This window comes from Macaca mulatta, chromosome 13 (genome assembly GCF_049350105.2).
Source record: "Macaca mulatta isolate MMU2019108-1 chromosome 13, T2T-MMU8v2.0, whole genome shotgun sequence".
Lineage (NCBI taxonomy): Eukaryota > Metazoa > Chordata > Mammalia > Primates > Cercopithecidae > Macaca > Macaca mulatta.
Window position 1 is genome coordinate 119293833 of NC_133418.1, and position 72089 is coordinate 119365921.

Sequence of the window (72089 nt, forward strand, 5' to 3'; positions counted from 1 at the left end):
TTTCCACATTCTTATTTCCAAAATGGTGTAAGAGATTGAAGATCACATAGACTAGCGGTTTTTAAGATTTCCAAAACAGCCATTACTCCCAACACAGAAAACACAAAAATGGCGATGGGGCCTCGTGCAGCTCTGGGATTTGACATAGGGGAGATTCAAGCCCAGCTTCCCCATTCTGTAGAGGGAAGATGCCACCCACACTGCTCTGCATGTCTGGGAGTCCGATGACTTTGCCCAAGTCACTTCTCTCAGGGGTCAGGAGAAAACGTAGCTGGAACACTGCACCCCTTTCTGGAGTTAGGAGCACAGGAAGAGGAACAGGGATGGTGAGAGGGAAGATGGCATTCTGTTCGGAACACATGGAATTTGAAGTGCTTTTGAGACATCAGAGTGAACAGGCCTAACTGCTAAGTTGGATGTAAGAGGCAAAGACTTAGAAGAGGTTGGGTGGGTGAGTCATGGGTAGGAACTGACATCATCAAAGTGAATGACAACCACCAAGAAGAGTGTTGGGGAGAAAGAAGAGGAATGAAGGAGGAACCCCAGAATATCCACAATGTAATGTTTTGGTGGGGGAAAAAAAAGCGACTAAGAAGGTGTAGCCAAGCAGCAGTATAAAACCAGAATTTCGTGGTTTCAAAGAGCTACAGCAGAGCAGGTTCAAGAACAAGCCAGGGCCGGGTGCAGTGGCTCACACCTATAATCCCAGCATTTTGGGAGGCCGAGGGGGGTGGATCATCTGAGGTCAGGAGTTGGAGACCAACCTGACCAATATGGCGAAACCCTGTCTCTACTAAAAATGCAAAAGATATTAGCCAGGCGTGGTGGTGTGTACCTGTAGTCCCAGCTACATGGGAGGCTGAGACAGGAGAATTGCTTGAACCCAGCAGGCAGAGGTTGTAGTGAGCCGAGATGGCACCACTGCACACTCCGCTCCAGCCTGGGTGACAGAATGAGACTCTGCCTTTAAAAAGAAAGAAGCAGCAGCCGGTAAGAAAAGAAGGTGGGAGGTCAGCAGCCCGCAGTGGGGCACCTCCTTCCTGAGAAGGATGAGGATGCTGTTTGTGGACAGCCAGTTGGATTCTTGGTTTGGGGATTACCTGACTTTGAGTACCTTGGCCGTATGCTCATACTCTCCAATTTTAGCTTGTTCCAAATTGAAACAATCCAGGAATTTTTAGCACTTTTATTAGAAATAGACAACGATCACATGAAACATTGAGTTCCCAAAGGGAATGACCATATTTTTCAAAAATCTGGGGAAGGATCATATTTTTCAAAATTGCCCAGAAATTTTTCTCTCCATTCCTAGCAACAATGTAGTGTTCAGAATGTGTGAACTGAAGGACGTCTTCTTTTTTTTTTTTTTTTTTCTCTCTCTCTCTCTCTCTCTAGTGGATGTGCATAGTCCTGCCTTTCTACATAAGTTGATAGCTCTTTGGAGGCACAGACTGCATGAAAAGAATTCTCTTATGAAATCCTCAGAATTTCTCTGGTCACAAAACAAGGACTCCAAAAATTTTCTTTAAATTGAATGTATGGCTCATTCAGAATATTTTATGATAATGTACAAGGCTGAAACAACAAACAGAATGTTGGAGATAGGATTTGCGATTATTATCAGATGATTAGATTTCTCCAGGTTCTACCTTCAAGGAACATCCAGCTACCCAGAGTGTGAGCACTGTAGTTAAGAGTGCCCCACGGCCAAAAGGCATCAGACAAGGCGGCCAGGTGGAAGCCAGCTGTGGTAAGGTCCTGCCCCCTGGGGCACCCTCCCTTCCACATTTCTAATGCCCCAGCCCCTGACAGTCTGGGCCTGTGAGGTTTTCTGAAAAATATGAATGGTTTGTATTTTAAGAGTGGCTCACTGAAGATGTTTGTCAAACCTCTCATCAGCATGAATTGGTAGAAAGAGCACCTGATTTAGAATAAGAAAACTTACACTGATATTTTAGAAACTTTCATTTTAGTTTCAGGGTTACATGTGCAGGTTTGTTCTATAGGTAAATTGCATGTCATGGAGGTTTGGTGTACAGATTATTTTGTCATCCAGGTAATAAGCATGGCACCCGATAGGTCGTTTTTTCATCCTCTCCCTCCTCACCACCTTCACCTTCAAGCATGCCCTGGTGTCTGTTGTTCCCTTCTTCATGAAGACCTACGTTTCAATCCCCATTTTACCCAGGAATGTAAAATCCAGCAAGTCCATTTATCTCTTTGAGGTGTAATTTAGTTTTTTATTAGATGGTGATGATATGCCTATTTCTTGATGTCTTTGTGAAGATCAAATATGATAATGTGTATGAAAATTCTTCATACATGATAAATGTTAGTGGTTCCTCAAATGTGGCAAATGTGGGCAAGGAGTTTAAGATCTCACTTTCCCCACCTTTCACTCTAAAATGGGAGCTGATGTTCATTTCAGTTCAGAGGGAGCACAATGTGTTCACAGAGCTAAGGATGGAATTTGTGGTGTGAAAAATAGGGATGCTTTGATTCTCTTTTTCACAAAATATGTCCATTGTAGATTGTTCCTTTTTCTTGTGAACCCTGTCTCCTTTCTCTCTCTCTTTTCTGGAATTTCTCCTGCTTGGAAGAGGGTCACTACCCTAGAAAAGCTAAGTGGGACCAGGCCTGTGCTCAGGGTAGAGAAGGTGGGAAGCTTCTTGGGATTTAGAATTGAAACCTGAATTCAGGGGACAGCATGGAGTCCATTTTACAGCATCTTGGTCCTTTCTGCACATCAGCTCTGTTATCTTCTTTTTAGCAAACATCCTTCCTTATTTGCTCCTTGTTTCTTCTTCCTTATAATTGAGGGAAACATATGGGAGTCATTTTCTCTCCAGCCCTCATTTGATGTGACATTCCAGCTGCAGTACCCAACCAGTAACCAATCACTTTGTTCTTTTTTTTTTCACACCATGTTCCAAAGAGCTGCTCTGCCTATTTTTCTTTCCATGTTAGACCATGAGACACCATCAGATCTCAGGTCCTGCCAGCCCACTCCAGTCTAGTCCGTTGTGAGTGGGGTTGGATGGAGAAATTTGATACTTTAAAAATGACTTTTGTGGGCAGCAGAGATTATGAACAAAGCAGATGTTCTCCAGGGGAGTGTGGGATAATAGGTTGTGATTGGCATCATTGGCACAACAGCAAGCAGTAAAAAGCGAAATAAATGTTGGCTGTTATCACAACATTCAAATATGTATACAACATCATCAGTTTCATACCAACAGGGTTTTAGGTACTGTGTTAAGTTGTTGTGAAAGCCAACTATAAATTAGCTCTTGATATTTTGGAAATTAACATTGTATTGGGGGAGGAATGAAAGCATACCTATAAGTAATTAATAATAAATAATAGTAAACTGGCCAGGTGTGGTGACTCACGCCTGTAATCCTAGCACTTTGAGAGGCTGAGGCGGGTTGATCACCTGAGGTCAGGAGTTCAAGACCAACCTGACCAATATGGGGAAACCCCATCTCTACTAAAAACTCAAAATTAGCCAGGTGTGGTGACGCATGCCTATAATCCCAGCTACTCGGGAGGCTGAAGCTGGAGAAGCACTTGAGCCTGGGAGGCAAAGGTTGCAGTGAGCTGAGATCATGCCATTGCACTCCGGCCTGGAGGACAGAGGGAGACTCCGTCTCAAATAAATAAACAAATTATAGTAAATCAATAAATAGACCTAATTCTTAATGTAAAATTTTTTCTAGTGTCTCACTTTCTCATGGTTTACCTTGTTAGCTTTTCATGTCAGTACTTTCAGGAGGATGGTTGGTTGTTTTGCAGAAGAGAACATAAAGTTCCAGTTTTAAAGAGTGGCTTATGGTTCCAGAGCTTGTCAGGCTCTACCAGTCTTGTCCAACCCACAGCACATGGGCTGCTTGCAGCCCAGGATGGCTTTGAATGAGGCTCAACACAAATTTATAAACTTTCTTAAAACATAATGAGTTTTTTGTGATTTATTTTTCTTATCAGCTGTTTTATGAACATCTATCTTAAAATCATCAGTATTTTATGTGTGGCCCAAGGCAATTCTTTCAGTGTGACCCAGGGAAGCCAAAAGGTTTGGACATCCCTGCCAGTGGTCTTTCCACAGTGTCCTGATGTAGGACAAGCACCACAAACTTCTGAATCCTTCCGTCCTCAGCAAGGGCCCCAGCAGACCCTTCACTGATCATGCACAGAGTGGGAATAAGGATATTTTGCAGGATTTGAGACTTCCTCATGTTCAGGAGAAGAACAGAGTTTTGTGAAGTGGAGAGAAGCACCAGGGTGAGTTACCTTCATGTCCTGAAATGCAGGAAATAGTTCAGGTTAGGCAGTTGCAGTGAGCAAAATTCTGAAAAGCATGAACTTCTCATTGTTATCATCTTCATCATATGTGACCTAGGTGACCTAGGAAGGCCAACAGACCTAAGATGGAGCTGGACTCGTCAGGGGAGTTGGTTCAAAGTAACCAAAAGCTTGATGTGGTGGCTCACAGCACTCTGGGACGCTAAGGTAAGAGGATTCCTTGAGCCCAGGAGTTGGAGACCAGCCTGAACAACATAGTAAGATCCTACCTCTACAAAAAAATTTAAAAATCAGCCAGATGTGGTGCCTGTAGTCCTAGAAACTCGAGAGGTTGAAGTGGGAGAATCACTTGCGCCTGGGAGGTGGAGACTGCATTGAACCATGATTGTACCACTGCGCTCCAGCCTAGAAGACAAGACAGAGCAAGTCCCTGTCTCAAAAAACAAAAAACAAACAACAACAACAGCAACACATAAATAGTCAGGCACAGTGGCTCATGCCTGTAATCCCAGCACTTTGGGAGACCAAGGTAGAAGAACCATTTGAGGTTAGGAGTTCCAGACCAGCCTGGCCAACATGGTGAAACCCTGTCTCTACCAAAAATACAAAAATTAACCAGGCTTGGTAACTCACGCCTGCAGTCCCAGTGTTTCAGGACTCGGGGTCATGGGGGTTGCGGGGAGAATTTGAGGCATGAGAATTGCTTGAATCCAGGAGATGGAGGTTGCAGTGAGCAGAGATCCCACCACTGCAACCAGCCTGGGTGACAGAGGGAGATTCCATTAAAAAAAAAAATCCAAACAAACAAACCATAAAACAAAACAAAAAAAACCCCACAAACAACAACAAAAAGCAAAATTAGTAATCTTTATTAAACTATGTGTTAGGATGGTGAACACAAGAACAGTAGGGCATTGTTACCCCTGAGTTGCTAATTTTTGTTGGCTAATAAGACATTAATAAATAATGTCTTATTTATCTGTGGATATGGCACTGAGACTTGTGGCAGTCATATTGAAGTTTATGTCCGGCTTTATTTTGTGGTTTAAACACGTAGGATTTTGTTTCATTTATGCATTCATTGAATAATGTTATCAGGCACTAACTACTTCCTAGGTGCTGGGAACCCAAAGATGAGCAGACCAGGCTGGTATCTGCAGGAGCTTACATTGTCTCTGTGTTAGAACAGGGAAAGCATCATCCTTTAAGTTCCACTTCTGGCCATATAACTGAGGGCCAACTGATCCTTGGTTTCCTCATCCATAAAATGGGAGCATTAGCACTTATCTTATTCATAAAGTTGTTCTCAGGATAAAATGAGATGATACTTAAAAAGCTAAGGCAACTAAAGCCTGGCTTGTGATCAGAGATCATGTCACATCCCCCTAAATTAAGCAACTGACACAGTGACCGACACAAAACAGACATGCAATAAATATTAAATCCTTTCTTTTATTCCCCACCCAATGTCATATTCTTTTTTTTTGAAACACAATCTCACTCTGTCACCTAGGCTGGAGTGGAGTGGCACCATCTTGGCTCACTACAACCTCCACCTCCGAGGTTCAAGGGATTCTCAGTCTCCCAAGTAGCTGGGATTGCAGGTGCACACCATCACTCTGGCTAATTTTTGTATTTTTAGTAGAGATGGGGTTTCTCTGTGTTGGCCAGGTTGGTCTCAAACTCCCAACCTCCAGTGATCTGCCCGCTTGGGCTTCCCAAAGTGCTAGGAATACAGGCGACATCGTATTCTTTTAATCCTTCCCAAGAGAACATTGCCTTTTTCTCCAGTCTTTCTGAATTGCTGGCCCATGCATCTCGTAGTTGAGGAAATCCTTCTCTACTCTAACTGTATTTTCCCAGGGTGTCTGCATTCTGTATTTTGAAGTTAAATGGGCTCCTCCTTTGCGTACATCTTTTACATTATAAATGTTATTGCTGAAATTTATTGCATATATTTATTAGCCTTTTTTTCTTCTTTAGTCACATTGGACAATTTGAAGTTACTGCTACTGCCTAGATAATTACTTCTCAAAAGAACTTTCTGGGCTGGGCGCGGTGGCTCACGCCTGTAATCCCAGCACTTTGGGAGGCCAAGGCAGGTGGATCACGAGGTCAGGAGATCAAGACCATCCTGGCGAACACGGTGAAACCCCGTCTCTACTAAAACAAACAAACAAACAAAAATTAGCTGGGCATGGTGGCAGGTGCCTATAGTCCCAGCTGCTCGGGAGGCTGAGGCAGGAGAATGGCGTGAGCCCGGGAGGCGGAGGTTGCAGTGAGCCGAGATCCGCCACTGCACTCCAGCCTGTGTGACAGAGCGAGACTCCGTCTCAAAAAAAAAAAAAAAGAAAAAAAGAACTTTCTGGAATGAAAATGTCCTATACCTGTATAGACAATGCAGCTATTGAACATGTGGTTCTTGACCACTTCAAATGCAGCTGATGCTACTGAGTATCTAAATTTTTACTTTGGTTTAAGTTTTAATTTTAATAATCCCATGTGGCTAGTAGCTATATATTGTAAACTGCAACTTTAAAATTATTAAGATCCCCACTTAGTCAGAAATCACCTAAAAATGTTTAATTAAATAGATATTAGGACTAATTCCTAATATCCACTCAGTATATGCTACTTGCTGTTACTTCCTACTAAATTAACATGTACACAGGACTCTAACCACAGACTGTGCATCCACCACCTGCACACAGCAACAGGAACCCAGGGGCACTTCCTGGTGTGGACACGACATGCTCCACTGTGCTCAGTGATCTAGATACAAGACAACTACTGCTTTTCAGTATAGTGCTTCTGAAAACTGGTTTCCATAAGAGGAAAATTTTTTTGTCCATGTCTTGCTTCAGGTAAAGAGAATGAGAAATGAATAGTCCATTTGGGACTTAGGCTAAGGCCAGTGAGCAGGGTGGAGGAAGGAGGGCCTAGTGGTTGTTTCTGGGAAGCCACAGCATCATCTCATGTCGCAGACTCACGGGTGAATTGCTGCGATCCCAGCCGGCCAGAGCATTGCCTGCCATCTGGTAGCAGTTGGATAGAGAGTTCGAGCTGATGAAGCCGAGCCAGACAGCTGGTATCAAATATGAGAAAATGTTCAGCTCAAACTCCACAGTAGCTGAGCAAAGTTGGTCCTGAGCCTGCGATTCTGGGGCAGGACACTAAAGTCTTGTTTATAAAGCTGACTAAGGGGGTGGGATTTTCTGAATGTTTAACTCAATGTTTAAGACCCTCTTTACGTGCTCATGAGGCAGTACATGGCACATCCATTCTTAAGCCAGCCAGGCTGTGGTCAAACACTGTGTTGTCGCACAAATCACCATTCTTTTTTTTCCCAGTATGATTTGGGTAATCCTTTCTCTAACAGCACATCTCAGAATCAATTGTGAAACATCCAGCTATGATCCCTTATAATTATAATGGAAAGTTGAGGAGAAATGACCATCAGAAACAATCCTCATCTGCTCCTGGTGCAGTTTAAAGAAGATGGACGTTAAGCCTAAGGGGTTGTATAAAGTACAGGAAAAGATGCACTGCCCTACAGGGATAGCATGTCAAAGCTGCTCTGCTGAGCCAAGCCTCGTGTCCACCGGTTCACATTTACAGCTTCCATTGCTAAAGGAGTGAGGGACGGCCAGCCACTTCCTCACTCTCCCATCTGCACTTTGGCTGCAGGCCATGTGGAGGAGGATGGAGATAAGTTAAGAAAACTCTGGGAACTCCTTTTTGGTCAGAAGGGCTGCAAGAGAGACCCTCGGATGGCCAGAGAGAGAAGCCCACCCAATGTTAGTAACAAAAGGTGCTGCTCACAAGGTACCGTCTAGCATACGTTCACTGAAGGACAGTCTCCCTGATGATGGCCTGTGAGTATCATGTTTCTGGGGTGGTCGGGAACCCTAAACAGCCTTGTGTCTCTAGTATTTACAGTACAAGCACCGTTACCCTAATGCCAGAAGCCCATTCTCCACAACAGACATGGAAGTTGTACAGCCTCTTATGATCCTCTGAGACCATAAACGGTTTTGCAAAATGGGCACAGGTCACCGACCTGCAAACAAAATTCTGTCTCTTAAAAATGGCAGTTCCCACGTTCAGATGTGAAGAAAAGAGCTGTCTTGTCTTTTCTTCCTGTCACTGCTTGGCATGAGTTAAGAAACCGTGTCCTGGAAAGAAGCCGAGGGCGCAGGTGATTAAAGTGAACGCCTGAAGAAGTGTCCGTTTTCCAGTGTGATATCACAGGCGTGCGGATGCAGATCCACGTCTGGCAGGCTCCGCGGCCAGCAGAACGCTCTTCGGAAGGTAAGTACGTGTAAGACACTTCTGGATAACCCAGATTTCTAGCTGAAAAGGAACTGAGAAGATGTGTTTCCCCCCAGAAGGTGGTTTCCATCTGGCCCATGTTGAAAAGACATTAGCGGGAGGATCTCGCTGCCAGAAGGCGGCGCGGCAGGAAGTGCAGCCCTGCTAATTTATGAGGGTCCCACACCTTAGAACTGTGGGCCAGGTCGGGCTTGGCCCTTTCTCACCCAGCCAGGTCTCTCAGGCCAGGGGCTGGAAAATGTCCAAACCTCTTAATTGATTACTTTCTCTGATCAAAAGCCTTGAAATACTGGAGTTTCCAGCATCTTTTGGTAGCTCTGTTCTGATTCCAAATTGGCTCTTGAATTACATGAATGATAATTTTGTTCCAAGCTTAGATCCATAAGGGATTCTAATCTTGGGATATTTTGGAACACACAGTGGGTTTTAGTAGGTAGTTTTATTTCAGAAGCACCCGAGTGAAGTATAATGAGCTTAATAGCACCGGGTTGCTGCTAGTTTTGGAAAGCGTTCTTATGTGGAGTGAGTGAAGAGCCCTCTGATTATTTGAATATAAGGGGAAAAATGAATTTACAAGACACGAGAACAAGAAATCTTAAGTGGGCAACAGAATATTCAAAATGAAATTAAAATACGTAAGGGTCCTTCAGTGAATGCATGCTAGACAGTGCCTTGTGAGCAACACATTTTATTACTAACATTGGGTGGGCTTCCCTCTCTGGCCATCCGAGGGTCTCTCTTGCATCTCTTCTGATCTAAAAGGAGTTCCCAGAGTTTTCTTAACTTATCTCCATCCTCCTCCACATGGCCTGCAGCCAAAGTGGGGATGGGAGAGTGAGGAAGTGGCTGGCTGTCCCTCACTCCTTCAGCAATGGAAGCTGTAAATGTGAACCAGTGGACACGAGGCTTGGCTCAGCAGAGCAGCTTTGACATGCTAGCCTTGTAGGGCAGTGCATCTTTTCCTGTACTTTACACAATCCCTTAGGCTTATAGTCCATCTTCTTTTAACTGCACCATGATCAGACGATGAGTATATACTGTGACATTGCTTCGGTTCCAGGTGTGTCCTTCTGGGCAGGGAGAACTTGGTATTTGGAGAAATGGCGACACAGCATGAGGGCCACTCATGTAAAATTCAGCACCAACATCAGGGAGAGCCAGTGCGTCCCCAGTTCTCAGACATTCACTGGAACTTTTCTTGGTGTCAGGAATTTCTACTGAGGACTTCATGTTGAGGTGGACAGGTAATAAAGCTCCTCACATCCCTACAGAGCTTGCCAACAGGTGTTCAGAGCAGCCAGCCGAATTATCCCCACCTTTAGTCTACTTAAGAGAATTTTAAAAACTCATCAGAAAAGAAATTTTTGACACATATGGGTATAAAGCATTATGTTGTGTATGGTCTCTTCTTGTCGGGAGAACTGAAGGCATGCCACAACATCCATCTGTTAAGGTTGGGATTGTCGACCAGAAGGTGAAACTAATTTCTCAGTGTTCTCACACCCAACCCACTCCTTGCCTCGATGGTTGCTGAGCTACAGAAACTTACAGATCCTCCAGACTTGAGCACAAAATTCTCAGGCGAACCTGACGTGTCCAGAATCTGGGGACAGAAATATTAATCGCCGTCTCCAACCCGGAGAGACACGAAGGTGGGTATTCTGCGTGGGGGACTCCCATAGGGCATAGGGCAGGCAGAGCAGCAGGTGAGGATTTCCACCCCAGAGTGTTCAAGGCACGTGCCACGCAGGCCCTGTGGATTCAGGACAAATAAACCTCTAGAAATGCAGATAATTGAACAGACTATTAAGAAGAAATGATAGGCCGGGCACGGTGGCTCCCACCTGTAATCCTAGCACTTTGGGAGGCCGAGGCAGGTAGATCACAAGGTCAGGAGATCGAGACCATACTGGCTGACACAGTGAAACCCCATCTCTATTAAAAATGCAAAAAAATTAGCCGGGCATGGTGGTGGGCGCCTGTAGTCCCAGCTACTCGGGAGGCTGAGGCAGGAAAATCATGTGAACCCGGGAAGCAGAGCTTGCAGTGAGCTGAGATGGTGCCACTGCACTCCAGCCTGGGTGACAGAGTGAGACTCTATCTCAAAAAAAAAGAAAGAAAGAAAGAAAGAAGAATTGGTAAAATTCCATGAACGTTGGAATTTTCTGTATGAATTTTTAATACGTCTCTCACCAAAACTGACTAAACAACAGCGACAACCACAAAAATGTAAAAATGGCAAAGAAAGATTAGGAACACAGGACTAGGGAAGGCTGCTGTCATAACACAGACACTGAGGAGTGTTCACCAAAAGCAGTCAGACGAAGAAATACAGACACAAGTCCATTCCTCAAGAGAGTAATGTTATAAAATAAGAAACAGGTGAATGAAATTCTGAAAAAGTCTCTTTCAGGGACAAAGCCTGGCAATGCAGGGGCCCAGGGTCGGGCCTGGGGATCCTGCATGGAGCTCCTCTCTCTCCTGTGGACGACAGCAGCAGTAGCAGACTGGAGGGTACTGTGAGGCCACAAGGCAGATCTCTGTTTGCTGACAGCCGAGTGGATCCATTCTGATATCTGAGAAATGTATCTGCCGGGTGCTATGGCTCACGCCTGCCTGTAATCCCAGCACTTTGGGAGGACGAGGCGGGTGGATCGCTTGAGGTCAGGAGTTCGAGACCAGCCTTGCCAACATGATGAAATCCCGTCTGTACTGAAAATGCAAAAATTTGCCAGGCGTGGTGGCACACACAGGTAATCCCAGCTACTAGGGAGTCTGAGGCAGGAGAATCACTTGAACCCAGGAGGCAGAGGCTGCAATGACCCGAAACCACATCACTGTACTCTAACCTGGGCACAGAGCAACATTTTCTCAAAAAAAAAAAAAAATTACATTAAAGAAGAAAGATACATCCAACCCGAGGAGAGGGGATGTTGAAGGCTGAAGGGCCTATGGTGGGAAAAATGGGGCATTTTCCGAAATGCTTTTTCTTCAAAACTAAAAACCAGTGGTAACTGAAGCAAAAGGAAACTCACACTGTGGCATCAAAGAGCCCTTAAAACTTCTACTCATCCCACAGCCTGTGAGCCTAAGTTGAGGGAATAGGCAAAATCTATGGGGAACACCCACGACAGGCTGGGCTGTGCCTCTCCAGTGCAGAGGGCATGATGAGAACTCGGAATAGGAGGGAGGAGACCCCCAAATCTCCCTGAACCTGGCACCCATTCCGCCTCCCTAAAGCGCCTGCGTTCCTGAGCAGGCAACTTAGACATGGTCACTCAGAGCTCTACGCGATGACAAGGGGAAGGTACACATGACGTCCAGGCAGGTGCGGACAGGAGGTCCCAGACACCATTTCACCTACATTGCTTTGGGGCCAGTTGGTGGTCGAAAATGAATTGCCTCCTTTCAAAGATAAATAAACCACTAGGAACAGAAAGAGAGGAAAATAAACATAACAAGCAGAATATGTTCATGGAATGTTTTGGAAGATTTACATCAGGCAACAACTATTTTATCAAACAGCACATCTTCAAGAACGTAAAACAAATTATCTGAAATAAAAAATTATTTGCTGACAAATTCTGAAATACCAAGGTAATAAAGGAGAAAGGTAATATTGCAGCAGTAAGTGAGAATTTAAAATCACCTGAGTTATTAGTGGCATGTGAAGTCAATAAAAACAAATTTACAAATATGCAGTCTCAGGTGGCTCATGTTCTCGCTCCCTTTCTTCCCTGGAAGTTATATGAGGACATAATTGGAATAAATAACCCATATATGGGAAGGCTTTGGTATAAGACCAGGCAATAAGGTTAAAAATAAATGAAATTAAATGCAAATAAACAATTACGATGTTTTCTAAATATGTCAATATTATCCTTCATGAAGGAAAAACACAGTAAGGTGAATGCCACATAAGTGTGCATTAATTGGATGCACTTATATATGCTTGGGCTCCCTAAAGAAGTGATGGAGTAGAACTTAAACAGTGCCATTAATTTAGCCTGCCATTCTACTCAAGGCATATGTCCTAGCAACCATGAGACGAAAGGCACTTCTGTCGTCCCCTCAGAGGGGCTCAGGTCCCACACACTTCACAGAGTGGGAGCAACTCTCTGCATTGTGGTTCAAGGGCTTACAGGTCTCCACTTGTTTACACTGGGGTCCCTAATAGCAGCGCATTTACTGCATCTGATACTGAACCATAGAAACAGCTATTGTTTTCAACATTTCATACCAAAAGCTGAACTTGCTAATCTTATTGAAAGGCTTTATCAGCCTTCAGTAGTGTGTCTCCTTAGGAATTTTCAAGAGTAATTTTGACTATAAATGCTTTTTATCTTTTACATGATGTTTGAAATTAAATCCCTCATAAAATATAGTTCTGCAAAATTATTTACCTGTAGTAGACTAGGAAAAAGATTCAAAAACTTAACTGCCAAACTTGGGTTATGAAATGGGAGATATGTAGATACACTAATATAATTTGCTTTTACAAAAAAGAATAAATATTCCTTTGCTTAATGTTGGTTTATCACTAGTATAAATAAAAACAGATTACTTTCTCAAATTAAATGGGGCAAAAACCAAAATCCAAAACACAAGATCATGTAGCAACTAATTAAAAGCAATAGTAACAACAAATAAAAACAAACAACTATAGAAGCAAGAAAAACATGAAAACATAATTTGGACTTAAAAAATTGGGATCATGAGCCAGTATGTACTGGGAAGAAGGCTAAAAATTGTGTTCAGGTATGCTCCCAGTTATTTATATTGATTAACTCAGGTGACAAAATGTTTGGATGGTTTTATTTTATTATTTAAACTTTTGTTTTAGATTTTTAAAAGAGAAACGTGTATTACTTGTGTGTGTGTCATTAGATCCAACAGTAAAGTTATTTCATTGAGTCCCATACACTTTCTACCATGAATATCTAGTCTTGGACGATGACTTGCGAGGGTAAGAGTGGGAAACCTAAGGGTCCATATAGCCTTCAGTCTTTGGAGAAATGTTTGGTGATGTTCAGAATCTGTACTCTTTTAGTTAACATGGGAAGTACACCAATGACTAGTATCAAAAATTTTACATCAATAAAGTTTGTTTTGTTTTGTTTTATGAGATGGAGTTTCACTCTGTCACGCAGGCTGGAGTGCAGTGGAACAATCCTGGCTCACTGCAACCTCTACTTCGTGGGTTCAAGTGATTCTGTCGCCACAGCCTCCCAAGTAGCTGGGATGACAGATGCGAACCACCATGCCTGGCTTATTTTTGTGTTTTTAGTGGAGATGGGGCTTCACCATTTTGGCCAGGCTGGTCTCGACCTCCTGGGCTTCAGTGATCCCCCTGCCTTGGCCTTCCAAAGTGCTGGGATTACACATGTTAGCAACCTTACCCGGCCTTCATCAATGAAGTTTTGATTAATTTCCTGATCATGCAGAATATTAAATTAATCAGTATGCCACTCTTAACATATTCCAATTAATGGATCAGTTAAAATTTCAAGGCTCTTCTTGGATACATAGTGTAAATTCAATTTTAACAGGAAAATGTCTCCCTTCTCTTTTCCCTTCCTATTTCTCTCTTTTCTCTGTCATATAAACTTGAATCTCTGTAAAGATTTAAGAAATCTTGTGGGTTTTTTTTTTTTTTTTTTTTTTGATGAAAATCTTGCTGTCTTACCAAAGTTATGGAAACAATGTAATTATCCATATGTATTTTTGGGCCATACTTCCTATTTTCTCTTATACCATAAGCTGTTGATTCTGGTTTTGCTTAGGCCCAAGTTATAAAGATCTTTTTTTCCATCTCAACAAGTAAAAAGTAGTATAATTAATGCTTCTTCTCCAGGAACAGAGCAAAGGAATACTCTCAACTGGCCTGAAATAAATACAAAATGGAGAATAACTTTGATTAACTTTGGTAGCAGGGAGCATTCAGTGGATGTCTGTCTTATCACTTCTCTGACTATACTGGTGGTTCCTTTCGTTTCATTCCATACTCATGGCTCCTTTCATTTCAAAAGTGAAGCACTTTGGATTTAAGAACTCCTAGGTATCAGAATTTGTGTTGCTAATTTTATATTTCATACTGTAAAACTCATGTTGTATACATCAAAGCTTTATGTCTACTTTAAATTAGAATTTGCTATTTGGCATTTAATGGAGGCCAAAGAAATACATCTGTGAAATTAGACTAAGACATTCATTATTTTGCCAAAAGTCAAAAGTCAAGATAGTTGCCTGCATATTTTAATATTAAGTACTAATTTTGGTGATGTAATATGCATGTTTTATTAATTATTATACATGTGATTCATTGGATTTAATCAGGGCCATATTTGCAGCATTGGTGGACAGAAATGAGTTGAGTGAATATTTAAGACCTGCATCAACTCTAGCTCCTAGCCCTGTTGTTTTAAGGTATGAATGAAGACAAATTACCTACTGTTATGGATGACCTTTTTTTTTTTTTTTTTTTTTTGAGACGGAGTCTCGCTCTGTCGCCCAAGCTGGAGTGCAGTGGCCGGATCTCAGCTCACTGCAAGCTCCGCCGCCCAAGTTTACGCCATTCTCCTGCCTCAGCCTCCCGAGTAGCTGGGACTACAGGCGCCTGCCACCTCGCCCGGCTAGTTTTTTGTATTTTTTTAGTAGAGACGGGGTTTCACCGTGTTAGCCAGGATGGTCTTGATCTCCTGACCTCGTGATCCACCCGTCTCGGCCTCCCAAAGTGCTGGGATTACAGGCTTGAGCCACCGCGCCCGGCCGGATGACCTTTAATGAGATGCTGATGACATAAAAATAAAGATTATACACACACACACACACACACATATTTGAGATGGAGTCTCACTCTGTTGCTTAGGCTGGAGTGCAGTAGTGCTATCTTAGGCTGGAGTGCAGCAATTTTCCTGTCTCAGCCTCCTGAGTAGCTGGGATTACAGGCGTGCACCACCACACCCAGCTAATTCTTATATTTTTAGTAGAGACGGGGTTTCACCACGTTGGCCAGATTGGTCTCAAACTCCTGACCTCAGGTGATTTACCTGCCTCGGCCTCCCAAAGTGCTGGGATTACAGGCATGTGCCACCACGCCCCGCCAAGATAATACATATTAATCCACTTTGTAGTACTCTTTCCTTTTTGTTGCTGACATTTCAGCCTGATTTCTTATGCTGCCTTAAATGTAAATAACTGAAGCTTGGTTCCACAGTTGTTTATTTTGGGAAAAAGATGGAAATTAATGAAATGGTGTGAAGCTGGGGTCTTCAGGAGCCGCTGTAGCCATGAAAGAACAGACTTGGGGGCTTCACGTTTCCTGATTAGGGTCACGAAACGGGACTGTCCAGGAGGCAGCGAGGTTTCCGTAAGACTGTCCCGTGGCTGAGCCCACTGGCTGCTATCACTCAGGAGCATTGGCAGCCTCCCTCGCTGCTCAAACTGAGACCAGCAGCTGCTCTAAGTGAGCAGTAATGAGTTGGCCCCTGTGTGATGGAGATTGAGACTGTCACCTTCACACTGTGACGAGGCAAAGCCTCAGTAAGAGAAATCTCAGCCCCTTCCTCATCAAATCCCCTCATCTCTCTCCCCTTTTCAAGAATGGTAAGTCAAAGCTTGTTTTCATCAATACACATTAAAACAACAACCATAGCAAAAATCTTAGTTTATTTTCAGTGTAAACAATCCCACCACCTTCAAAGGAAAAAAATATATAGATATCTATGTAGATCATGGCATGATCTACTGGGACACCATCAAATGTTGGATACGTCAAACAAAAACAATAACAACAAAAACAAACAAAAAAATAAACAGGGAAGAAAATCAAACTAATTTGAAAAATCACAACAGAAAATGTCCCGCTAAGGTGGATTGTGATATAATCACCTTTATAAAATTATCCTGCAACTTCCAGAATCCAAAATGTTCCTATCTTCACTTTTCTTTCTTTCTTTCTTTCTTTCTTTCTTTCTTTCTTTCTTTCTTTCTTTCTTTCTTTCTTTCTTTCTTTCTTTCTTTCTCTTTCCTTCTCTTTTTTTTCTCTCTTTCTTTCTCTCTCTCTCTTTCTTTCTTTCTCTTTCTTTCTTTCTTTCTTTCTTCCTTCCTTCCTTCCTTCCTTCCTTCCTTCCTTCCTTCCTTCCTTCCTTCCTTTCTTTCTTTCTTTCTTTCTTTCTTTCTTTCTTTCTTTCTTTCTTTCTTTCTTTCTTTCTTTCTTTCTTTCTTTCTTTCAGAAATACAGTTAACTAAATAGAAACATGGCTAGATCCCTGCAAAAGTCCAAATTTTATGATTCCGGCTCCAACCAACATGAGAAAATAATTAAATAAATGGCTTTGAAAACCATGCTGACTTTTAACGTAAGGAATGTTTCGGAATGGTTAATGATCTCTAATAGATCGTATTCATAAAAACTGCCTTTGCAGCACATAAAGCATCTTCCATTTGGAAGCATGAGTCACAGCTACTCTGAGGTCGGCCGCTCTTTATTGCCAGTGTCAGGAGTTCTCTGAGGGGGCCGTGCTGCTGTGCTGGAAACAATCACAGAACAGCCTTGATTTCAAGACTGTTCACTATTTGACTTCTCCTCAGAGACTGTCAGAAATAGTAGCAAAGAGAGCTTAAAATGATGGCAGTTCGAAGGGACTGGTACACTCATAGGTTAGGCCGTGGATGGGGATGATTAATGCTTAGTACACAAACCCTGAAGCAAGTGGAGGGAAGTGAGCTTCAGCAGTCCCTAACTGTTCATTCATTCTTTCAACAAAAATGCATTGAGCACTACTGCATGCCCAGCAAGGACCTTGACTGTGGGAAAGCAGCAGTGAGCAAAGCAAGGAGCCTTCCTTGCCTCATGGAGCTGAGCTTTCTGTGGGGAAGGAGGAAATGACCAGTCGGGCTGCAGCATGGCAGGCAAGGAAGGAAACACAGATAAACGCAGGGCAAGAGACGGAGGGAGGACAGAGGGCAGGAGCTGCTGTGTGTGTCACTATAGACGGGCCGTGGAGCAAGTGCTTGAAGGAAGAGATGCATCCAGTGACGCAGATATTTAGGGGCCGGGGGGACTGATGCAGGTGGCTGGAGAAAGAGGGGTCTAGGCAGAGGAAAGAACGAGTGTCCTGAAGTGCATGCGTTGGATTAGAAATAAGTGTATGGATTTAGAAATAAGAAATATTTCTAAATGTTAGAGAGCCCTAAAGCTTGGTTCTCAGACCTCTTCCCTTTTCTATAAATAACCCCTTCAGAGTTAACAATCCCAGATCATGACTTTCAATACAAGTGTATCAAATGGCTGAATTCATATTTCTAGCTACATGTCTCCTTCGAACTCCATTGCCCATCTTATGTGTCCACCTGGAACTCAAGTAGGCATGTGCTCAAACCTGCTGCTCCAGTGTTTTTTTTTCAGGCCTGTAAATGGTATTGTAAGTTGAATTATGTCCTCTCCAAACTTTCGTACATGAAAGTGCTAATCTCGGCCTGGCGCGGTGGCTCAAGCCGTAATCCCAGCACCTTGGGAGGCCGAGGTGGGCAGATCACGAGGTAAGGAGATCGAGACCAACCTGGCTAATATGGTGAAACCCCGTCTCTACTAAAAATACAAAAAATTAGGCGGGCGTGGTGGAGGGCGCCTGTAGTCCCAGCTACTCGGGAGGCTGAGGCAGGAGAATGGGAGAATTGCGTAAATCCAGGAGGTGGAGGTTGCAATGAGCCGAGATCATGCCACTGCACTCCAGCCTGGGTGACAGAGCAAGACTCCGTCTCAAAACAAAAAAAAAAAAAAAAAAAAAGAAGAAGAGAAAGTGCTAATCTCTAGTCCCCAGAGTGAATATAGGGTTGTTGCAGACATAATTAGTTAAGTCAAAATAAGGTCATACAGGAGTAGGGTGGCTCCTAATCCAATATGACTGATGATCTTATTAAAAGGGGAAACTTGGATGCAGAGGCGTGCACAAATGGAGATGCCATGAGAAGGTGAAGGTAGAGATCCAGGTGATACTTCTGTAAGCCGGGGAACGCCACAGAGATTGCCAGAAAACAACCAGGAACTAGAGAAGGATGGAACAGAGTCCCACTCACTCCTCAGAAATAGTCAAGGCTGCTGATGCCTTGGTCTCTGACTTTCCACCTCCAGAAGTGCAGAGCAACATTTCTGCCTTTTAAGCTGCCCAGCGGCAGGACTTTGTCATGGCAGCCCCGGCAAACAACACAAATGATAATAATGCCATTCTTCCATTTGCTGTAGCTCCAAACCTAGACCCTCTTCCATTCCTGCAACTTCAATCAATCTATCTGCAAAACTGGACCACATCTCACCCATCTCCCTCCTCCTGGCAGGACTCCCACACCATCTAGCCTGCAGTCATGAAGCCACCTCTTAGCCAGTCTACCTGCTCTTTCTCTTGTTCCTCTGCAGTGACTTCCCTCACAACACCTTTTGAAATGTGTTAGATCACATCACTACTATTCTTAAAACTCTCTAATGATTTATGTACATGTGGTTTAATTTCTATGATGATCTTGTCAATGCGTATTTTTATTATCTTCCCAATCTTCCTATGGAAATTGGTCTGTTCAACATTTCCACTTCTTAATTCCGTATTGTTAATTTATATTTTCCTGGAAATGTATACCTTTTCTCTAGGGTAACACGTTTATTGCCATAGAGTTGCATGCTGTGTTCTCTTATAATTCTATTAATCTATTCTAGGACTTATGAATGTTTCCTTTTTATTCCTAATCTCTCTCTCCTTTTGCTCCTTTTTATCCTACTCAGACTAAGGGAATTTATCTGTTTTATTATTCTTTATAAGGAATAAAGAATTTATTAACATTTAAACTTACTTTTACTATGTTTTTATAATATTAAGCTTGATTATTATTTTTCCTCCTGTCCTTTTTTTTTTTCTTTTTTCTTTTTTTGAGATGGAGTTTCTCCCTTGTTGCCCAGGCTGGAGTGCAATGGCACAATCTTGGCTCACTGCAACCTCTAGCTCCTGAGTTCAAGCGATTCTCCTGCCTCAGACTCCTGAGTAGCTGGGATTACAGGCGCATGCCACCATGCCTGGCTAAGTTTTGTATTTTTAGTAGAAACAGGGTTTCATCATGTTAGCCAGGCTAGTCTCGAACTCCTGGCCTCAGGTGATCCACCCACCTTGGCCTCCCAAAGTGCTAGGATTATAGGCGTGAGCCACCATGCCTAGCCGATTCTTTAAATTTTCTATAGATCTACAATGGCAGAGATTTTTAGTGCTCACCTACATCTAGTTCTCATCTCGTGGGTAATATACTATCTAATTTTTTGACTTATTTTTAAACATCTTTTTCTTTTCCTCTTTGGTAAGGGGATACTTACTCTTTGAGCTGAGTAGCATTTATTTTGGTCTCAGTATTATTATTCTCAGTAATCGATGGATGTTTTTCACTCACCATGTTCTCTGGTAACCCTGTGATTGAAAACCTCCATTGTCAAGAGAGAGTAGTGGGCCCTAGAGATTGGTCTGTTTCCATATCACCAGAGCAGGAAAGACTGCAAGTCTTAGAACCATCAGGACTAATCCCATTGCACCCTTCATCTATTTATATTAGTTGCTCCAAAAGTAAAAAATGAACGTAAGTCCAGGCGTGGTGGCTCACACCTGTAATCCCAGCACTTTGGGAGGCCAAGGTGGGTGAATCACAAGGTCAGGAGTTCAAGACCAGCCTGGCCAATATGGTGAAACTCGGTATCTACTAAAAAGACAAAAATTGGCCAGCCGTGGTGGCCCATGCCTGTAGTCCCAGCTACTTGGGAGGCTGAGGCAGAAGAATCACTTGAACCCAGGAGGCAGAGGGTGCAGTGAGCCAAGATGGCGCCACTGTACTCCAGCCTGAGTGACAAGTGAGACTCTGTCTCAAAAAATAAAAATAAAAATAAAAATAAATTTAAAAATGAACATAAGGTCAAAATACATGGGCTATACAGCTCTGTGCACCTCTAAAGTGACTTCATCCCTCATGCTTCCTCAGCTATCAAATCCTTCCCTTATTCCTCCTCTACCTCCTGAGACTCAAGTCTGTCACGAGCAGAATACCCACACCTTCAAACTCTCCCGTGAATATTGTCTTCACCCTCTTGCTTTGGCTAAAACTACCTTTCCCCAACTCCCACAGTCATCTCAAGGTGGTTGTTTTCTCTCCAACATCTTTGCACAGCTGGACCTTGGGGTGAGATCAATGTGTTCATTGCTTTTTACTGCCATTTCCAGAGTATCCAGTTCTCCACTCTAACCCCTTCCACCTCTGATGCTTATGCTGTCAGACTACACCCACCACAACTACCTCTGCTTTTTGCAGTATCTACCAACACTCAAAAGATTCTCTTTACCTAGTTGTGGCTCCTGGCTCCCTACTCCTCCCTCCAAGACTACTTCTGCCATAATTCTTGGAAACTGCACTGACTACAGAGATGACCTTTTTAATACCCTGTCTAAGTTCTTTGGTCTCCTCTGCTCCAATTATCTTGCGCTCCTTTCCACTTCAGACTCCCATTCTCAAGGTCACATTTTGGATCTTGTCATTACCACTGACTATGTCCCTCCATAATCACAGTTTCAAGTATTCCACTCTATGCTCATAATTTCCTATATCTTCTGCACACTTACTCAAGTTCCTGCAATCCAGCCATTATTTAACATGAGCAGAATCAGCTGTTCTTACTTCATTTTATCTGACCCTCATGTTCCTCAGGTTCTCACTTTCTCCCGATTCCATATTAGAATCTATAGTCAATATAAGCCCTCTCTTGCTTCTCTCTTGCCATCTGACGTGCTCATGAAAACTCCAGTCTAAGTTTCTACCTGTTCTATCTTTATGCCCAGGAAGCTGAATAAGCATACTGACTGATCTTTCTAAATGTAGAGACTGGGCATGGTGGCTCACACCTGTAGTCCCAGCATTTTAAGAAATTGAGGTGGACAGATCATTTAAGTTCAGGAGTTCAAGGCCAGCCTGGGCAGCATAGGGAGACCCTGTTTCTAAAAAAAAAAAAAAAAATCTGGATATAATATGGGCATACTAGCACACAGCTGTAGTCCCAAACTATTTGGCAGATAGAGGTGGGAGAATTGCTTGAGCACAGGAGATTGACACTGCACTGGGCCCTGATGGAGCCACTGCACTCCATCCTGGGTGACAGAAGGAGACCCTGTCTCAAAAACTAAAAAAAAGTTATGACCATAAGGTTGAGGCTGTCAGTGCTGTCTAGCAACCCTTGCGTATTTCTGATTCCTTAATTTTTGCTTTTCCTGGATAAGTAGCTTATTTCTCTTTCACATCAAACCACCAGTACCACCTCCTTTATCCTCAATCTCAGATAATGGCCTTGCCTTCTACATCCTTGAGAAAAATAGAAGTAGTCAGAGGAGAGTTTCTTATCTTTACAATACACATCAGTGAAACCACGTAATTGCCTTAGCTCCTACTGTTACAAATGACCTCCCCATGTTGCTGTCTAGGGCGATCTTCTTCAGATTAGATCCCTTCTCTTTTGGTCTAATCTTGGGCATCACTATATTTTTACAAAATCATCAATTTTTCTCTCTCCTATTATCATCCCATCCATGTGAAAATATGCTGTAATTTCTCTCATCTAAAAAAAAATTTATCTCTATACACCTTGACTCCATATCCCTTCCAGCTACCACTCCATTTCTTCCTTCACTCTTAACACCAGAACCCTTACCTTCTGTTTACGTCTCTCTGTGCACTGCCTCTCATCCTATTCCATCTTACATCTCTGAAATCAGGCTCCTGTTCTTACCACTCTAAGGAAGTAGTTTTTCTTGAAGTCATCAGTGTCCTCTTTACTGCTGAATCTGGTGGCCATTTTCCCATCTTTATCTTATTTGATCTTCCAGCAGCATTTAACACAGTCTGTTGTTTGCTCCTATCTGAGACACTTTCTTCCCCTGGCTTTCTGAACACCCCACACTCCTGGTTTTCCTTGTGGTCACTAGCTATATCCCCCCAGTTTACTGTGCCCACTTCTTATGATCTTCCTCTACGTCTAACTGTCTAAAAAGATAGGACATAGGCCTTGTATTTTTCTCTTGCTTCTTTCTACATTTATCTCTAGGAAATCTCATTGAGCCTTAAAGCTTTAAATATCTTCCATGTTGTGGCCAAGCGTGGTGGCTCACACCTGTAATCTCAGCACTTTGGGAGGCTGAGGCAGTCGGATCATGAGGTCAGAAGATCAAGACCATTCTGGCCAACATGGTCAAACCCTGACTCTACTAAAAAGACAGAAATTAGCCCAGCATGGTAGCACATGCCTGTAATTCCAGCTACTTGGGAGGCTGAGGAAGGAGAATCACTTGAACCTGGGAGTCGGAGATTGCAGTGAGCCAAGTTCACACCACTGCACTCCAGCCTGGTGACAGAGCAAGACTCTGTCAATAATAATAATAATAACTAAAATAAATAAACAGATAAATACCTTTCAGGTTGTGATGACTCAAATTCCCATCTCTAGGTCAGACTTCTTTCCTGACCTCAAGGCTTGTATATACAATTTCTAACCGGATCTCTCCATTTGTCTGTATTAGGAATCTTAAAGATGACACTTCCAAAACTATTTTCTTTTCCTTCACAGTTGTCCATTCTCAGTAAAAGACAACAATGTCTCTGCAGTTATTCAGGCCAAAAACCTTGGGATTACCCTTGATGTCTTTTTTTTTTTTTTTTCTCTCACCATATATCCAGTCATTCAGAAAATTCCACTGGTTCTATCTTCAAATATAACTGGAGTCTGAGAATTTCTTAAAATTCCACTATCTCCATTGTTCAAGGCAGTATCATCTTTCTCCTGGATTATTTTGTTTGCCTGTTAACTGATCTCCCTCCATATCCTCACCCTGCTTACCGGCTACTCTCAAGACAGCAGCCACAGCTAAAGCCAATGTCATTACATGGCCTGCAAGATCTGACCCCTGCTGCAGTTCTGGATTTACTTTTTGGTAGAGGCAGGACCAAAAATGCCATCTGAAAGCCCACACACCCCGCCATTTCATGTACCTAGCCTAGCAACAGAGTAGAAAAACATCCTCTTAACACACGAGCATCTGAGTTTCAATGCTTACTCCATCACAAAGCTTTTTCTTGGTCAACTTATTTATGATCTCCAATCCTCAGATCATACATCATACTGGGTAACTGTAAGATTCCTGACTAACAGCATGTATCTTCAGTCATCATGCCTAAAATGATAATAATGATTTAAAATCTTGTCCCCTCAAATCGTAAGCCACTGTTACACGTGTCTCTATCCTTCTGGATATCATAGGAGGAGACTTTTTAGTCAGAATTACTTCCTAGTCTGAAAACAGATGGACTGCTTCCAAGTTCTTAATAGTACCTAGGAGGTTTTGTTGTGTTACATTAGGGGAAGTGTAGAGTAGTTTTCTAATCGTTGTGCTGTACGGGCTACAGATTTATCAAGACCTCAGCACCTTCAGGCCTTGGTGAAGCCAGAGTCCCTGTGCTCGGTGTGTCTCTGGTCATGAAGGACCTTGTCCACTTACTCACAGGGTGCCACACAATTATGATCATTCGCTGTTTGTGTTTTCTTCTGGAAGAGCCAAGTCAGAAGATATGGATGGATCGTCCTTTCATCCCAGCCTACCCGGGCATGCACTGGAACTCACTGGTCTGTCCATGTTTTCATAGCACTTAGAACTTGTGTTTAATACATTTTAGTTTTCTGCCTTTCATCAACGTAATTTCCGTATATTTAGTGTGTCTACTATTAAACTACATCCCTGAAAGACAGAAGAGGAAAATGTGTCACAGATCTGGAGACAGAGGAGGTATCATCAGCAGTTAGAGTATGATAGAAATATCTGGTAGTTTCCTAATGTCCGCTTTCCCCTTCTTCCTCAGGAAAAGCTGAGCTCATTGCTACTCAGAATAAAAGACTATGCTAGTACATCTCTAGCACCAAGATCCTGGCCAATGAGATATTAGAAAAAAAAAAAAAAAAGGAAAGTTGCTTAAAGACACTGAGAAACTGTGTCCAGAGGTTTTGAAATAAAAGGAAGATGAAATACGAGATGGTACTTGGAGGGATAATACTGCCATTTGGAAACTATTTTATTTTTATTTCTTAGAAGAAAGTGAGACCAATAGAGAAAAACCAAAGTAGTGAGAGACAGTGGCTATGGATAGAAACTTATAGGAGGCAAATCCACGGATTGGGCCGGGCAGGGTGGCTCACGCCTATAATTCCAGCACTTTGGGAGGCCGAGGCAGGCAGATCACCTGTGGTTAGGAGTTCGAGACCAGCCTGGCCAACATGACAAAACCCTTTACTAAAATACAAAAATTAGCCAGGTGTGGTGGTGCTACTCAGGAGGCTGAGGTGGGAGAATCGCTTGAACCCAGGTGGCGGAGGTTGCAGTGAGCTGAGATCACACGATTGCACTCCAGCCTGGGTGACAAGGGTAAAACTCTGTCTCAAAAAAGAAAAAGAAAAAAGAAAAGATATTCATGGATTGTTAAATTCAGCCCAGAGTGGTGAGAAGTGTAGGAGAAGGCCTTGGCATTGCCTGGGAGAGGTGCCTGGGAAAGGTCCTCCTGGGGAGCAAAGCGGACTCTGGGCTGGGTTATGGAGCAATATTGAGGAGGAAAACGGTGAAACTGAAGGAGCTCCTGGAGATTACATGAAGGACTTCCAGAAAGTTGAAGCTGGAGGCTTCTGTTCAGTTATAGAGAGAATGGGAGTCCAGGCTTGCAGCACACGCAAAAGCGTAGAAAGACAAGATGCAAAGCACCAGCCATGGGGAACAGAATGGACTGACGAGCACGAGGCTGCTGCAACACACATCAGACTCCACGGTGACACTAGCAGGTTGCTCTGGGGACTTTGTCTACAGCGCACAGTGGCCTGGGAGAAGGAGGAGACAAGTCAGTGGTGGCAATCCCAGGGATGGGAAAAGCAGAGTGATTCAGGGCCAGCATCGGAGCTGAGGGGCTGGTGAAAGTGAGATACACTAAGAGGATAGCCATGGGGCAAAGCCCGTACCAGGGACGAGACCTGCCAAGTGAGGAACAGAAGAAATTGAGGGCTGCAGAAAGGATATATGTTATAGGATTGCAGAGTGGGCAGGAGGCGATGATCGGAGATATGACAGCGCGTTTCTGCACCACCAGGTCAGTGCGGTTATCTGCACCACTTGCTTATTTCCGTGTTTATTCATTTTACTTTTATTCTCAGGTGTGGGACAATATTGTACCATTATTTAATGGTACAATATGTTTAATGGATATTTACATACAATATGTTTAAATACAGAAACCTTTATAGTTTTCATGTTCATTTTGTATTTATTGTTGTCATTTAATCCCTCTAACGATCTTGAAATGGACACATCAGGCAATACAAGTTCAATTTTATAACTTTGCTTTACCTGGTAGATCATTGAGAAGAGTTCTCACCTGCCAGACGGCTGTCTTCCCATTTTCAAAGCCAAAACAGCTGCATTGCCTGTAGTTGGGAACAATCCGGGCTGGTGCTCAGCTGTGAAGCCCACCTCCCTGCCAGATAAAAGACTTATCTTATTATCATCTCAGCAATGGTATGAACCACTTGAGTGCAGGTATCACACATTTCAGTCTTTTTGGAAGAACCCTCAGACTCTAGCACAGATCTTTGCTCGGAAGGAAGAACATGGCCTTTGGCATCATAGTTTTGAGCAAACTATTTAATATTTTTCAGATTCAGTTTTACCATCCCTGAAATCTGGGCATCTTAATCTGGTATTGAGGATATTATGAGGATGAAATAAGGTGGTTATGAGAGTAGACACTGAATAAGGGGTGGACTAGAGGAAGTCACAGCAAGGACGTGGGTGAAGGTTGTGGCCGTGTACGTGAACGTTAGCACACATGGCGGATCGAGGCACGCGGGAAGGTGCTGCGGGCCGGACTCAGGAGAAGCCTGCAGAAAACTGCTTTGATATGGGCTGGAGGAGCTGGGCTGGAGGGCTGGTGGCACATGTCAGAGGTAAGGAATAGAGGGAATTAGAAGACGAGGTGTTTTTCAGGGATTTCACTTCAGTCTGGCTGGAATGCAGTAGATATGACACTTGAAACATTATTTATTTAGAACATTTTGAAAGCATTTAAGTTGCTGGCTGACAAATTTAGACTTCATCCTGTGTAGAGCAATTGCCATGGAACTTTTCTAAGCTGGAGAGTGACCCATCAAAGCAGCTTCAGGTGGATGAGACTTTCAGAAGCAGTGTCAGCCTGGCGCCTTCAGTGTGATCGAGATGGCTCAGATTAGGGTAAATTAGAATCCATGTGGTGTGATGATGGCACCAACTCGAGACCCTCATTTTTAGCATCTGTGCTTCTGAGAGGGGAGGGGGGTTCGTAGTCAAACAATGCCATCTGGGAATACTTTTGGCCTAGATAAAGATGCGCATACGTCATGTTTATAAATTCAGCACTTCTTGGTTGACAGGCTAGGAACACTTCCTTCTGCATCAGAACATTTATTAATACAATATTCAGCCGCTTTGGTGTGGGTATCTCACAGTGCCGGAGGACAGGGCTCCTCTGCAGTGTGAGATTGTGTAGGTGGAGTGAAATGTGCTGGCTGATGTATGAGGTTCCACCCTCTGAGGGCAACGATGGGGGCATCTCAGAGGGCATCCTAGTATCTGAGCACCCATGACTGGATAGATGTGCAGGATGGAGGCCTCTCTTCCTCTTCTGTCACAGACGCTGCATTACACACTCTATAGAAGACACTGACTCCATCGCACACACTATAGCACACACTCACTGCATCACACACACTACAACACACACTCACTGCATCACACACACTACCACACACTCACTGTCACACACCTTCACACACACTGCATCACACACACTACAGCACACACTCACTGTGTCACACACCTTCACACACACTGCATCACACACACTACAGCACACACTCACTGTGTCACACACCTTCACACACACTGCATCACACACACTACAGCACACACTCACTGTGTCACACACCTTCACACACACTGCATCACACACACTACAGCACACACTCACTGTGTCACACACCTTCACACACACTGCATCACACACACTACAGCACACACTCACTGTGTCACACACCTTCACACACACTGCATCACACACACTACAACACACACTGCATCACACACACTACAGCACACACTCACTGTGTCACACACCTTCACACATACTGCATCACACACACTACAACACACACTGCATCACACACACTACCACACACTCACTGTCACACACCTTCACACACACTGCATCACACACTACAACACACACTGCATCACACACACTACAACACACTCACTGTCACACACCTTCACACACACTGCATCACACACTACAACACACACTGCATCACACACACTACAACACACTCACTGTCACACACCTTCACACACACTGCATCACACACTACAACACACACTGCATCACACACACTACCACACACTCACTGTCACACACCTTCACACACACTGCATCACACACACTACAACACACACTGCATCACACACACTACCACACACTCACTGTCACACACCTTCACACACACTGCATCACACACACTACAACACACACTGCATCACACACACTACCACACACTCACTGTCACACACCTTCACACACACTGCATCACACACACTACAGCACACACTGCATCACACACACTACAGCACACACTGCATCACACACTACAACACACACTGCATCACACACACAACATGCACTGCATCACACACCTTCACACACACTGCATCACACACACTGCATCACACACACTACAACACACACACTGCATCACACACACTGCATCACACACACTGCATCACACACACTACAGCATACACTCACTGCATCACACACTACAACACACACTGCATCACACACCTTCACATACATTCACTGCATCACACACTATAACACACACTCGCTGCATCACGCACACAACAACACACACTGCATCACACACACTATGGCACACACTCACTGCATCACACACACTATGGCACACACTCACTGCATCACACACACTACAGCACACAGTGCATCACACACTACAACACACACTCACTGCATCACACACTACAACACACACTGCATCACACACACTACAGCACACACTCACTGCATCACACACTATAAAACACTGCATCACACACACCTTCATACACACTGCATCACACACTATATCACACTGTATCACACACTATAACACACACTCACTGCATCACACACACTACAGCACACACTCACTGCATCACACACACTATAACACACGCACACACTCCATCACACATAGTACTGCACAAACACACTGCATTACACACACATGACATCACACACACTACATCACACTATAACATGCACTGCATCACACATTCTATAGAACACACACACTGCATCACATGGACATTAAAACACACACACTTGATCACACATATGATATGACACATGCTGCACCACACAAACATTACATCACACACGCTGCCTCACATATATTATAACACACACTGTAACACACACTACATCACACACACTATATCATGCACAGTGCTTCACACACATAACACATGCCGCATCACTACCCATGACTGCCTCACATGCAATCTATAACACAGCAGTTGCCAACCTTTTTTTTTTTTTTTTTGAGACGGAGTCTCGCTCTGTCACCCAGGCTGGAGTGAGTGGCCCGATCTCTGCTCACTGCAAGCTCCGCCTCCCGGGTTCACGCCATTCTCCTGCCTCAGCCTCCCGAGTAGCTGGGACTACAGGCGTCCACCACCTCACCCGGCTAATTTTTTGTCTTTTCAGTAGAGATGGGATTTCACATGTTAGCCAGGATGGTCTCGATCTCCTGACCTCGTGATCTGCCCGCCTCGGCCTCCCAAAGTGCTGGGATTACAAGGGTGCCCAGCCGGTCCCCAACCTTTTTGACACGAGGGACCAGTTTCGTGGAACGTAATTGTTCCCTGGACAGGAAGGGAGGGGATGGTTTTGGGGTGGAATTGTTCCACCTCAGATCATCAAGCATCAGTTCAGTTCTCATAAGGAGCGCGCAACCTCGATTCCCTGTAAGCGCAGTTCGCAGTAGGGTTCGCGCTCCTATGAGGATCTAACGCTGCTGCTGAGCTGACCCGAGGCGGAGCTCAGGCGGTGATGCTTGCGCCCTCCCCACCCCAACCAATCACGCCCTGCTGTGAGGCCCAGTTCCTAACAGGCCACGGACCAGTACCGGTGTGTGGCCGGGGTGTTGGGGACTGCTGCTATAACACACTCTACATCACACATACCTGTATGTATATGTATTCACATGATCTATCATCTGTCTATCTATCCATCCATCAGTCTGTCTACAATGGTGTCATATGCCTGAATATATGAACTCATGTTATAGTTTAAATAAAATGGTACCAGACATAATTATTTTTCTGGATTACTTTGATGTAGAGATTACTTTTCCCTTTAAAATAGTCCTTTTTGGTAAATTTTTAAAAGTCAAATGTAAGCTAGAATAATAAAGGTGAAAACTGTTGATTTATTTAAATATTAACATTTAATAATTTTAAATGCTCTTTTCCCCATGTAAGTCAAAGAAACTATCTTTAAATTAACAAAGTAACAAGAAAAATAGTAATGTAATTCTTACAATGCGTCCTTTAAAACTGAGTCTTTATTAAACTAATGTATAGCATTTGGTATTACGATACTTTCTATGATGCTTTGTGCATCAGAAGATTAGTATTACTAGGGGACTTTTAAAGTGTACTACGCATAGTAATGTTGACATTGTATAAACTGGCTTCAAGCACCGAAAAAATGTGTAACAACACATTGACAGATATCTGAATACTCTAAACTTCTTCATACTTTTACTTTTTTATACAAAAGAGCTGAGTTGTTTCGTTTTGCTATTCTGTAGCTTGCATCTTAGAGACACTTCAGTGAAGGTGATCCTACAGATCAGAAAGAAAACAACACGGTCCAGAATTTAAAATGAGTGACAACCCATGAGCCGTATTCTTTGTCCTGAGCACACAGAAGTGCACAGTTATGTCCAGAGACGGCCAGGGCAGGGATGACGCTGCTGTCATGAGGCAGTTGTTGCGTGGCTGTCCGAGGAAGTTTTAGAGATGAACATGACTCTACCAGCCACGTCAGGATACCACCTCCAGAGCAGGGCAGGTGCAGCAGGGAAGACAGAGATGGAATCCTCTCCAGCTCCTCCACCTCCTCTGTGGCCTCTCCAGACTCTGCCCAGGGAGCAGGGCTCCTTTCTGGGCACCCACTGGAAGGCACTCCTCCCTGGACACCCATGGAGGGTACTCTTCCCCAGGGGACCCCCTAGAAGGCACTCCTCCCTGGACACCCCCTTGAAGGCACACCCCCCGGGCATCTCATGGAAGGCACTCTCCCGGGCATCTCATGGAAGGCACTCCCCCGGGCATCTCATGGAAGGCACGCGCCCCGGGCATCTCGTGGAAGGCACTCCCCCCAGGCATCTCGTGGAAGGCACTCTCCCGGACATCTCATGGAAGGCACTCCCCCGGGCATCTCATGGAAGGCACGCGCCCCGGGCATCTCGTGGAAGGCACTCTCCCGGACATCTCATGGAAGGCACGCCCCCCAGGCATCTCATGGAAGGCACGCCCCCCGGGGCATCTCATGGAAGGCACTCCCCCGGGGCATCTCATGGAAGGCACGCCCCCCGGGCATCTCGTGGAAGGCACTCCCCCCGGGGCATCTCATGGAAGGCACTCCCCCGGGCATCTCATGGAAGGCACTCCCCCGGGCATTTCATGGAAGGCACTCCCCCCGGGGCATCTCGTGGAAGGCACTCCCCCTGGGCATCTCATGGAAGGCACGCCCCCCGGGCATCTCATGGAAGGCACGCCCCCCGGGGCATCTCATGGAAGGCACTCCCCCGGGGCATCTCATGGAAGGCACTCCCCCGGGCATCTCATGGAAGGCACTCCCCCGGGCATTTCATGGAAGGCACGCCCCCCGGGGCATCTCGTGGAAGGCACTCCCCCTGGGCATCTCGTGGAAGGCACGCCTCCCTGCTGGGCGTTCCTGCCCTGAAGGGACCACTGCCAAAGGTGCTACTCCCTCTGCCTCTGCTGTGGATGCGTGGCCTGAGAGAAGTCAGCCCAAATGTTGATCCCCGGGTGCTGATAAGGCTGTGGCCTCTCAGGGTTCAGATTTCAGGCTTTCAGCAGAGGCCTGGAAAAGCAAACAAACACATGAGGTGTGCGTTGTTGAGGGGAGCGGGAAGGCCCAGGGAGCCAGCCTTCTCATCAGGCCTCTGGAGCTGCTGGGCCTCTGGGGCTGTATTGGTCATCAAGTCTTCATGAGAGAGCAATGCTGGGCTCACGTGGCTCCCCCTTTCCCTCTCTCCTGCTCTCTGGCTCTCTCCCTGCCCTCCCTCTGCTAGGATCTAGAAGTGCTGTCCCCAAAATCAAGTGGTGTTTTAGAGGCCGAGGAACGGTGACAGTGGTCTTATTTTCGGTTTAGGATGTCTGAAGTGCTGGCTTTCTTCAGAAAGCTTCTCAGGGGAGTGCACCTGCCTGTGTGTGCGCAGGACAGCAGAACTGGGTCCACGCTGCAGAAGCCGCTCTGGAAAGCTCAGCTGCTAGGGAGGAAGAGGAAGCCTCAAAAGGACTCCCGGTCCTTGTTGCAGGAAGGCAAAGGTGGCAGAAAACAGCAGCCCCCAACCCTAAGGCAACTTCCCCCTTAGATTTCCAGTGCACTCACCCCTTAGAAGCGTCTGCGACTGTTGAGTAAACAAAGTGGGGAACATAATGGATCTTATTTTATTAAGTGCTTTGCAAGATAAACATGCACAGGCACATGTGTGGAGATGATGCAGATGATGCGGGTGGAGGAGCTCCAGGGAGGACTGCAGAGGATGTTAGCAAACGGATGGGCCACGCGGTGATTTAACTTCCACGCCTTAGCCAGTGTTTAAAACCTTCTGCTTACATTGAAGTGTCTCTTTTTTAGTTTATTTTTCAATAAGTAGGATATAAAATTGTATTTCTGGAAAGAAGGGAAATGAATGACAATACAGAAATATAGTAACATGTTAGCGGTCGTTTTCTGGGTGCTACGTAGTATGTATATACATAATATATATATTTTTTCCTTGAGCTTTCAATAATGGGTGTGTGTATATAATGGAAGGGCATAGTACAATTTACTAATGTTAGGTTTTGTTCTGACACTCTTGGAAGAAAAAGGTGGAGAAATTGCCTTCAATCCTTAAGTAGATTGGACTTACAGCTTAAAATGCCATTCAGAATTAAGAATTAGGACTGATAACATAAGGCTCCGGGTAAAGAAACCTGAACTTTTGCTTCCAGGGGAGCTTTTATCATTAGAATTACAATGAAGCCTTCTGGGGAAAGAGAGAAAAAGGGGATCTCTTAGATCCCTGATCTTAAACCGAATAACACATGCAGAGCACATCTGCCCACCTCAACGAAAAAACAATCAAAAGAACACAGTCTTGAGACTGGATCTCAGCTAACACTCATTCACATTATAAATGGACACTAACATATTCTAAATTTTCAAAATGAACTAACAATTTTGGAACGATATGATGAAGCCTTTTTCTATTTCTTTACTGATGTCTTTTTCTCTTCTTCCTATTTACATCTGGAATATCTCAGCGGAACCATAAAGTAAGTGAAGGACTGATTTATAATTGCGATTTAATGTAGCGAACGTCTACAAGCCCCCGAAACACGCAGTCAGTGATAAGTTTCATGAGTTCAGTGTGTCATTTCAGGCTGTTGCTTCATTTAGTCATAAGGCTCTGTAGAGGAGATTCTCCTTTAGGTGAAGTGGTTTTTCATTCCAGTGAGTCAAAGTGATCTGATAACATACATCACGAAATTATTTAATCTTTATTACATATATAAATATGGATATAAATATATTGATGTATGTTTATGTATATTAGGTATATCTTCTTTAATAGATAATACATAAATTATTATACATATAGTATTTAAAGCTATATCATGCTTTAGTAGGCTTGCTTACCTTTGACTTGGGGCTTTATTCCGTTATACTCCACACCCTAAAAATTCATTGTCATGCGAAAAAAAAAAAAGTTCTTAAAGATATTGGCAGTCGTGTCTTCATAAATTGAGAGCTATGAGGGCAAACCATAGTCATTATCCAGGTCTGAGTAGAAAACAATGGCTCAATTATAATGCTAGAAACTGTGGTGACCAAGGCCTCTAAACTTATTAAGTTTACATTTGATGCCTTTCAAAAATCAGTTATGAAAACTGCCTCAGCTCCCTAGATCAGGGTGAAATTACCATGTGAAAACCCAGAGAAAACCATGTGGTTAAAAAATGTATCTCCTATAAGCTTTGTTCACAGTTTGGCTGAGATCACCTACAATTAAAGATTTCCTCTATTCCTCCTCTTCCTCCTCCTCCTCCTCCTCGTCCTCCTTTTCCTCCCCTTCCTCACCCCTTTTTTTCCTCCTCCTCCTCCTCACCCTCCTCTTCTCCATCTATAACTTTAAATTCAGTCTAACAAGTCTTTGCTTTTGAATTTTTTCCGATTTATACCTGTTTCACGGCTTTCATATTCGCTGGGCTGTTGTCTTTCAGCTTCTGCCTGAGAGATTTATTGGGCCCTGAATGCACTCTTGCCTGAGTAATAACTGTCACGTTGAGGCCTGCATTAAAACGCTGGATTCAGACTCAAGAGGAAATAACACTTATCACACTAAAAACAAGAATACATTTGTATTTCACGTTCATTCTCATTTCTGCTTAGATTCAGGGAATTTCATAGATTCTTAGATTTGAAGGGACACCTTTTGCTTTGTTTTGTTTTGTTGTTTTGTTTTCATGGGGAGGAGGTGGACTATAGAAACTCAGACCAAGCTTAGTGAAGTGAGTAAGCAATGACTAACAGTGGGAAGTAGAAACAGGGCAGAATTGTGCAAACTTTACACCCGCTGCCATTTGCAGATGGATCCCTGTTAGTAGAATGTGGCTCCCGATCAAGTCGTCTTTGAATCAGCCTGCAGTGTTAGCAGTTTTCACTGTGGACCCTGCTTTAGCAATTGTTCCAGCACTGTGGACTCTCCTCCTCCTGCCATACTTTGTCTGTCCAGCATAAGCTTTTCTATATTACGTAGCCTAGAAAAAAATATTGGCCCTAAAGAAGAAAAGTTTCATTCAGTGAAAGTCCAGGAGACCTAGGATAAAAAGTCAGATATTAGAAATGTTGAGATAGATACTAAGGATCTTGGGCTTGTCTCAGCCTCCGGGCTGCATCTACTGCCTTTGTAACATCTGGGTGAAGATACCTCATCTGAAGATGGGGTTGGCTCAGATTCTCTCTAACGTCCAAGGATGGAGTCACTCCCTAAGTGGATTTCATTAGTCAACACAGGGTAATATAATTTTAAAAATTATTATTCCTGACTTACAGAAAACTTGAGAAGTGATAGAAGCTGACTTAAGTGGCCAAAATAAAGTCAGAAAAAAAAAGTTCTGAATTAAAAGAAACTTTTAAAAATTTGTGTTTTTCATAAACGTAACTGGTAAAAGCTGCTTTTCTTGCTTTCCTTATGGGCCATGTACATGAAAATACGATCACCGTACTCTGTCAATATTGTTATTGTTATGCAGACTATAACTACTAAAAATTAGAATACAATTATAAAGGCTTTCAAGTGACCTTTCCTGGAGGCCTTGGGAGATGGTTTATTTCAGCGCACCTGGAGGTGGGAAAATGGAATGATTTAGTAGAACATGTCATGTGATAATGCAGAGTAATTCTTTTCGTCTTTTAGTAGAGATTTGGCATCTAACATAAGCTAGTAAAGCTAAAGTCACAAATTCTACACTTTACATATATAGGATTGTACCCAAAGCTAAAGTGATATATGTAAATGATTATGATGTCTTTGGGAAACTCTAAAAAGCTGAGTTAAATTTCAGGCACATAGAGTGCTGACTATGAAAAACTCCCTTTCTATATTTTGTAAAGACAATGTAGTAAAGAAAAAGTAACCTCCTTTCCTTACCATCACAAGGTTCATGGCCAAGGCCCCTATAACAAAAGACAGATTAATAAGGGAAATGTGTGACACCTTTATTTAATAGGAGCTGTATATGACAGGAAAGCCTGCGACTATGAAGACCAAGACAATGAGGACATCTGTATTTTTATGGGCTGTCAGGCAGAAGTATGATTGGAGAACTAAATGGTGTGATTTGATGGCAATAAACTGGGTTGGGGGGAGGTTAGTAAGGATTGTTTATTCAGTTTCTTCCTAGTGTCTGTGTATAGGGCAGTACACCTGCCACATGAGGGTCTTCAAGGAAAAAGGGAGGGAGGTCAGAGAGTGACTTTTCTAAGACTCATGTCCCGCTTCGGGGAAGAAGGGGAAAGGGAGGGGAGAGTGGTCTTCCCACTTCTGCTGTTTTCTCAAATGCCAAGCTGCCATATTTTGGTAGTGTGCCCTAAACCCTGTCAATAATCTGTTTTGGCTAATGTAAATCAAATATTCAGGGGGCGGACGAAGAAAATGGGGCTTAATGGAGAAGTGAGTTTCTGGACTGTCCTGTAAGAGCACCTTCCTTTAGTTTATGAACAGATATTTTCTTCAAGGCGTTAGCTTATGGGCAGGGTGAGAAGTTCTGGGAGAGAAGTAGGGAAAAATCCCAAGCAACCCTACCGTACTGTAGGTAGATGATACAAACGGAGGAGGCTGGGGAATGATGACAAGGGAAGTACAGGTCCCGGCTTACCTTCCTATCTGGAAGGTAAGAAAGAGCCTGGAACGGACAGATTAGCACTGGAGCCGTGTCGCCGGAAGGCGCCAGAAGCTTGCAGTGAAGCAAAGCCTATGAAGTATGGTCTGATATTTCCCTTAAATGCACAGCTCTTAGATGAACAAAGAATGTTTTGTAAACCTTTCTCTCACTTTTGCATGATTGTTTTTTCCAAGAAAATGCTCTAATTCCTAATACATATGTTACTGGAAAGGAGTCCCTATCCACACCTCAAGAGAGGGTTCTGGGACCTTGCTCAAGAAAGAACTTGGGGTGAGTCCACCAAGTAAACTGAAAGCAAGTTTTTTAAGAAAGTAAAGGAATAGAAGAATGGCTACTCCATACATAGAACAGCCCCAAGGGTTGCTGGTTGGCTATTTTTATGGTTATTACTTGACTATATACTAAACAAGGGGCGGATTATTCATGAGTTTTGCAGGAAAGGGCTGGGCAATTCCCGGAACTGAGGATTCCTCCCCCTCTTTGGACAATAAAGAGCAACTTCCAGATGTTGCCATGGCATTTGTAAACTGTCATGGCACTGGGGAGAGTGTCTCTTAGCAGGCTAATGCATTATAATTAGCATATAATGAGCAGTAGAACGGCCAGAGGTCACTTTCATTGCCATCTTGGTTTTGCTGGGCTCCTTTACTGCAACCTGTTTTATCAGCAAGATCTTTGGGACCTGTATCTTGTGCCAGCCTATCTCATCTTGTGACTTAGAATGCCCAACCTCCTGGGAATGCAGCCCAGTAGGTCCCAGCCTCATTTTACTCAGTGCCTATTCAAGATTGAGTTGTTCTTGTTCCAATGCCTCTGACATATATACTTTATTTATTTAAAGATATAACCTATAAAGGTACACTCTACAGAGGTAGGGTATACCTCATTCATACTAAGGCATATGTTGCTGGTATTTCATTCATTTTAAGGTATGCCCTGCAAAGATACACACGCATAATATTAGGCTGCATGTTCTTCATTGACCATTCAAGTGCCCTCAATGTATATGACCATGTATGTCATGGTCTCACTCTTCCAAATCATGAACTCTTACAGTAAGCCTCTGTATTAGTCCATTTTCACACTGCTAATAAAAACACACCCAAGACTGGGTAATTTATAAAGGAAAGAGGTTTAATTGACTTATAGTTCCACTTGGCTGGGGAGGCCTCACAATCATGGTGGAGGGTGAATGAGGAGCAAAGTCACATCTTACATGGTGACAAGCAAAGAGAGTGTGTGCAGGGGAACTCCCCTTTATAAAACCACCAGATTTCATGAGACTTATTCACTCTCACGAGAACAGCATAGGAAAAGCCTGCCACCATGATTCAATTACCTCCCACTGGGCCCCTCCCATGACCTGTGGGAATTATGGGAGCTGCAATTCAAGATAAGATTTTGTTGTGGGGATACAACAAAATCATATCAGCCTCCAATGTCCCAAACATTCAATGTTCCTCACCTGGGAGCAGCCCTCCCAGCTGTAATGTGAGGATTTAGATTGCAGTATTGGACGTGGTGTTAAGTGGGGAGGGTGGTCAACACAATCCATAAACAGGATGAGGCTCAGGCACCACATACAAAGAGTGCTGAGCTGTACCCCTGGGTACCCTGCAGCCCTTACCATTACTGGAAGATTCTTTGCATTTCCTGGCAACTCCCTCATGGTTACTGCAAGCTATTTCCCAGTGAACCTGAATGACTAGGCTCTAGCATCCCCAGCAAGCCTGCCTCTTAGGTCAGAAATGAATCTGTGGCCTGCTTATTGCTTCCTCTTTGATCACTTTGGACATCTGAGGATTAGCAAGGACAGAAAGTGAAGGTTACCGGTTAGGGCTCTGGGGCCATGGACAAGTCTAAGAATAAGTAGTGGGAGACAGAACCAGGCTGACACATAGTCCTTGATCTCAGGATGCTACTAGTTTAGTGGAAAGATAAAACTGCAGTATGCACAACAATTAAATAGCAATAAATGACCATATATATTATCGGGTGGTAAGTGGGGGTCAAAGAATAGCAATGCTCAGTTAAAGATGGGTGGTGTCCTGGGCTCAGAGAGCCACAGGAAAGCACTGCCACCAAATGAGGGTGTTGCACGCTTTATACATCTCATTTAAACCTCATAATACACCTTTGAGGTATGAGCTGCTACCTTTAGTTTAAAGAGGGATGGATGCTGAGAGTGCTGTCTTCCTTTTCTCTCTTCCTTCCATGGTTCCTTCCTCCTCTCCCTTCTCTCTCCCTTCCTTTTTTGCTTTTCTTACGCACAGAGAGGTAATGACAGAAGCAGAGGCAAACCTACATTTGCCCGACCACAGAGCTAGTGGTCTTTTCTTCACTGTGTTAGGTGTCCTTGTAGCACCTTCCTGAGGTTATGAGATCAGGTCCCAGGTCTGGTAGGAGCTTGAGGACACAAAGAGGAATATTTATACCACCAAGGAAGCTTAAGGAGCCCTGTCCACACTCTGCCACTTCCAACACCACGGGCTCCCAGAGAGCAGAAATTCTGTGCACTGGTTTACAGCATTTACTTAGTGAATAACCAGGAAGTGGAAATGAAGATGCTGTATGCATCGAGTTTTCAACGTTGGGCCGAAATTGACATGACTGGTCTGTGTTTCTCAATGCTCAGACGGCAGGCTCCCCAGCAGAATCACTGTGGGTACTTGCTACACATGGAGATTCCCAAAGCTGACTCACCTCGGGGAGGCCCAGGACTCCGCACGTGCAGTAAGCTTCCCAGGTGATTTTCATGCATTCTAAATTGGAGAACAGCTGAATGGGGAAAGGGCTGGTGTAACGGCAACTCATCTCAACCGGAACTAACATTTATGAGCACTCACAGTGTGCGTTGTTATGTTAAATCCTCACAACGGCCTCATGTTTGAGACATATTTTAACCTTAACTTTACAGATGAGCATATGAGGCACAGCAAGGCTAAGCAGCAGTAAAAATTGAAGTTATAATTCACAAGAAGGCAGTCTGGCTGGTAATCACTATTCTACACTCCCTCCTGGGTGAGGGTTAAACAGAAAAGAATATCGGGAGCATAATGAATTAATAAGTCCTTGAATTAGATAAAAACTCCCTAATGCACTTTTCTTTGTGTTTGCCCCTGGCCCTGGTTACAAAATACTACAGATTGATCACTTTGTTTTATCAACATGGGAATCCCATGTGGAAACATTTGTGGAATTCTGGGTCATCAGCAATGCACTGACTGAATCACGTTCCTCTGTAGTCAAGACTTAACCATTTAACATAGAAAAAAGGAGGAAGAAGAAAATGAAGCAAAATTAGACTTTTGAAGACCCTTGGTTTCAATGGAAAATGAACTCTTACAAAAATCAAGGTCTAGAAATCTATTTCTCCCTAGAGAGAGAAAAGTACACTTTTGCATTTGCGTTGGCTCATAGGAAAAAAAAAAGTATTACATCAGATAGATTTGGAAATAAGTACATCATTTTAAAATGTTGTACTGTTGTCTGCGAGTCTATAATAGTCTGTACTAGAGAAATACAGGGAAACTCATCGTCTCATTTATTCAGTGAGTAACTTTTGAAGTCCTACTGCATCATGGGACCCTCTCTCTGAGGACTTTCATCTCTAGGAATCCACATTTCAAAACACTTCAGAAGTTCAAGAAATGCACAGAATCAGCTTCATAAGCAAAACTTGCAAGATGCTCTGTTATTTTATAATCAGAGCAGTAACAACTTAACTAATGACACAAAACCAAAACACTGTTTTAATGCTGATGAGTTCACTACAGGAGTGGAGAACTAAATCACGGAGACGGCCCTCCTATTAGAGTTCTCCAGAAAAAGCAGAACCAATAGAATTGAAATAGATATCAAAGAGAAGATTTATTACGGGAATTGGCTCATGCGATGATGGAGGCTGAGAAGTCTTAAAATATGCTGTCGGCAAGATGGAGAATCAGGATTTCTGTTATTGTAATTCAGCCCAAGACCAAAGGACTGAGAATGCCTGCTGTTTCCTTCTTTACTCAGTCTCCAGATTCAAGTGCTCATCTCTTCTGGAAACACCCTCACAGACACAACCAGAAACAATGTTTTTTCTGCTATCTGGGCATCCCTTAGCCCAGTCAAGTTGACACATAAAATTAATCTTCATAGTCCTGTATTCAAGTGAGTGCCAGACATATTCTAGAAACTGGGGACCTTAGGGAGAGACACGTTGGCACAGCCTTGCAAGGGGATTTGTGTCATTCAGGCCATGCCAGGTAGGACAGGAAAGGTGTCCTCTAGCAGCGGACACTAGAGATGATACTTGGAAAGAAGAGCGGGTACTCCCTGGGTGGCCGAAACTGGGACAGGATGAGAGCCATGTCATGGTGGCAGGAAAACCACGACAGTAAGATGCATGGAGACAATGCCCAGGAATTTGATTTGTCCAGAGCACAGCACTCAGTGTGGAGAAGGAGGCCTCTGTTGTAGAATAACAGTGGCCCAGCCGAGCATGGTGGCTCACCCCTGTAATCCCAGCACTTTGGGAGGTGGGCTGATCACTAGGTCAGGAGTTCAAGACCAGCCTGGCCAAGATGGTAAAACCCCATCTCTACTAAAAACATAAAAATTAGCTGGGTGTGGTGGTGGGTGCCTGTAGTCCCAGCTACTTGGGAGGCTGAGGCAGGAGAATTGCTCGAACCCAGGAGGCAGAGGTTGCAGTGAGCCGAGATTGCGCCACAGCACTGCAGCCTGGGTGACAGAGCAAGACTCTGTCTCAGAAAAATGAATAAATTTATGATTAACCCTGACCCAGTTAGAGTCACAGCAAAAGAAGGCAGAGGAGAAATCTTGGAGGACTGCCTATCTCCCGCCAAAGGATCTGAACCTTATCTTGCCGGCAATCCGGAAGCACTGCGGGCGTAGAGATCTACAGATCTTGGTCCAGCCCTACTTTATCAAGGTCATGCTGTGACTCATGCAGCAGCTAGAGCACTGGCCACAGCACACTCCAGGAATCAGCTACAGCCAACCAACCAATCAGTCAAGAAGATAAAGGTGGGGAGCTGCTAGGTAGTAATGATTAGTAAATGATGCCTGTAAACAGAAGTGGGTTCTTTATTGTAGGAGTTGAGTCCTTCACTCCATTACGAAGCTGATCACATCTACCTTGTTCCAGTTCCTTCCCTTGAGCACTGACTGGGTTTTTAGGCTACTGTAGTGTATTTCAAACTTAAGTACTGTAAAAGTTTCTTCTTGGTGAGAGAAATTCTCATGAACTCTCTTGCTAAAGTAAATACATTTTCTTAGAATGTGGTTTATGTAGTACCAAAATTAAGATCATCTGTATACCCTTTATGATTATAACACTTACATAACTATAAAACTTGTATATATTAAATATAATAAAGCAATAAACCAATGTTCAAATGGACTAACTTAATTAAAAGTGATTTTTTTTCTGAAATAATAGTGCCAAGATGGGGTTTAGTAGAAATAACATGTTTTGATGATTCACTTGTTGCTCAATTTATTCTTTTGATTTTTGCTGTGACAGGCTTCATTGTTAAATTCACAAAGCAATTGTAAGTTTGTTGTGAAGTATAGAAATAAGGGCGCATCCAGCTTTTGCAAAGTCTGAAGTGAATTTAATTTTGGAGGCCTTATTTAAGGAAATGGATAAAATGGTTTGAAAAGAAAATTGCTGGTGCCCCTCCTAGGGTCCTGGGAGAAGCCATTTCCAGGGAAGGCCCTGAAGTTTAGACTGTTGGCTTCACTGTAAATGCATCTTTGTGAAAAGTACCTGCCATCATGCCCAGCACATTCGAAGTATCCAATAAATATTACTTTCTGTTGACTTGCTTTTGAAACTAACCAAAATCTTTGCTACGGTGACATTCAAGGGACCACAGTTTGTCTTCTTCTGCTAAGAAATCCCCCTACTGAGTAGGCAGTGGGCCAGCCAGAGTTCTTGAGATCTGGTGAAACAGATGGTTTAACCATTTACAGTGAAATGACCTAATAAGTCAAAGTGGTCAATGCAACCTAAAAATCCATCAACGTTCCCTGGAAATAAAGAGTCCACCTAGTCCCAAAGATCGAGCTGGTTTTGCATGGAGACAACATCCGTCTTAGAAAAGACATCCTGAGCCCGGTGCCCTGGCTCACGCCTGTAATCCCAGCACTCTGGGAGGCTGACGCAGGCGAATCACGAGGTCAGGAGTTTGAGACCAGCCTGGTCAACATGGTGGAACACCGTCTCTACTGAAAATACAAAAAAAAAAATTAGTGGGGTGTGGCGGCGGATGCCTGTAATAACAGCTACTAGGGAGGCTGAGGCAGGAGAATCTCTTGAACCTGGGAGACGGAGGTTGCAGTGAGTTAAGATCGTGCCACTGCACTTCAGCCTGGGCAACAGTGTGAGACTTTGTCTTAAAAAGAGAGAGAGAGGGGCGTGGTGGCGGCGCCTGTGGTCCCAACTACTCGGAGGCTGAGGTAGGAGAATGGCGGGAACCCGGGAGGCAGAGCTTGCAGTGAGCCGAGATCGCGCCACTCACTCCAGCCTGGGCGACACAGCGAGACTCCATCTCAAAAAAAAAAAAAAAAAAAAAAAGAGAGAGAGAGAAAGAAAGAAAATGCATGCTAATGTCTGCATGCATTTGTTTTCTCCTGCTGGCTGCGACCTTGATTCTCATCAGATATCTTCAGAGGGATTTGTTTTAAGAGCTGTAAGCAAGAAGGTGTCAGGACTCAGTGTCCGTTTAGACATCCATTCAGGACAGGATGTGTCTGAGACATGGGATCCCGGAGTCCCGTTTTAATTTTAGTGCGACTGCTTTGGTCACACTAAATAAATATGGATTTGTACATTTTCTGGAAACACTTAATGCCATCAGGAGGCAGCCGACAGAAGCTGATACATAATGCCTGTCTTGCATCAGGCCTGATTAAAAATAGAATTAAATATTTAAATAAAAAACAAATTGACATACCTCTTAAGCATCATCTGAAAGACCTACAAAACTCCTCGGTAATAAGTTATGCAAATATATACTTCACAGTCAATATTCTAGAGACACGAATCAACTCTTATCTCCTTCTGCCCAGTCCTTGTCTTCAATAAACAAGGCAGTGAGCTGCTGCCGGGGGCAGCCATTAGGAACATAGGAGAAAAAGACGCTTTGTTTGGATTTTACTCAAAGAAATGTCCTTTGGTAACAACCCTACAAATCCACATAGCAGATATACTTTTTTTTCCCGAAAGTTTTGCTTTAAGTATTATATTTCCATAGAAGAGTGTATAAAAGAAGAAAGCTCCTGAGCCCGAGTTTCAACACTGAGCTAAGGAATGCTGGAGACCCAGGCAGCGCGGGGAAGCATAATGAATAGAGGAGACTCCACATGCCTCTGCACTGGAGAAGGAAAAGTACAGTGCCCAGGAGAGCCATTGGTGCAGAAAGCCACAGCCAACGGAGCTGCGGTGTTTATTGATCAAATGGAGAAACAGAGACAGAAAAAGAAGCTAGTAGAGAGAATGCAGAGAAAACAGGTTCTAAAGAAACGAAGCCTGAACAAGTTATGTGTAGATAAAAGAGGGGAGAAATCAATTATAAAAATGCCTTTTCCCAAAGGTTTTATCCTGGAATCATGGCAAAATGACAGAATTAATAATTGAGTAATTGTTAATAATTGCTTTAGCTAAAAACTGTGTGCTATGGCAACAAGAATAGGAATGCCTTCTAAAATGAAGTCCTCTAATGCCAGAGCCTGGGACACCTTTTTCTTTTGAGATAATATTGGTATTTTCGAGGTATAATTGTTTGCTTGCTTGTTTGTTTATTTGTTTTTGGAAAGACATTAGAGAAGAAAGAGGAATGTTGATAGGATTTAATTTAATAAACTTGGGCAGATTATTGCATTTTAATTTTTTTCTTTGAAATTATTTATGGCAAAAAAATCAAAGAGATTCCACATTCCTTTCCACTGCCACTCTGAAAGATTAAATCATGTTTCTCAGAGATGAATACATCCAATTTCACCCTGGGATGAAAAAACATTCTGCTTTTTGCTTGAATGATAACAAAACAATTTTATAAAGTCCTGAAGTGTTTAATATTGAATAAATATTTTAAACAATCCTCTTTCTATATGGCATATGTAAACACATATAGAATATTTATACCCTGGTCTGTTTATGTCCAATACAATCTATCCAATATATGTGATTTGGGGGTGGGGGGTGGAGGGAAGGGGGCTATCTACCTGTGAGTGACCTCCCTTGTGTTTAAAAAGGTGGCTGGCTGGGTCACAGCCTTCTGATAATGAACTGCATAAAACAAGGATTAACTCATTGTTCACTGCTTTATCTCAAACTAAACAGACTGCAGAAGCATTTACATTTCAAAACAGGGATTTACTCAAAATATTCAGATAAGCTTGAGAACACCTGCTTTTTTAGCCTTTGCAAATAATATCTGTGCAGTTTTTCCTAGCGGACAGTCTCGACCTGTCTTATCACTAAGTAAATAATGTGTGCGTCTGAGGAGGTGTAAGAGTAAAATTGTGGAAGGGATATGGATGTTGGGGGAAGAAAGAAAGACAGGACATGGCAGAGAATTAAAAGGGTCATGGTGCTGTTACTAACTGGAGCGTTTGAATTTGTGTTCCCTTCAGGCCACAGTTGTATTAGCTGATTTAATTCCTTTCACATTCACAGAGAGGCAAATTTCTCGCGTCCCTGACGTGGCCAGCTAGCAGGTGAGGTGGGTGCTGATACACTGGGATGCTCTCCAAGCCGCTGCGGAAGCCTGCCTGGCTGCAGTCTGATTCTTCTTCCTCTCTGGCTTCCCTTTCCCCCCATCGCCACACCGCTGTTCTGAATGGGCTCCTATTTAATTTGGGCTTCAACTGGAATCTCAGCTTGAAATTATCTCTCTCCACAGCCTAATTGGCCTGAGTCTCAGTTTTCACATCTGTAAAATTGGATTGTGAGTGGAGTGAAGATACAGCAAGCAGAAGCACTTGGAAGCTAGGGGTGTGGAATGAGCAGGAGGGGGCACCTCTTTCCCAAGACAGGTACTGGGAGCGGGGGCTTGTCCGTGATCCTGGCAGGGGCTGATGGACTAAAACCTCAATCATGGCCACCATTTCAGGACAGGCGGTGGTCCAGGCCAGGCCCACACTGCAGGGCAATGCAGCCAGGAGCAGAACGACTGAAATCCAGGACAGACCAGAAACCCGAGGAGTCCATGCCAGGGAGGAGGGAGGGGGCAACCAGCAAAGTGCCTGGGGACCTCACAGTGCTTCTTAGCAAAACATCATCAAGCTGATGCTGTCATGAGCTCAAGGGGAGTCCACTGCGGTGAGCCTGTGAAGAGCTCCTTCCATTAATCTGCTAAAGCTCAGCATTAGGGCAGGTGGCGTCGGTCCGCTTTACTGAACAGCCACTCGGGGTGGGTTTTCAGAGACCACCCACTCAGAACTCCTGGGGAGGTTCTTGGGGTGCGCAAGGTGCTCCGAGGGCTCTCTAGGCCTCCCTTGGAGTTCTCTTTGCTCTCCTGTTTCTGTCTGCAGTCCGCATACCACGCACTGAAAACTCCCTTCAAGTTTAAATGCTGGTAGCATCTGATCAAAACCATCGCCCAGGAAAGCCTCCAGGTCCCCAGAGAGAAATTGTCATTTTAAAGGGAGGACGGAGGCCGAGGCAAGTGAGGGAGAAGGGGATCTGGAGCACAGCCGAGCCTGCAGCCCCCAGCGCTGTCTCTCAGGGACCCTCTGCCTCCACCCAGGCTGACAGGGCACGCGACTTGCGCCTGGCCTTTGGCCGAGTACATCCAATTCTGCTACTTCACTTGAGAGTCAAAACGACTCTTCGACTGAGACATGAATGAAACACTGGAGGTGGGAGAAAGCTCCTCTGGGGCGGTCGGTCCCTGGCTGTGCCACCCTGTGCTCCCTGCCAGCTTCTATCGCTTTCTGGCATCTTTCACTCTTCTGGGCGATGGCATGTGATGCTGCCGAGGACCCCCAACCTGAGTCCCTTAGAACTTACTGGCGACGTGGCATGGAGTACACACAAGCTCGTGATGCATGCTTAGTGCCATAAGTGGAGGCCCCACGGGAGGACTGGCGGAGAAGACAAAACATGAGTGGGGGCAGAAGTCGGTTCTGTAAGCAGCTCACACTGTCAAGGAAGCGGCAAGGCAAATTCAGAAATTACTACATTGTTAACATGTGCCTGAAATAGTGAACCTTGCCCAGCTTGTTCTTCGACAAAGCTGACAAACCTGTGCTATGGGAAGAATGTGTTCAGTACCACAGAAACGTGTGATGGGGTCCACAGCAGAAATGGCCCACCTGTGGGGGAGGGTCATAGATCCAGGAGCAACCGCAGCTGAGAGAAGGGCTTCAGAAGTGCTCCAATGGATTCGTATGACTTCTGACAAGCAAACAGGAACGGTAGCAGGATTTTTCAAGGAAGCAAAAACATGAACAAATACAAAGCAGCAGGAAATGTCTGCAGAACTGTGTCTGTTGAAAATTGAATGCATCATTAAAAATTCTTTAAGTATTTTATTATTTTTTATTTCTTGGCACTGAAGAATAAATATGTTTTAAAATAATATTTGCAATTTTTTAAGTTAAAATCTTCATCCTCATTGAATTATGGAGTTTGAATTTGAAAAGGTTTGCACCAATCCAGGACAGCCCCAGCGATTGTAATTAACAATCAATACCATCCCCTGCCATTGTAAATCACACACGAAGTAAATCATCATCCCAGGAGGCAACTGATTTTGAAGATGGCAACTTGTTTTCTCTCATTATATGCAGCTGTCCAGTGACATGATTTAGTTTTGCTGAATCATTTGAAAAAAAAGGACCACAGACATGAAATGTTTCCACAAGAAAAGAGGGATGCAACAATACTAGCATTGAACTTGGCCTCTGAAGACTGAAGTTTGTCTTGTGACTCCACCACCTACAACGGTGGGAATCTGTCCCGTCATTCTTTGGAAACCCCTCTTTTCTTGTCCATCAATTGGGGATATATTGTTTGCCCTGCTGTCCTCATATAAACAAATGAGATGATGTGAAATCTCGTACTAAATTTTGAAATGTTGGAAAGATGAAGAGTAAGGATCCCCATTCACTGTATTAAAAACATCACACAAACCAAACGTCCTGTAGGAATGCCTCTACAGGCCCGACCCAGCGTCCGGCACCTCCCGTGGCCTTACGTCATTTATATCTTACTGTAAATCTGCAAAACAACGGAAACTCCATCTTCCCAAGGAGAAACATCATCCAAATGTGCTCAGCATGTGATGATTTTGGGGGAAGACGAGATCCCAGCTCTGCCCTACTCCAGAGTCCAAGATTTACAACATTTCTTATAAATAGCAAAGGTCTTGAGTGGCAGAACTTGTTTTTGCCAGTGATAAGAGGCAAAAAATTTGCATGACCTTGTGTATCAGAGGAGAAAGAAAAATGGTATTCTGCTCTTGCATAAACCTTGCTGTGTTCTTACACAGAGGATACAGGACTGTGTTCTGGTTGCCACTCCCAACATTGTTTATAACCTACCAGAGAAGAACTGAGGGGGACAGTTAAAGTGAGGATAGGCAGAGAAAACTGAGATTACTACTACTACTAGCTGGCTATGTGCCTGGTCCTGAGCAAGAGCTCATCACACAAAACACTTGCTTCTTCAAAATCACCTAGAGGCTAACTACCATCGTTACCCCCAACGCCTGCTATAGACGGGAAAAGAAGGTACGGAGAGGTTGAGTAATTTGCTCACTGTTAGAGAACTAACACAAAGGAAGTCTAGAGATTCTTGGACCTGGGCACTCTGATTCCAGAAACTGTGCATCTCAGCACTGTGTTCTGTCCCTTTGTGTGTGTGTGTTAATGCCCTCCCAAACAACTGCCATCCCAAAGGACCACACACTCGGTGGCTTCAAACAACAGAAATGTGTTCTCGCGCTGTTCTAGAGGTCAGAAGTCTGACATCGAGGTGTCCACAGGGCCCTGCTCCCTCTGCAGGCTTCTGGGGAGTCCTTCCTTCCTTGCCTCTTCCTGGCTCTGGGTGTTGCTGGCAACACTTGGCATTCCTTGGCTTTCAGCTGCATCGTCCAGTCTCTGCCTTCGGTTTCACGTGCCGTCTTCCTGTATATCTGAATTCGCACGGCTGTCTTCTTAGAAGGACACTAGTCTTACTGTATTAGGGGCCCACTCTACCACAGTGTTATATACTGTTTTTTTTGTTTTGGTTTGGTTTTTGTTTGTTTGTTTGTTTTTTTGAGATGGAGTTTCACACTGTTGCCCAAGCTGGAGTGCAGTGGCGCGATCTCAGCTCACTGCAACCTCTGCCTCCCAGGTTCAAGCAGTTCTCTGCCTCAGCCTCCGTAGTAGCTGGAATTACAGGTGCCCACCACCACGCCTGGCTAATTTTTTTGTATTTTTAGTAGAGATGGGGTTTCACCATCTTGGCCAGGCTGGTCTTGAACTCCTGTCCTTGTGATCCACCCACCTTGGCCTCTCAAAGTGCTGGGATTACAGGCATGAGCCACCGTGCCCGACCATATACTCTTTTAAAAAAAATAAAATAAAATTCTGGATACATAGTAGATGTATATATTTACCAGGTACATGAGATATTTTGATACAGGCATCAATGCGTAATAATCACATCAGGGTAAATGGGTATCCACCACCTCAAGCATTTATCCTTTCTTTATGTTACAAACAATTCAATTATACCCTGATTTTTGAAAAATGTACAATAAGCTATTGTTGACTGTAGTCACCCTGTTGTGCTATCACATACTGGATCTTACCCTTTCTATCTAACTATATTTTTGTACCCATTTACCATCCTCAGTTCCCCCTCACACCCCACTGCCCTTCCCAGCCTCTGGTAACCATCATTTTACTCTCTATCTCTATGAATTAAATCGTTTTAATTTGTTTAGCTCCCACAAATAAGAACATCTGAAGTTTGTCATACTGGATTATTTCACTTAACATAATGACCTTCATTTTTTTATGGCTGAATAGTACTCCATTGTGTGTACATAATACAATCTGTGTTTATTCGTCTGTTGATGGACACTAGGTCACTTCCAAATATTGGCTGTGCGATAAACATGGAAGTACAGATATCTCCTTGACATACTGATTTATTTGCTTTTGGGTATATACCTAGCAGTGGGATTGCTGGATCATATGGTAGTTCTATGTTGAGGTTCTTGAGGAACCTCCAAACTGCTCTCCAGAGTGTTTGTATTCATTTGCATTCCAACTAACACTGTACAAAAGTTCCCTTTTCTCCACAACTTGCCGGTATTTGTTGTTGCCTGTCTTTTGGAATGTAATCCCAGCACTGTGGGAGGATGAGGCAGGAGGATAGCTTTGGCTATTCTGGGTGTTTTGTGGGTCCCTAGAAATTTTAGAATTTTTTTCTATTTCTGTGAAGAATGTCACTGATATTTTTATAGGGATTGCATTGAATCTGTAGATTGTTTTGCATAGTATGGGCATTTTAACAATATTGATTCTTTTAATCCATGAACATGGAATATTTTTCATTTTTGTGTGTCTTCTTCAATTTCTTGCATCAATGTTTTATAGTTTTCATTGTAGAGGTCTTTCACTTCTTTGGTTAGGTGTATTCCTAGGTATTTTATTTTATTTGTTTCCATTGTAAATGGGATTACTTTCTTGATTTCTTTTTCAGATTGTTCACTGTTGGAATACAGAAATGCTACTGATTTTTGTATGTTGATTTTGTATTGTGCACCTTTGCTGAATTTGTTTATCAGTTCTACTGGCTTTTTGGGAGGGTCTTTAGGTTTTTCCAAATATAAAATTATATCATCTGCAAACAAGGATAATGTGACTTCTTCCTTTCCAATTTGGATGCCCTTTATTTATCTCTCTTGTCTGATTGTTATAGCTAGGACTTCCAATGCTATTTTAAATAACAGTGGTGAAAGTGGGCATCCTTTTCATATTCCATATCTTAAAGAAAGGCTGTCTTTTTTTCTGTATTCAGTACATACTAGCTGTGGGTCTGTCATATATGGTTTTTATTACGTTGAAGTATGTATCATCTACATCTAGTTTCTTTGAAGCTTTTTATCATCAAGATATGTTGAATTTTATTAAATTTCAGCATCATTTGAAATTATCATGTGGATTTTGTCATTTATTCTGTTGATAAAATGTATCATGTTGATTGATTTGTGTATGTTGAACCATTCTCGCATCTCTGGGATAAATCCCACTTAGTTATGATAAATAATCTTTTAAATGTGTTATGAATTTAGTTTGCTAGTATTTTGTTGAGGATTTTTGCATCAATGTTCTTTAGCTATATTGGCCTGTGGTTTTCTTTTTTTTGATGTGTCTTTGTCTGGTTTTGGTGTTAGGGTAATACTGGCCTCTGTATTAGTCTGTTCTCACATTACTATAAAAAAATACCTGAGACTGACTGATTTATAAGAAAAAGAGGTTTAATTGATTCACAGTTCTGCATGGCTGGGGAGGCCTCAGGAAATTTAGAATCACGGTGGAAGAGGAAGCAAGCATGTCTTATGTGGCAGCAGGCAAGAGAGAGAAGCAGGTGTGAAGAAGGAACTGTCAAACACTTAGAAAACCATTGACTCTCATGAGAACTCACTCACTATCACAAGAACAGCATGGGGGAAACTGCCCCTAGGATCCAATCACCTCCCACCAGGTGTCTCCCTTGACACACGGGGATTATGGGAATTGCAATTTGAGATGAGATTTAGGTGGGGACACAGAACCAAACCATGTCAGCCTTCTAGAGTCTGGAAGTGCTCCCTCTTCCTATTTTTGGAATAGTTTGAGTATGATTGGTAAGAATTCATATTGAAATGGTTTTATAAAATTCAGAAGTGAAGCCTTTGGGTCCTAGGCTTTTCTTTGCTGAAAGACTTTTTATTTTTACTATGGCTTCAATCTCATTACTTGTTACAGGTCTGTTCAAGTTTCGGATTTCTTCATGGTCCAATCTTGGTAGGTTGTATGTGTCTAAGAATTCTCTCTCTTTATCTTATTGTATTATGTCTTCAAAAGTTGTTGTAGTTATTATTTTTGATAGATTCATCATGTAATCTTTCTACTTAAGACAAGAGTAGTTTACAAATTACAACGGCACTACTGCACTATTCTGTGTTTTCCTGTGTGCTTACTATTACCAGTGAGTTTTGTACCTTTGGATGATTGCTTCTTGCTCATTAACATCCTTCTCTTTCAGAATAAAGAACTCCCTTTAGCATTTCTTGTAGGTAGGAGAGTCCTGGTATTGATAAAAATCCCTCAGCTTTTGTTTGTCTGGGAATATCTTTATTTCTCTTCATGTTTGAAGGATATTTTTGATGGGTATACTATTCTAGGATAAAAATTTTTTGGTTTTTGATTTTTTCCTTCAGCACTTTAAATTACGCCATGCCACTCTCTCCTGCCCTGTGAGGTTTCCACTGAGAAGTCTGCTGCCAGATGTACTGGAGCTCCTTTGTACGCTATTTGTTTCTTTTCTCTTGCTGCTTTTAGGATCCTTTCTCTCTCTCTCTCTCTCTCTTTCTCTCTCTCTCTCTTTCTCTTTCTCTGTCTGTCTCTCTCCCTCTCTGGGCTAAGCTGCCTAGGGCTGGAGAGGGGTGACACAAACACCCCTGTGACCACCATCACTGGGACTGACCCAACTGGGTTTCACCCAAGGCCTGCAGTGACCACAGCCTGGCTACCATCTATGTTCACTGAAAGCACAAGGGCTCTACAATCAGCAAGTGGCTAATCCAACCAGGTTTGTATTCTTCCCTTCAGGGCAGCAAATTTCCCCTAGCCTGAGACAGGCCCAGAAACGTCATCTGGGAGCCAAGGCCTGGAGTTGAGAACCTTAGGAATGTACCTGGTGCTCTAATCTACCGTGGCTGAGCTGACACCAAAGCCTCAAGAAAAAGCCCTTCCCACTCTTCCTTGCCCTTTCCTCAAAGAAGTCTGTCTGCGTGGCCACCACCACTCCAAGACCGTGGCAGATATTGCCTGGCTACCACCAATGTTCACTCAAGACCCAAGGGCTCTTCAGTAAGCTTGTGGTGACTGCTACCTGTCCCAAGTCTCTCCCTCCAGGGCAGTGGGGTTTTCTCTGGCCCAGGGAAGGTCCAGGAATGCCACCCAGAAGCTAAGGCCTGAAACTGGGGACTCCAGGAGCCCATTTGGTGCTGTAATACCACTGTGGCCAAGCTAATACTCAAGCTGCAAGACAAAGTCCCCTTTGTTCTTTCCTCTCCTTTCCTCAAGCAGAAGGGGTCTGTCTCCATAGCCGCTACAGCTGGGGATATGCAGGATCACACCTGAAGTGAGCACATCTGAGTGTCATCCAAGGCCGGGTACTGCCCGGTTACCACTGCTGATTATTCATGGCGCATGTGCCCTTTAGTCAACAGGTGATGAATTCTGTCAGGACTAGGTCCTTCCCTTCAAGGCACCAGATTCTCTTCTGGCCCAGGGTTTGTCTAGAAATGTCATCCAGGAGCTAGTGCCTGCAATGGGTGGGGGGTGGGCCTTAGGTCTGCCTGGTGCCCTATTCTTCTATGGATGAGTTTTTATCCAAGTTATGAGACAATGTCCTCTTGACTCTCACTTCTCTTCTTTTTAAGCAGAGGGGACGAGGCTCTCCTGGAGGTATTACCTTCACTGCTTGTGATTGGGGTATCAGTGACACAAGCACTCCTTTGGCTGCCCCAGTTGTCCCACAGTCACTGCACTCTCTCTCCCCCAAGCATACAGATTCTCTCTCCACACAATGTGGCTGCTGCCAGGAAACGGGCAAGGGATGGTGTAGACAATTCAAGACTTTCTTATCCTCTTCAGTGTCTCTTTCCTTGATATGATGTTAAAACCAGGTACTGTAATTGCTTACCGTTTTTCAGTTCCTGTAAAGGTGCTGTTCTGTGTGTATTTTGTGTGCTTTTTGTTCAATTTCATGTTCCTGCAGGAAGAATGCTTGCTGGAGGCTTCTATTTCACCATCCTGCTCTGTCTCTTCTCTGTGTCATATACTCCTAACTAATGACCTCTGCAACATTCTGAAGTACTGGAGGCTAGGACATCAATGTATCTTCTAGGAGCGAGGGGACACAATTTGACCCATAACTACATGCTATATACATTTTTTAAAAGATTACTTATGATATGCAGACTCACAGAGCTGATACAGGTTGAGATATATTCATATATATCTTTAATTATTTCCCTCAATGTTTGTGTGTGTGTATATATACGTGTGTGTATGTGTGTGTATATATATATATTCAATTTAGATAGATTTTGTGAACGATTTCAGGTAGAGAAAAAAGTATGTATCTGGAATCTTTTACTTAGTACTATATTGAGCAGAAAATAACATCCAACACAAATTAGAATTGGCTTAAAGTTGCCTGAAAATAAGCATGGGCTCAAGGGGGTCTAGTTTTCTGTTTCCTAAGTCTTTCCTGCCCTTGTTCATTACCTGTCTTTCTGTACTGTGCTGTAATCCCCTAAAGGGGAGAATCAGTAATCCCTTTGTTTCATACGTCAACACCTACCATAGTGTTTAGTGCATGCTGGATACTCAAAGAGGGTCAAATCAGTCTTAGAGTTTAGAATTGACCAGTTTCACAAAGCTAGGTGAATGCATGGAGTCGAATTCTGATGCTCTTAACAAGAAAAGGTCTTTTGTGCAATTGAAAGACATCACTAACTTCCCATTAATAATACTCCACCATAAACATAGTTTGCTGATGTGGGAAATTTTTTAGTAGACCCTCAGAGTTTTCTAAGTATTTTACCCTAACTAGGGGGTCAAGAGTGGTTCACACCCATTTAACAGTGCTGCTGTTTCTTTGAGGTGACTAGAGTGAGAAAATGAAAAGGGAAAATGACATATTTATAGAATTAGTGCAAATTATGAAAATATTTATTCTGGATATTTACTGGGAAATCTGTTTCCTTGGGAGTCCTTGGATTGTGAGTCACCCCTGAGATCTGTCTTTGTCATGTACCTAGAACATCTGGAGGTATAATTTGGGCAACAAAAACACCACGGACCACAGGATTTGGAGCCTATTTAACAGCAGTGCTGTCAGGTTAGGAACCCTGGCTTTTGCTATCCTGGGCCTGTGGGGCAGAAATCCAGAAGATGACTTTCATAAACCTCTTAGCATTAACTCCTGGGCAGTACTTTTCACATTTCCTTTGCTTTTGGAGATGTTCTTGTTTGCCTTTTTCACACAGTTATGCATAAGAGAAATGTTTGTTTTAATGTTGTTTAACAAATACTCATATAGCATCGCCCATGTGCTAGGTGGATGCTATTCTAAGCACATTTGCTGGGGAGAAAATATTGCTCAATTCATCCCATGCCTGAAATAAGACACAGAGTTCCAAACTGGATCCGTTAGTTTCAGTTTAACTTAGTTTTGACATAATAGTTAAACATTTAAAGATCTGGTTTTTACACCCCGAGAGATGAAAACTCTTTCTTCTCTAGGTTTCAAGCATTAACCCCTTAATCCGGTTACTGTGGCCATGTAACAAATCTCCTCAATAGCTCACACCTTCAAGCTTCAGTACTGTGTGGAAGTGCTCTGCAGGGATGGCTCATTTCTGCTCTACTTGGTGTCAGCTGGGGCAGCTCAAAGGTCGCAGTCATCTGCAGGCCACACACTCCCATGCCAGGGGTCAATGCTGGCTCTTCCTGACACCTTAGCTGGCCTTAGGCTGGAACAGTTTCATGCAGCCTTGCTGTGTGGCCTCAGCTCCCTACAACATGGTGGTCAGGTTCCCAGGGTGGGCACGGAGAGAGAGATGAATAGAAGCTGGTTGCCTTCTATCACCTGGCCTCAGAAGTCAAAGGCTCATCATTGCTGCCAAGTTTTATCTGTTGAGGGGTCACAAAGGCCTGCCAATTTCAGTAGGTAGGAAAATAGACTCTCTTGATGAGGCACCACAAAGTTCTTGAGGAACATGTGAGCCTAGAAGTACCCCTGTGGCCCTTCCAGAAAAATCCTATCTCTTCCACCCATGAAGTTCAACCCACTCTGCCACCAGTACTTCCAGCTCTACAGACAGTTAGACACAGTTAAACACTCCTTTGTGTGTCTAGGTGATTTTCCTTTTATTTAAATTTTTATTCAGCATGGAGAGATTCTTCTGCTTTATATTTAATCAACCTTTGATGACCTATTGCAGCCTCCCATGTGACCTTTGTTTCCAACTCTAATGTGCACTAAAGAAATCTTTCTGACCTTCTGTTTCTCTGAACTCCTGTTTTTTCTTAGACTCCTTTCTCAGTAATTCAAAAAATTACCATGGAATTTTTGGGTGGGAAAGTTTAGTGATTATATAATCCACCATTGTTACTTACAGACTGAAAACTCAGGCCCTGAGAGAAGGGACACAGGTAGCTGGGGGAAAGAGTTCTGTTAGAATTCACATAGCCTGATACTTATATTGGTGCTTATTTGATATGCCCCTAACGTTAACTTCTGTATTGTGAAACAATGGTGACACTCGAATTTTGTAAACTCTTTACATCTATACCTATCTATCTCTGTCATCTATCTGTCTCCTAATGATCTCAACCAGGAGGTATATTTTAGTATTTTGAACATAGCATACATTGGGAAAATGTATTCCCTTGCAGATCCAGAAAGCCTTTTTTAAATATCCTAAAAACCTACCAGTGGAATGGAATACACACACACGCACACACACACACACCCACCACACTTCTATATTGCCAAGAAAGAAGCAAGAATTTTTTCCCAAGGTATGTCATCCTGTAACACTCCGAACACGATTGCATGTTATACTGGGCATTTCGATGGTGGTGGTCATATTACTCCATTTCCGGCAGTGCCCTAGCCCCTCAGTACTGACCTATGCAGGGATTTGCAGGGTGGGGTGAAGAATGGGGAGCACAGACCCAGAGAGAAGTTTCCTAAGCAGCCGCCTTTCATCTCTGAGGAAGCAGGAACAAATGGCCTTCTCATCTCCTTGCCCCTCCCTGGCTCTCAGCCTCACAGGAAATGCAGAGCTGACTTTGACTGCAAGTTGCAAGGTTTTTATTTCCCAAGAGTTACCACAGATGCTTGTCTGGCCGGTTGAATGGAGCCTGCCATGTGCTGAAATAAAGTGATTTAAAGATCTTTTTCTGGCACGGGGAGAACGCCGCGCCACAGCTTCCAAATGCAGCAACCTTGCACACCCTCACCCTTGCCTCCCCTTCAGGGTCAGATTTCACACTTGTGAATTCACAGGCAGAGTTCAGAGTCTGTGTTGCTTGGCTGCGAAACTGCTTCCTTAGCCAGGCCAGTTACATCTTAGCTTGGGGCTTATTTTAAGGCCCAGTTCTGAAGCGACGGCACAATTCGTTTCAACCCAACTAGAATGTGCTTCCGACTCGGCAAGGCTTTTGGGTTTAGTCGCACCGGTGTTTCCTGCTGTGTCTCAAGCCAGGTCCCACAGCCACTGTCAAGTACCTACTGGGCAGCCAGCAGGGGCCTGAGCTGTGTACATTGCTTCCAGCCTGAGGCAGTGGATTCTGTCGATACTTGTACAGTCTGCATTTTCTGGATTGTTAAAATTCATTTTTAGTTTTAGGATATCTATATCTAATATTTATATTCATCTATATAAATCTCTTTCTCTCATCTACCTATTTATCTGTGATCTATCTTACATCTACCTACCTAGTGTCTATGCATCTAGCTAATGTATCTATCCAGCCATCTCTCTCTGTATGTGTCATTATCACCCACCAGGTTCTTGCCAACAGGACCGCTCTTGTAACCTGAGGGAGTAGAACAGAGGGACCTGCCCTGGCCTTCCATTTTGCAAGGGGATTGGATGCTAAGGGGCCAGAAGGACTTTGTTAAAACCTCATTCTCAAGAGACAGTTTCCTGACATAGCTCCCAGGGCAGTGACCTGGCAGCGCATCTTTGTAAACCTTTCCCCAGATGCTACTATCTTAAGCGAGGTACAGTTTGCTGGCTGTAGTGGCCATAAGCAATATCTGCAAGGCTGAGGAACCAGAAGCCAAGTGAGTCTCAGAGAGAAAGAGTGTGAAGGAGAGGGTAGTAGGTAATGTGTGAGCATCCAAATCCTACCATAATGTGCCCCCAGAGAGAGAGAGGATATCAGACTGCTGTCCTGAAAGAAAAAAAAGAAGTTTTTCTTAATAAGAAAATGCTTTTGGAAATGTCTAGATATGTTAATTCAAAACATATAGTTTTCCATCTGACCAAACCAGAGTCTTTTGACGACCTCACTTGTGTTTTCCACTGGCTGCGGTCTTCAGTGTGTCACCTGCAGGACCATGCACGCTGCTCCAATGCCTCTCTGATGCCCTCCAGTTTCCAGTGTCGCGCTCACATCTCCACTGTGTTTTCATGTTCTTGTCTGTCTCCAAAACGTAATTCTAACCCTGCCAATTGAGGTCTGGACTCCTGCAAGGATTACATCATAGCTGAAGAGTGGGTCCCTTTTGTTTCGCTGTTACTTCAGCAGCTTTCCCCTAGATGTGTTTACTAAAGACAGAGCATTTGGCTGGCTTAGAAAAGTGGGATCCTCCACAGAGACCTCAATGACAGGTCCTGATTAGCTTTGCAGTAGAGATGGCAGGACGACACCCTGAGACCAGAGACCAAAGAAGCCAGACCTGGCAGCCAGCAGAGAAGCAGCCCTCGAAGGGATATCTGACCCGCAGCCCATGCACTTGTTGACCCTCAAAGGCTGGTGCCTAGAGGACACTCGATGTGGTACCAAAGCTGAGCTGCATGACATTGGAGCCGCCTTGCTTTTCTCTTGCTGCACCTGAAGGTGGAGGCATCCTCATAGTGACACCATTGGCCCGTACAAGTAGATACTATGAACAAAGGTAAACAGTTGGCAAATGTCCCACAGCCTGCTTGTCCTGGGGTGTTTGCCTGAGCTGTGTGAGAAGTTGCAACCGCCTGGCTTGAAAAACCTCAGGAAATCCCCAAATCCCTTTGTGACATGGAGACTGTGTGTTTTCTTCCTCCACATTTGTTTTTCTCTTCACCAAAGAGCACCCCAGTTAATTAAACCCCAATTAGGCCACAATGAAGATCTAGATCTTGTTCATTCTTGATTCATGAACAAATTAACTGGGGCTGATGGATCCTGATTTCAAATTGCATGAAAGAAGAAAGCGGTTTCATGCAGCATCACAGCATTACACGTGGGGGAATTAAATAGATGCTTTAAAATGACTTGGCATCAGATGATCTAGTTTTTTTTTTTTTTTTTTCTGTGTCCAGCAATTTTATCTTGATTGAAATTGATAATTCTACCTGCAAACAACAGATTGAAGGTAGATGGAGGAGATCCTCAATTTGTGAAGGTTTAGCGTCCTGGAACAACTGGGTGGGGAGGACCTGCTAAAGGACTTAGTCCAGTCCCCTCCTTTATAGAGGAGGAACCAGATTTGCCTAATGCAATTCATGTACTTAGATGCCCAAGAGGACTAGACACACTAGGCTCTCTTCTTTTCCTGGGTGATTACAGAAGGAGTTGTGTGGTTTTGTCATTTTCTACACAAAATGTCTTTGAACAAGTATTTAGAAACCTTTGTTCTGCCAAATATACATACATACATACATACGCAATTATATTTAAAATATATATTTATTTAAATATATTATGTATATTATATACAATATATTTAAATTGTATTAAAGTATAATAAAATTATAATTATTAGACATAGAAAAAATAAATAGGTGGTTTTATGTTTAGTTTTTTACTCTACCGTATATACAGATATATATACAATCCATGTATATTTGTATGCATATTTTTTGCATTTTATGACCACTTAATCTATCCTACTCTGAGGAATTTTGATGCAGAGATATCAGGAGAAAATGCATCAGAAGCAGTGTATTTTGACGAACAGTTTTTAAAAAGTCTCTGTGCATTTCAGAATCTAATATGTATTTTCATCAAGCAACTTCCTAATGTTCGTGTTTATATACACTTTAATTTACGTGGAATGTGGAAAACACAGTAGTTACAACAAGGAGTAGCCACCAGTGCTTCCATTTTCACAGAGAAAATGACATTCTAAAAGCATAAAATTTACTGATTTTTCAAATCCTAATCCATGATTAGATGGGAGCCTGTCTCCTAGGAAATATGCAAATGGAAAGGAAACAAGAAAAAAAAAAAAGCATGCTGCAAAATCAAGCCTAAAAATTTCAGAAACGATCTAGTTTTACTTAAAATAAAAAAAGATAGAGGGAATCCGACTCCCTAATAAGCAGGAGAGCATTTCCCCTCTTATTTACTTGTTTATTAGCCTGTTTTGGTAAGGAAAGCTGCGCCAACTGTGCCCCAGGCTCAGGTAATCTGGATTTGATCAACATCTCCAGACAATTGTGGCTGCAACTTTACACCTCCCCCAATGCCAGGATATAAAATTTGGCCCACCCCAACAACACACCACTAATTAAGCCAAGCCTGGTGCATGTGTTGAGAGAACAATGATGACAACCAGCCCACAGGGGAGGGAGTTTCAAATCACAGTCAACAACAGTCCCGCAACTCAGCCCTTAAAGGGAAAGGAGCCCACAAGCTTCTCCAAATGACACCCGTAACAGGCAGGTCTCTTTGGTTTATAATTACTGTACTTAGCTGGGTTTTCCCTTTCTGTGGCTGACTGCTGGATTCAACCACTCTTATCTGCATAATTTGGGGGTGGCGGTCTCATGCAATATGCAAGGACAAGGCTCCCCATTTCCTCTTTGGCTGCAGTGGAGGAGCCCCTCCTTCATTTCCTACCCAGAGGAACAATGGTTCTGGGCGTGGCTGAACACACTTGGGTGAAAGACACTGCTGGCTGGAGCCAGGCCCCTCGGATTTGTTTTTGGCTATTTCGGCCTCCAAGTTATTCCAGCAGGAAGCTAGCTTTGTAGAGAATACCCTGCCTAGTGGTGGCTCTTTCTGACTGCTTGTCCAAACATTATTGGGTAAAACCTAACACCAGGACTTAAGAAATGTACTAAAAAGTCCCAGGGAAATGCATTTGCCAAGCAAGGAAGCATGCAGGGAGGAACGCGGTGAATTCTCAGAGGATGTGCAAGTCTCAGTTCATGAAGTTGAACCCTTTATTTATGTTTCTCACAGAGGACCAAGGTGCATCCAGTTCTTCCTCTAGGATTCCTTTTGGGAGCAACCAAGACAACTCTCGAGTTCTACCTATAAAAGAGTGTCCAATCACTGGCTCTATAAAGAATCAAGCTTTGGGAAAACAAAACCTTCCATTTTTAGTAGAAGGATATAATGTATAATTTTGTCGATTTCTCAAAAATAGAACAAATCATGAAACTGTTATGCCCAGACCGTTTATTCCCCGAAGAAGACCACCAGAGTCCAGAGTCAAAGCTAAGCAGCAAGGATCTTTATTACAAGTTCGAACCTGGAACTCTCCCTCGCTCGTGAAACGAGACGGGCAGGAGAGCTCCCCCACTCAGCTCCGAACAATGTTATATAGTCTAAGAAAAGTGGGCATAGAGTTATTATACAAATCAGATATATGATTGGCTAGTGTTTGAACAAGGCGATTTGGCTAACTATGATTGGTTCCTGCCATTTCTGATATTTTTGGTTCAAACTTTGAGGTGGGAGAGCAGGTTTATGGCAGCAAGAGTTTATCTTACTTAAACACGTCTTGTGACCTTGCCTCAGAACTTACAAAATCTCTGGTATGTGCAAAACAAAATCTCTGGTACGTGCAGAAAACCAGGTACTCACAGAACTTACGAAATCTCTGGTATGTGCAAAGATTAGAGAGCAGAACAAGGGTGTAGCGGGTGGGGGGCGGGTACACATCTATCTTTGTGTCCTTTCATTTCCCCCTTCTCATAAGTAACTGGATGTCCAATCTTGGATTTCCAGAGTCTTATAATATAGCCTCACTTTCTGGGTGCAGGAGAGGCTGGTGATGGCTACGGAGGACCATTAGTTGGATGGTATCAAACCTTTCTCTGACAAATTGTAAAATTTTATTTACCACACAGGGGCCTATAGTGAATAGAAGTAGTAAAGACATTAGGGGGCCTAAAAGGGGTGCCAGAAGGGAAAACATTGAAGAGCTCCACCAATTGTTAGCGGCTGTAGTGAATTGTTGCTTTTTCATTTCTAAGCTTAGTTCGTGTAGGCGTTGGACTCTTTCCTCAACTAACCCTGACTCATTTATATAGAAACAGCATTCTTCTTTGAGGAACATACAGGTACCTCCTTTCTCAGCCGTGAGTAAGTCTAAGGCTCTGCGGTTTTGAAGGGTGACCTGTGCTAGGGAGGTGAGCTGCCGCTGAAGGGAGGCTAGGGAATAGGCGGAGTCTTCCATAGCAACAGAGAATTGTTGTAACAGCTTGTCGTTTTCTATCATGGAGTGTTGTAGGGCCCCTCCTGCTAACCCCGCTGCGACGACAGAGGTGGTTAAGGATATTCCGGCAATTAGTGGTAGAAAAACTGCTCGTCTATGTCACGCAGTTTTAGTTGGGGCGGTCCCTGCCCAGCCTATGAACTCTGCCAGGGTTAGCAGTGTCAGTCGGGGAACTAGGGTAACAGGGATACACAACTGTCCGTCAGAGATGCTTTTGGACAGAGTTTTTAACAGAGTCATATTACACCAGAAGAACACACCAGGGGGAGCATATATGGGACTATTAGGGTATGTAGCCGATTGGTTACAGAGGCTGTTGCTAAATGCTGAATAACAATAGGGGTATTTCTCTTGGTATGGGTCACGGTACAGGGCCACATCGGGTATCGTGACTATCGATGAGTTAAAACCTGTATAGTTTGTGGGAGGGGAGGATAGAGGAACAGCCGTTAATGGTGGTCTTCCTAGGGTTGCACACATAAAGCAAGAGGACAGGTCGCCTAAACCAGTGAGGTTGGCGAATGCTAGCCCTTCCCATAATAGAGTTAGCCAGGAGAAGGGCTGCAAGTCTTGTGATAGCTTGGTTTCTTGCCTGTGGATTTGTGTGTGGATTAAGGGTTGAATCTGGACTAGACTTCTCCACAGATATAAATGGCTACTGGGCCAGGTACTAGTTGATGAGTAATATACTCCCCCATGTTGTGGGGTTGTCCACCGAGAGTCCCATGGGTCTCTAATTATCCAAGTCTAAGTGACGGGAGACTCAGTTTTGTAAAAATACCACCCTTGTCGTTCTCTCCAGTATCGGACAGAGTGTGTCTTACAGTAGTTATATGGGCAACCTGCACTCTGGTGCCACCAATAATTTTTACAATTATATTCAGTTTGATCATATTCAAAACAGATCATGGGTATTGCTGGTTGGGCAATCTGGAACCTAGTGAAATTGAGGTAAACTATAGTATTACACCCTGAGGGGGGGCAGTCTGCGCTAGCTAGCAGTTTACCCGCTTGGGGGGTTTCCCCGGGGTGAGTTTTGTTCTCATAGAGCCAGAACCTCCAGACATAGGGATTAGACGGCGCAGCAGTGAGGAGAGTCAGATGCATAAGGCATAAAAGCATAGGTAAGCTAGACATGGTTACGGCTATGGGGATGACGGCGCAGGGTTAGCTTTAAGTGATTGTTCTTAGCTTTGTCTATAGTCCATGTAACCGGTGCTCCAGACGGCTCGAGAAGGTCGGATGTTGGGTCCACTGGTTTGACGTGTGTGTAGTGGATCCACGAAGCAATGCCTTCTACTTTGAGAGCGGTGGGAGTAGTCAGGAGTACTTGTAGTGGTCCTTTCCACCTGGGTTGAAGAGTTTCTTGCCGGTGGCGCTTGACTAGGACCCAGTCTCCCGGCTGGAACGGATGAGGCATCGGCGGAAGTCCTGCCTCGTACAGTTCTCATAGTCTGGGCCAAATTTCCTGGTGAATTTTCTGTAAGGCTTGTAAGGAGAACAGGAGCTCAGAGACATTTTCAGTTTCAGGTTTGAGTAAGTCATCTTTTAGACTGGGGACCAGGGGTGGGGGTCTGCCATACATGATTTCATATGGTGTGAGGCCTAGTCTGTAAGGGGTATTTCGGGCCCGGAACAGAGCGTAGGGGAGAAGTACTACCCAATTAGCGCCAGTCTCCATGGTCAATTTAGTTAAGGTCTCCTTCAGAGTCCAATTCATCCTTTCTACCTGTCCTGAGCTTTGGGGCCTATAAGCACAATGTAATTTCCAATTTGCCCCCAGAATGGAAGCCAAATCCTGACTTACCTTAGCAACGAAGGCTGGTCCATTGTCTGACCCTATTTGGACGGGAAAGCCATACCTGGGGAGGATTTCTTCCAAAATTTTCTTTGCTACAACCTGAGCAGTTTCTCTCTTAGTTGGGAATGCTTCTGTCCATCCTGAAAAAGTATCTACAAAGACAAGTAAGTACTGATACCCATATTTTCCAGGCTTTATCTCAGTAAAGTCTATTTCCCAATAGATACCAGGCCTAGTTCCTCTACACCTAATTCCTGCGGTGGTCTGGGTTTGGGGGCAAGCGTTGTTTAGTTGGCAGGCTTTGCAATTTGTTGTGACATCGCTGGCCAGTTCAGCTATGTGCCTGATTCTAAACTTGGCGTGCCTGATTAAGTCCATCATTCGCCGGGCACCCAGGTGGGTTGTCCGGTGGATGTGTTCCAACACCTGCTGTCCTAATTTTTCTGGTAGGATGGTTTGGTCATTTATATCAGTCCACCACCCATTTTTAACCTGTTTTAGGGGAAGCGTGTTCATCCATTCGCGATCCTGTTCGGTATAGTCGGGAAAACATGGCAAATTTCGCGGGCCAGGATCGGGGAGCTGGAGCGCGAGGAGCTGACTGGGAGCTTTTGCTATGCTCCTTGTGGTTTGGTCGGCTAAGAAGTTGCCTCGAGCAATTGGCGTAGTTGGTTTCTGATGCCCAGGGCAATGTACGATAGCCAATTTCTTTGGTTTCCACAAAGCAGTTAATAAAGCTAGGATCTCTTGCTTGTTTTTTATTTCTTTGCCTTCGGCTGTTAATAGTCCCCTTTCTCTGTAGATGGCCCCATGTATGTGCGCAGTAGCGAAAGCATAGCGGCTATCCGTGTATACTGTTAGTTTTTTCTCTGCCCCTAGGGTGAGGGCCTGTGTAAGGGCTATCAGTTCGGCTCTTTGGGCCGATGTCCCTGGAGGCAAGGGTTCCGCCCAGATTACCTCAGTCTCTGACGTTACAGCCGCTCCTGCATACCGCTGGCCTTGGTGGACGTAGCTGCTGCCATCAGTGAACCAGGTGAGTTCTGTGTCGGGGAGCGGACGATCATGCAGGTCCTCCCGCACCCCATGCACCTGAGCCAGTATCTCAGTGCACTCATGGGACGGGGCGTCCAAGTCTGGATTTGGCAGCAGTGAAGCAGGGTTTAAAGAGGTTGGGGGCAGAAAAGTTATTCTGAGGGGGTTTAACAGCAGTCCTTGATAGTGGGTGAGCCGGGCGTTACTCATCCATCGGTCCGGCAGCTGCCGGAGGATGCCTTCAATGGCATGCGGGGTTATAACGCGCAACTCTTGCCCCATGATAAGTTTATCAGCGTCTCGGACCATTAGGGCGGTCGCCGCAATTATCCGGAGGCAGGGTGGCCAGCCAGCAGCCACTGAATCTAATTTTTTTGACAAATAGGCAACTGGCCTCTGCCAGGGGCCTAGGTACTGTGTTAACACGGCTTTTGCAACACCCTTACTTTCATCCACGTATAAGTGGAAGGGCTTGGAGACATCAGGGAGCCCCAGCGCGGGGGCTGATAACAAGGCAGTTTTGATTTGCTGAAAGGCCAGCTCAGCCTCTTCCGTCCAATTGAAGGGCTGCCGTTCCTTTGTTGCCTGGTATAGGGGCTTGGCTAACTCAGCAAATCCGGGTATCCATAACCTACAGAACCCTGCCGACCCCAGGAATTCTCTCACTTGCCATGTTGACTGGGGTCTAGGGATGCGTAGGACTGTTTCCTTTTGGGCTTTGGTTAGCCAGCGTTGCCCCCCTTTTAATAGGTACCCCAGATAAGTTACCTCCGACTTGCAGATCTGAGCTTTTGTTGCTGAGGCTCGGTAGCCTAGCTCCCCCAGAGTCTTCAGGAGGTCCTCAGTCCCTTGAACACAAGTTTCCGGGGACCTGGCCGCTATTAAGAGATCATCAACATATTGCAAAAGAGTTATTTCAGGGTGTTGCCGCCGGTACTCACCCAGATCTTCATGAAGGGCTTCATTGAACAGGGTTGGCGAGTTCTTGAACCCTTGTGGCAGTCTGGTCCATGTTAGCTGACCGTTGATGCCCCTCTCAGGATCCGTCCATTGAAATGCAAAGAGTTCTTGACTTTTGGGAGCCAGAGGAAGGCTGAAGAAAGCATCTTTTAGATCAAGAATGGTATACCACTGTTTTTTGGGATGTAAGGCACTCAGAAGGGTGTATGGATTGGGCACAGTGGGATGTATGTCCATGACCCTTTTATTAACTTCTCTTAAATCCTGTACTGGCCTGTAGTCCGTACTGTTGGGTTTACGAACAGGTAACAGTGGAGTATTCCAGGATGAGTGGCAAGCCCGTAGGACTCCCTGGTCTAGGAGTCGGCGGATATGGGGCGTAATTCCTTCTCTTGCCTCCAGGGGCATAGGATATTGCCGAACCTGAACCGGGTCCGTCCCTGGCTTAACTTCCACAAATATGGCAGGTCGATGTTTAGCTAGACCCAAGCCCCCAGTTTCTGCCCACGCTTCAGGGAAACGCTGGAGCCAAGAGTCAATTCCCTGATTGGGGGGCTTTTGCTCTTGATGGAGTCGGTACTCATCTTCTAAGGTGACAGTCAGGATAGATATTGGCCTGTTTTGGGAATCAGTTATCTTGGGCCCTTCTGGCTCAAAGTGGATTTGGGCCCCCATCTTTGTCAGCAAGTCCCTCCCTAGTAGAGGGCAGGGGCTCTCTGGGATGACTAGGAAGGAATGGGAGACTTTTCCCGTTCCTAAGTCTACAGTCCTCTGGGTTGTCCAGGGGTATTTTTTGATGCCTGTGGCCCCGTGCACCCAGGATGTTTTCTTAGATATTTTTCCAATTGGGTTGGTTAGGACTGAGCGTTCCGCCCCAGTATCGACCAAGAAGCGAACTGGGGACCCCTCCACTTGCAAAGTTACCCTGGGTTCGGGGAGGGGTTCCGAACCCTGTCCTCCCTAGTCAGAGTCCTGGGTAACGAGTACGGAGGTAGGGTTAGCTGGTCTCCGTTTCTTTGGGCAGTCTTTAATCCAGTGGCCACGTTCCTTGCAATAAGCACACTGATCTTTTTCTAATCCTTGCCTAGGGCCTTGCTTTTTCTGCTTTCTGTTTTGGCCATTTCCTGCCTGGGGGAAAGCTGCTACTAAGACTTTGGTCATTTCTTTGGTTGCCTTGAACTGTTTTTCTTCTGGAGTATCCCTATTATTATAAACTCGCTGGGCCATCTGAAGGAGGTCCTGAATCTGCTTTCCCTCTAAACCTTCTAATTTCTGGAGTTTTCTTTTAATATCTGGTGTTGCCTGGTTTACAAAGGACATTACTACCGCTGCCTGATTTTCCGGTGCTTCCGGGTCCATAGGGGTAAACTGTCTGAAGGTTTCCATTAATCTCTCTAAATACACAGCGGGGCTCTCTGTCTTACCTTGTAACACAGAATATACTTTAGCCAAATTGGTGGGCTTGCGAGCTGCAGCCCGGAGACCCGCCATTAGAGTCTGGCGATAAATGAGCAGTCGTCCCCTACCTTCTGCCGTGTTGTAGTCCCATCTGGGCCGGGTCAAAGGGAAAGCCGCATTAATGAGGTCAGGATTTGCAGTTGGCTGGCCGTCATCTCCTGGAACCAGTTTTCTGGCCTCAACTTGGATTCTTTCCCGCTCCTCCGTTGTGAACAGGATTCGGAGGAGCTGTTGACAGTCATCGCAGGTCAGCTGGTGAGTAAACGTGACACTGTCTAACAACGAGGTTAGATCTTTGGGATTATCTGAGAACCGAGCATTTTGGGACTTCCAATTGTATAAATCACTGGTGGAAAAAGGCCAATACATGAGACGGGAGAGCCCGGTATCATCGAGCGATCCTATTTCTCTGAGAGGCAGGGCTACAGTGGAGTCAGGGAGTCGGGAAGCTTGGTCCCGCTGTACGCGGCCTCGTGTTCGGCCGGCCGGCCCCCCCAGGTTACTTTCGCTCTCGGCTGCTTCCGCTTCTCGGTTTCCCTCTACAGAAGCACCACCCTGGGGGACTGGGTCCTGCGGGATAAGGTGCGGATATGGTGGGGGAAATGTGGGTTCTAACGTTAGGGGGTCCTGGCTGTCCGGCAGCACAGGGGCCGAGGGAGCAGAGGGAGTCTTTTGTCTTGTAGGTCGCGTTACTAGGACTTTGCAGGGCTCAGGGATGAATGGAGTTATCCAGGGTGGTGGGTTTTCCACAAGATCCTGCCACACTAGAATATAAGGAATTTGATCAGGATGTCCTGACTGCCCTGGCAGGAAAATCTTAGTTTTTACCTTAGTAATAATAGAGAGACAGAAAGTTCCTTCGGAGGGCCACCCTACACCGAAAGAGGGCCACTCTGAACGGCAGAAAGTAACTAGCTTTCCCTTCTTTAGTTCTACGCTTAAGTTACGCCCCCGAGCCTTCACATCCTTAAAATTGGTAACAAGGAGTGAGAGCGGCGTGCTCTGGTTGTTGCCCATCTTTGGACTGCTCCTACAAAGAGAAGGGGGGACGAAAATGAGTGTGAAGCAGAGGGGAGTATCCGACAGGTCCGGTCCTGGAAGGGGAAGAAAAGGTTTTATGTTTCGTTTTGGGCTTACACTTAACACTTAACAATAACGGACAGACAGTAATAACGATGAGCATTCGCGAGCGCGTGTCGGACTTCCGACCCGAGTCAGACGGGGCAACCAAGGATGGAGGCCCCCAGATGGGCACTGGGGAACGTCTCCCACCAGTCCCGAGTGGCTGTCTTCTAGCGCGTCCGCCAAGACCGTGCCACTTACAGAACAGACCAATACAGATTACAGATTACGGATTTCGCGAAATTTCAGGGAGACAGACAGAGACAAAGACAGAGACAGTGACAAAGCCGGCTTACCTACAGATTAAGATCCGTTGACTTGGGGGTCTGGTGGGCTTGGGGGAAATCCCGGACGAGCCCCCATTTGTTATGCCCAGACCGTTTATTCCCCGAAGAAGACCACCAGAGTCCAGAGTCAAAGCTAAGCAGCAAGGATCTTTATTACAGGTTCGAACCTGGAACTCTCCCTCGCTCGTGAAACGAGACGGGCAGGAGAGCTCCCCCACTCAGCTCCGAACAATGTTATATAGTCTAAGAAAAGTGGGCATAGAGTTATTATACAAATCAGATATATGATTGGCTAGTGTTTGAACAAGGCGATTTGGCTAACTATGATTGGTTCCTGCCATTTCTGATATTTTGGTTCAAACTTTGAGGCGGGAGAGCAGGTTTATGACAGCAAGAGTTTATCTTACTTAAACACGTCTTGTGACCTTGCCTCAGAACTTACAAAATCTCTGGTATGTGCAAAACAAAATCTCTGGTACGTGCAGAAAACCAGGTACTCACAGAACTTACGAAATCTCTGGTATGTGCAAAGATTAGAGAGCAGAACAAGGGTGTAGCGGGTGGGGGGCGGGTACACATCTATCTTTGTGTCCTTTCAAAACAAATGCTGATTACTACTCTACTAGTTTAGATCTTTGTAATTCCCATTGGGAGAGTTTCTTTTGCAGATCAAGAGCAGCATATGGCTGCAAGATATTCAAAAAAATAGACTAAACATCAATGTAAAAACATACGAATAATAGTGTATACAATGCATTACAAAGGCCCATGTCTGTATAATTCATCCTTTATTCACAAAAATGTTGATATAAGGACAGTACTCAAAACAAACACCTTCATGGGATAAACGAAGAACTTAGTTGGCAGGGTGTAAGCATACATATATGATAAGCACATATATGCATTCACGGACATATGTAATGTTCAAACCTATACATATAAATACATGCACATTTTACTTAGCAAAGTGCATAAGTTTGTAAAATCAATGGATTGTGCCAGCTAAATTACCACTGAATCCAATCTGATATAATATTAAAATATATTCTTTCCATTTTTTCTTTCTTTTTAATATTTATTTTTTTCTTCTGCTTCCCTTTCTTTCTCACTCAAACACTAATTTTCTAATATATGCTAGATATGGCTCCAGATATGTTAAGCGATCTAAAAATAACTGTTCTCCTGGAGCTTACTGTGTAAACAACTAACAAGAAAACAAAGAATGAGAAAGAAAATCTTGGGGAGATGCATACACATTTTTAGGTGATGGCAGGAAAAAAGTGATAGCATTGTATGGGATTTGGAATCAGATGTTCTGTGTTCAAATCCTATCTCTGCTGTTATCTATCTATGTAATAGTAGGGAATTGAATTTTCTTCCATGAAATACAAGTAAACACATTTGTGCTATTTTCCACAGGAATAACAGGAAAATCAAATGATTAAAGCTGTCAAAACACTGGATAAAAAGATTAAACTTTATGCAAGGTACTTCCACACACATATGCCTAGAGAAAGTATAACTTCAGTCCAGCATTGAAGGATGAGGAGAATTTTCAGGGTGGATGTTTTAAGCTGAGTTCAGCTAAGAGCTTGTACAGTCCTGTGAAGCTCAACAGGAGACCCAGAGGCGGCAGGTGTGTGTTCAAATGGAAAGTCAGGGATAAAGGCCCACGTGCACACACTACGTGCACACACAGGTGCACACACACTCTAGTATAAAATGAAACAACATCACCCACATCCGCCAATGCCTGCTAAGGGGCTCAGCTTATTTTTGACCAAAGAAATTATTACTGGTGGTGAATCCATACAGGTCTGCAGCAACCTCAATTCTTGTCTCCTCAGAAGAAAGAATTTGACTAAGGGGCATAAGGCAGAAGAAGAGACCAAGGCAAATTTTACAGCAGGAGTGAAAGTGTATTAAAAAGTTTTAGGTGGGGCATAGTGGCTCACGCTTGTAATTCCAGCACTTTGGGAGGCCAAGGTAGGTGGGCAGATTACTTGAGGTCGGGTTTCCCAGACCAACCTGGCCAGCGTGGTGAAACCCCGCCTCTACTAAAAATACAAAAATTAAGCTGAGCATGGTGGCGTGTGCCTGTAATTCCAGCTACTCAGGAGGCTGAGGTGGGAGAATCGCTTGACCCAGGAAGCAGAGGTTGCAGTGAGCCGAGATCATGCCATTGCACTCCAGCCTGGGCGACAGAGGGAGACTCAGGAAAAAAAAAAAAAAAAAGCCTTCAGAGAGGTATACTTGGAAGAGGGCCAAGTAGCCATCTTGGAGGTCATGTGCCTCATTTGACTGTGGACTTAGGGATTTATATGGTGGCCTACTTTCAGTGTCTTGCATCCCATTTCCAGTGGAATACCCCAGAAGGTCATATTCCAGTTAAAATTTGCTATTTTGCCCCTTGAGGCACAGGTCTGAGCCCACTCGCCTAATTTCTGGATCTTATTTGGAAGCTGCTGAGCACCAGTTACAGATGTTTTTATCTATTGGAAAACTGCCTTTCCCTAGCACTGGCTGCAACCAATTATAATTTGAGAGAGGCAGTGTGACAACTGCCTGACCTGATGGTCACCTGACTTTCCTGGTGGGTTTGGGGCAGTCCTCTGCTGCCCCGCTGCTACCTACTGTAACAAAATGGCATTACTGATCTGTATTTCAAATTGCCAATGCCAGCAGTAGCATGTAGATCAGTTGGAAGGGTGTGAGGTGGAGCAAGAAGAATCCACTAGGGGCTGTTCTATAGCCTCCATCAAAAAGTGGGGTCCCCGAATCATCAGCAGCAGAATTAGTTTTAGTTCTGGGGCTGCCATAGCAAAGTCCCACAAACTGAGTGTCTTCAAACAACAGAATTCTTTTCTCTTACAGCTCTGGAGGCCAGAAGTCCACAATCAAGGTGTCAGTATGCTGGTGCCTCCTGAGGCTTCCTGGCTACTGGTGGTTACTGGCCGTCCTAGGTGCTGTTTGGCTTCCAGATACACCCCTCCAACCTCTGTCTCTTTCATCATTGGATGCCCTCGAGTGTCTGTGCCCAAAATCCTTCCTTCTCATAAACACACCGGTTGCTGAATAAGAGCCCACTCCACTCTTGTGTGATCCCATCTTAATTGGATGGTATGTGCTAAGAACCGATTTCCACATGAGTTCACACTCCCAGGTTCCAGGGTTTAGGATTTCAATGTGTCTTTTGATGGGACCCAATTCAACACATAACACCTGGGACCTTGTTAAAAGGGCAAATTCTCCTGCTCTGCCCAAATCTACTGAATCAGAAGCTCTGAGGATGGGGCCTGGCCGCTGTGTTTCCAGCCAGCCCTGCGGGGGATTCTGACACTCCCTCACCTTTGAGAGAAGGTGGGGAGAGGATGGAAAGAGGGGAGCTCAAACAACTTATCTGGGGAGGAAACATTGTTGAGTGGCAGGAAAAATAAGGGAAG